At 39.5% G+C, this 60948-nt stretch overlaps 14 protein-coding genes across 14 annotated transcripts in view; 12 read left to right on the plus strand and 2 right to left on the minus strand.

The window, feature by feature from the left end:
• The window catches only part of LOC128306397 (microtubule-associated serine/threonine-protein kinase 2), a 9874-nt gene extending 9301 nt beyond the window's left edge, over positions 1 to 573 (plus strand). Inside the window, exon 1 of the mRNA XM_053043910.1 lies at positions 1 to 573. This exon is cut by the window's left edge and continues 9301 nt beyond it. The gene's annotated coding sequence lies outside the window, so the exon portion shown is untranslated.
• A 9953-nt stretch (positions 574 to 10526) lies between these two features.
• Positions 10527 to 12075, plus strand: LOC128299216 (probable cytochrome P450 6a13). The gene is made up of 2 exons (XM_053035107.1): positions 10527 to 11592; positions 11660 to 12075. Exons 1-2 carry the CDS (start codon positions 10527 to 10529, stop codon positions 12073 to 12075), a joined length of 1482 nt encoding a protein of 493 aa, XP_052891067.1.
• Positions 12076 to 23781: 11706 nt separating this feature from the next.
• LOC128300198 (uncharacterized) lies at positions 23782 to 24523 on the minus strand (the record flags this gene model as incomplete). The annotated part of the gene is made up of 3 exons (XM_053036184.1): positions 23782 to 23946; positions 24021 to 24335; positions 24413 to 24523. Coding segments are annotated over 3 exons (591 nt in total), but the record flags the coding sequence as incomplete, so codon positions are not given.
• Positions 24524 to 25029: 506 nt separating this feature from the next.
• On the plus strand, positions 25030 to 27672 carry LOC128310190 (apyrase-like). Its single transcript, XM_053046769.1, has 7 exons — positions 25030 to 25208; positions 25282 to 25507; positions 25590 to 25799; positions 25868 to 26158; positions 26221 to 26505; positions 26571 to 26643; positions 26703 to 27672. Exons 1-7 carry the CDS (start codon positions 25057 to 25059, stop codon positions 27194 to 27196), a joined length of 1731 nt encoding a protein of 576 aa, XP_052902729.1. The 5' UTR covers positions 25030 to 25056; the 3' UTR covers positions 27197 to 27672.
• A 1314-nt stretch (positions 27673 to 28986) lies between these two features.
• LOC128297869 (uncharacterized) lies at positions 28987 to 30359 on the minus strand. The gene is made up of 2 exons (XM_053033582.1): positions 30209 to 30359; positions 28987 to 30143 (listed from the first exon to the last, which is right to left on the minus strand). Exons 1-2 carry the CDS (start codon positions 30357 to 30359, stop codon positions 28987 to 28989), a joined length of 1308 nt encoding a protein of 435 aa, XP_052889542.1.
• A 3155-nt stretch (positions 30360 to 33514) lies between these two features.
• On the plus strand, positions 33515 to 34237 carry LOC128298895 (uncharacterized). The gene is made up of 3 exons (XM_053034703.1): positions 33515 to 33595; positions 33675 to 33818; positions 33887 to 34237. Exons 1-3 carry the CDS (start codon positions 33515 to 33517, stop codon positions 34235 to 34237), a joined length of 576 nt encoding a protein of 191 aa, XP_052890663.1.
• A 2037-nt stretch (positions 34238 to 36274) lies between these two features.
• LOC128300207 (uncharacterized) lies at positions 36275 to 36983 on the plus strand. The gene is made up of 3 exons (XM_053036194.1): positions 36275 to 36355; positions 36419 to 36562; positions 36624 to 36983. The coding sequence occupies exons 1-3, from the start codon at positions 36275 to 36277 to the stop codon at positions 36981 to 36983; spliced, it is 585 nt and encodes a 194-aa protein (XP_052892154.1).
• A 1966-nt stretch (positions 36984 to 38949) lies between these two features.
• Positions 38950 to 39655, plus strand: LOC128300217 (uncharacterized). The gene is made up of 3 exons (XM_053036206.1): positions 38950 to 39030; positions 39091 to 39234; positions 39299 to 39655. Exons 1-3 carry the CDS (start codon positions 38950 to 38952, stop codon positions 39653 to 39655), a joined length of 582 nt encoding a protein of 193 aa, XP_052892166.1.
• A 745-nt stretch (positions 39656 to 40400) lies between these two features.
• LOC128299026 (uncharacterized) lies at positions 40401 to 41150 on the plus strand. The gene is made up of 3 exons (XM_053034859.1): positions 40401 to 40475; positions 40560 to 40703; positions 40797 to 41150. Exons 1-3 carry the CDS (start codon positions 40401 to 40403, stop codon positions 41148 to 41150), a joined length of 573 nt encoding a protein of 190 aa, XP_052890819.1.
• Positions 41151 to 42326: 1176 nt separating this feature from the next.
• On the plus strand, positions 42327 to 43075 carry LOC128300225 (uncharacterized). The gene is made up of 3 exons (XM_053036217.1): positions 42327 to 42404; positions 42491 to 42640; positions 42731 to 43075. Exons 1-3 carry the CDS (start codon positions 42327 to 42329, stop codon positions 43073 to 43075), a joined length of 573 nt encoding a protein of 190 aa, XP_052892177.1.
• Positions 43076 to 43669: 594 nt separating this feature from the next.
• On the plus strand, positions 43670 to 44389 carry LOC128299037 (uncharacterized). Its single transcript, XM_053034872.1, has 3 exons — positions 43670 to 43750; positions 43829 to 43972; positions 44045 to 44389. Exons 1-3 carry the CDS (start codon positions 43670 to 43672, stop codon positions 44387 to 44389), a joined length of 570 nt encoding a protein of 189 aa, XP_052890832.1.
• A 2352-nt stretch (positions 44390 to 46741) lies between these two features.
• Positions 46742 to 47606, plus strand: LOC128300234 (uncharacterized). The gene is made up of 3 exons (XM_053036230.1): positions 46742 to 46813; positions 46886 to 47029; positions 47196 to 47606. The coding sequence occupies exons 1-3, from the start codon at positions 46742 to 46744 to the stop codon at positions 47604 to 47606; spliced, it is 627 nt and encodes a 208-aa protein (XP_052892190.1).
• A 2042-nt stretch (positions 47607 to 49648) lies between these two features.
• Positions 49649 to 50335, plus strand: LOC128300241 (uncharacterized). Its single transcript, XM_053036244.1, has 3 exons — positions 49649 to 49720; positions 49784 to 49927; positions 50000 to 50335. The coding sequence occupies exons 1-3, from the start codon at positions 49649 to 49651 to the stop codon at positions 50333 to 50335; spliced, it is 552 nt and encodes a 183-aa protein (XP_052892204.1).
• A 3602-nt stretch (positions 50336 to 53937) lies between these two features.
• On the plus strand, positions 53938 to 54622 carry LOC128300250 (uncharacterized). Its single transcript, XM_053036256.1, has 3 exons — positions 53938 to 54015; positions 54075 to 54218; positions 54287 to 54622. The coding sequence occupies exons 1-3, from the start codon at positions 53938 to 53940 to the stop codon at positions 54620 to 54622; spliced, it is 558 nt and encodes a 185-aa protein (XP_052892216.1).
• Positions 54623 to 60948: the final 6326 nt, after the last annotated feature.

Raw genomic sequence — 60948 nt, forward strand, 5'->3', positions numbered from 1 at the left:
TTATGCCTGCTTCGATTGATTTTCACTCGCTCGGTACTCTCGGTTTTTTTCTCTCCCGTATGCATCCATACTTTAATGGTTCTGGTTCGCATTGCACTACAATGCACCAAGTGCTTCAGAGCTTTCCTTCGTTGAAACACGAAAACAAAACCACATCCTACGCAATAAACACACTGTGTGAGAAAAACAGAACACGTAAAAGACATGATGTGCTTACCAAATGTACGAAAAGCTTGCAAATAATCAATGGGAAACTTAAGCAAAACAGTGCGACACAGATGTTAAGACGGTCGACAAAAAGGAGGAATCCTTTCTGGTCCCTCACTGGTAATGAGACTGGTCGCAAACTACCATTGGGAGGGGCACAGTTATGCAGTGATCGAGACTCTTTCACTCCCCCCCTCCCCATTACACAGACAGGGTCAGAACGAACGCAAACGAGCTCCTTCCTGAACTGAACTGAAACAACACTACAATGTAAATTGAAGAGCAAATATTAAGTGTACACCGACACGGCACGACAGCTGACCGATTTGAAATTACCAATAAAAATACTTATCAATGTTGCTGCAGTGTGGCGAATAAAATGAAATGCCCCCCGCAAATGACCTACACTTTCTGCGACGAAAGTGAAAGAAATTGATTTGTTGCGGAAATTGAGATTATAGACCACGTGGGTGTGGTGCAGTGCGCTATAATGGGGCACCGTCATCAACTATGCTGATCTGTGACAATCTGCGGAATTAGTTTGAACGTCTCACGTTCTCACGTTCTATCAGTTGCAGCGGTTCGTTGGGTCATACCCACAGGAAATGGTATGTAAGAAGGAAACACGAAATCCAGCAATGAAACTATATGGGACCGGAGCAGCACCTTTTACGTATTGACTAAATTTAATTTTTCGGAAGTTGTTTGTTTGTTGTTTATATAGAGATTTTGAGCTGGGCAGCTATTCATTCATTCGCCTCTTAATTTTTTGGAACGATTTTTGGCCCTGTATGTGTGGAAAAAAAAATAAAGGAGCCGCTACAATGACGAGCTCTGTGAGCAGCAGTCGTACAGCAGATCAGATTCGCCAGGTTCCGGTGGGCTGGTCACGTCATGAGAAAGGCACCGGACGATCCAGCCCGTAAAATCCTTCAGGATCCAATTTAAAATAAAAATCTTACAATCGAAATGTATTTTCCATTCTTGTCTTGAATTTAATATCCTGTGACCTTCAGGATGATTTTAAGCACTTATTTGTTTTTCCGGCTACTTCATCCTCTCAAGCGACATACGTTGTGTGATTAAAATTATTTGTTTTGTGTGTTAAGTTTTAATATTTAGTGTTAAGGACCCATTAAGGACATTTGGATATAGCACGATAAAAAGCTCTCTTTAAATGATCGTTTTATTACGACAATGATCCGTTATAGGATTGAAGGTAATCCTATCGCTTACGATTGCCAAGAGAACATGACAGGCTTGGGATGATTATGATCAATTTTAGAGCTAAAGTACAGAAGACTAAGGTTTTGGTGAAAATGTTATAAAACCTACATTAACCTACGTTTACAAAAGGTATATTTACATATTACCTACATGTTGTAATAATTACATTAGAGCTACTTAAAAGCTCTGTGAAACTATAGGTATTTCAGATGAAATGAAATTCCAAAAAGAATTTATTGGAAACTTTCCAAACTTAATGAAAAAGTTATGAAAAACTTGAAGAATAACAAAAACCGACCAAGGGAAATAGATTTTGTTTCGGTCGGTCCTGTTCCTTGTCACAATTTCTTGTCGCTAATATAATCTCAATGATATTCTATTATAATTGCTTCGATGTACTTTATTTTACGTCGTCTGCCCTCTCAATGATGTCCTAAAGCGTTTTCTAATCGTTCTATAGGTGACATATCTTTTGACATTTTAAGATGATAAATATACTGCAGGGGTTTATTTTAACTGCAATATCTTAATATTTATTATTCAATCGTCTTCGTAAATAATAGTTATTCTACCTTCCCTAAAACCCAACAGCCCAAAATCCCAACACGCTGTCATCATTCGTTGCCGATTCGCTCGGACCCACACTAATACGCACCGCAGCCCAAATTATAATTCAATCCCCTATTATCATCACATACCCCTTTTGGTATTCGTTTTGTGCACAGTTTGGCACATCGTTCCGGGCTTAATTCAATATTATTATTTAACAATTTGACACGGCGGACCGGATTATCCTGCATCTTTGATTGTCTCTCCACCGAAACAAACCTGTACGCCACCCAGAAACGGTGAGACGGACTGCTGGAGGTGAGAGATTATGGAAGCGGATGCAGAAAGCGTACGAATTGGATGATTATTAAATTGGAGAAAATGAAATCCCTACGAGTGCCGATGGAAAGGGTTTTTTTTCTGCCGGAACGTCATCGTTTATTTCCCCTCTTTTTTTCTGTATGCTGTGGCGACATTATTGGATGGTCGAGAAGACAGAGAACCGTTCGGTGTGTCGTTGGAATGTGCTACGCCACAGGTTCATATTGGACCTGCTGCCCATTCGGCGGTACCCATCTAACCTGGATGAATATGGAACGACCGAGCGGCACTGTTGCACTGTCCACTTTTGCAAAACGGTAAAGCTTCCTTATGTCTGGGAACCACATCGGTAGATGTGCGCCGTGAAGGTTGGCTTCCCGTAGAGACCGGAATCTCCATGATCCGTCGTAATCATTGCAAAAGGATCAGCACTAATATCACATTGCTGCTCGGGTTGCGCATTTATTCCGCACTGGTGAAGCTTCCCACCGGCGTACTCCGAATGTCCTTCTGTGTGCGAGAAGCATGCAGCACACCAAGCGCACAGGATAATGCAAATTCAATCCACAAAATTTAAGTTCCAAAAGCAAAAGCAAAAAACAAATTTTTGCCCTCCTTTTTTCAGCATCCCAGCATTCGGAAAGTCCCCCATTGTAAGGATTCTACGGTACAGCTTTTATTTTCACTTTTATCTGTCCCAAAGTCACCGGCAGCTATCCCGTGGGCTACAGTTGGAAGTGGTTGGGATTTTTTTGTTCATTCCAAACGATAGTAATATGATCATCTCGTTGACCGTAAGGTGAGTTTTTCCCTCCTAAAGGATTGCCCCTCGTTCGGTTTGAGATGGTCAACCTGACTCCTGTTTTTTTTTTTGTTCTCAGTTCTTGTTTAAAACAGTAACGAATTGAAGTTACTATTTCCGATGGAGTTTGCTGCTTCGGTTCCGCAGTAAAGGTTGAACGGTAAAACAAATGTAGACAGAAAAATGGAACGAGTCAATTGATTTGACCGATTTGCTTCGGGGGGATGATTGCATCGTAATGATCTGTTGTACAACACATGTAAGCCGATTTGTGAAGTAGTTTTATTGATTGATTGTGCGAGAGTAAAGCCAGACTCAACAGTGTGCTATTGTTTTGTATTACAGATGTTTAAGTCGAGTTTGAAACAAGTAAAACTGGCAATTTAACTCTTGTGTTTTACGAAAGAAGCAATATCATTTTAATTTTCATAAAAAAAAAACAGAAGAAGAATTACATAAACATATCACTCTCAGGCTCATTAAATCATATGTTGGACATTAACATCTCAAGTGATCTTGAGGATGCTAATGTCTAGCGTCTTCTTTCTGATACTGTTCTGATCTGTTTTCACTCAAGTTAATGGTACGGAAGATCGGATCACATCGGATACGATCCAGGAGCTATGGTATAGTAGACCGTACGTCGAGGGACTTTATTATTTGATTGTCCTTGACAGCATTTCTTTTGTCATTTTCGAAGCATTTGCTCTGGGCATTTTTCTCAGAGCAAAGTGTTATAAATTGGATTTCCTCAAGGATTTCCCTAAAAATCTGTACTGATCAAATTCAAAATTTCATAAAACACTCATAATTTACTAACCAATTATGAAGAGCTTTTTTCTAAAAGTCAGTGACACACTTCAGAAATTATTTGCAAACTTTAAACGTTCGTCATTTTTTACGAAGTATTTTATTTTATGATTGTTTTTACGATTGTTGAGTGCTATTTTTTACAAAATTATAGTTTAGTCAACTTGGGTTTGAAAGAATTGAGATTTGTATTTAATCTGAGTATTGAAAATAAAAATATTGAAATGAGCATAAATTTTATTTAAAAATACTTTCTAAACAAAACGTTCCATACATTGTTCGTAAAAATTTTCAACTTCTGAATGCTTGTTTCCACTAAAAAAATAGCCTTTTGCGTAAGTTATTACTATGTAAGTTATTATTAAGTTTTAAATAAGTTATCATTTATTGAACAATTTTTATAGAAACTTAACCGAAAGCTCAAAAGTACAGAATTTGAAGTTCAGCAAATTTTCCAACATTTCTCCGGTCACTTTCTACCTTGGCGCTTATCACGCACCTACCATTGGCTCTATTTTCATGGCTTAAGTAGATTACGAGAATACGACCTACTGCTGGTCATCTGGTCATCTTCTGTACGCTAATACCATCAATAGCACGATGCCGACCGACCGTCGACGAGAACTGAAGCTTTTTTATCCCTGCTCGCGGACAATGATGTTGTGTTGGCCTGTTAGACGTACTCGTCGTGTCCATTGTCGTTGTTCTGTGCATAACCCCCGAAGGATGTTTTTTTTCGCAATTTGCCCCTTTTACTGCTTCCGTGCGGATGATGGCCGGACTGTGCATGGGATACTTCCGGTAGAAAGTAGCGGCAAATAGAATCCCTTTTTTTGTGGCACCACGCTCTTTTTCACGAACGATTGCTTCGAATAGCTTCCCGGGTGCGTACCCTTAGGGAAGCGTTTGACTAAATGCCCTTTTAATACGATTTCCATACTAATTATTATGCAGATTTAAATTCATCATATTATTAGGTTGTATGGCCATGGGCGGATGATTGATGGGTGAGAGTGTGTAGTGAATGTTAAAGTGTGCTGCTCAAGTGCATGAAAAATGTTTTCGCACACTGTACAATCGTAATAACTTTAATATGATTATTTCTAAACTAAATGGATAGCTGATTTAATATAATTCGTTATTTTTATCATATAAAATGAATGTAAAGCTGCAAAAAAAAATCATTCCTTCACTTAGATAGGGTGTGCCCTGGGTCATCACAAAAATAGTTTCTCGTTAAAATTTCATCCTTGACGCTGCAAAACATGGCCAATTGGCACGTTCCTAGTGCGGCGCGTAATTTACGCCACTTCCCGATTGCTGTTTTAATGCCTCCCCTTGCCAAACCCCAAACTACACACAGTCCAATTTAAGCTTCGAATTCGAAAACTTATATCCTTTCTGCCTTGTTTTCGTTTGAACAATCTCGCAATTCTCGTACGTCGCGCGACCCTTCCGACCGGTAACGGTTCTAACGGGCAACACACCATTAACGGCAACGAGCGTCGATGCAAATTGTGAAACTATTGCACAATTTCGAAACCTGCTGTTCCCGCTTCGCCGCTAGTGCTGCCGGATGCCCACCGTTATCCCGTTTACCAACCCGGAATTAATTGGATTCGAACACTTGATTTTTAATTTCCCACCCTCGGTACGATTGCTTTCCGCGTGCTCGTCCTCGTTTGCTTTTCACGTCCGGGCGGCAAACATCTTCTCGCTTTGCATACGCTGTGCTAGGCGTTTGGCTACTGTTTGTGGCAATAATCGTTTCACCTTCAGCTAAGACCATCGTGTTCTTCCCTTTTTTTGTGAGCATATTCGAGGCGATCAAGGCACTGGCTAATAGATTTTCCGATGCCAAAAAACGGTTTCGGAAATGTTGGACGGCATCAGGAACAACGAGCACGGAAATGGAAATAAGCGTAAAAATTTATCAAGATTCTTGAGGAAGTATGGGGATATAAAACTTTACTCCAAAATGCTCACAGTGCCGGTTTCCACTTCACGATTTCCATTTAATTAAATTCTGATTTACGGACACCGAGACGATCGCTCGGTTCGTGGTTTTGTTTGGCTTTTATTCCGAAAGCGCATTTTTCGGTGTTTATTAGAGTGAACATTGAATTGAGTGAATTGTCAAAAGCTGAGATATAGAGCACGCATTTGAATTATTAAAACACTACACTCGTTGCAAACTTAAAATTACTTTCTAATATATTTAAACAAGCAATAAGTTCTAAAACTTTTTTAAAAAGATACTAAGCTAAGCTTCTTTCAAGATTGTTTAAGATATTGTCATCATTGAAATCGTTTCAACAAATCCAGTATTTTTTTCGGCACTCTTTCAATTAATTTTATCCCATTTAATATCTATTTGTCGAACTGCCTCAAATTGTTTAAAAATCCTTTAAATATTCTACTCTCATGATTGCTCTTCTTCATCAGTATTAATTAATCAATAATATTCTTCGTACCACGCTCCTTCCGACCACGGCTTACTAAGATCCACAATTTTTAGTGTCACGTACTGCCCTAATATTTCCATATTACTGACAGAATTTGGGAAAGGAATTATGGCCACAAAATAGGAACATAAAATTTGCTCCCATATTTATTTACTTAACCATAAAAATTGCAGCTACTAACCTTTCAAATTTGATAATACAGCGAAATCCGTTATCATGAAATAAATAAATAATAAATAAATAAATAACCGATCACATTAATAATTTGTCTCATCACGTTAAAATACAAACCAAAAAAATAATTTGAATGTGTGTTCATCTCCCAAAGAAAAGCTATTCGTAATTTCATTCCCCAAAGCCATGGGGCCATTGTGGGGCCACGCTCATAAATCTTTATTTCCCATCGCAATATGTGCAATTTAGCAGTCTTCATAGAAAAAATCCCACCTATCCATCGCAGCCATTTAATCACGACTTTTGATGGAGTGTCCATCGTAAGGAAAAATGATGCCGATGGAGAAACGATCCGGATCCAGCAACGCACCGGACGTACATCAATCCCAGTGCACCTGCCGGCACCGGTACCGTTGACGTGTAATGCGCCCGAATGAATTCTTTCCATTTTGACACTACACTTTTAGCCGCTACAAAAAAATTAACAATAAATGAATTTTCGGCACAACGACATCAACGACGTACCATGGTGTCGTTCGTTTTTAATCGACAATCTGGACGATGTCATTATTGTGCAGTGCATTAAATTTATGGCATCATCCGCTAAAATGTATTCACCCTTCCCGACGGTGCAATTCCAGCTTAACGATGACACAAAAGGCAACGCACAACGATGCGTCATTGATATAAATCAATTATGATTATTTTTCATCCCTCGCCCTCTCCACGGTTTATGTTACACAGTTAACCATTCGCGCACCAACTGGTGATGAAATGTCACCCGGTAACGAGATTAACCTTCAAATGGGCAACCGGATGCCCGGGTATTCTTTTTAACTTTAAACTGCAATTATTTTTGATTCGTTGCTTATATTTTTTTTATTGCTGAACTTTGCAATAGCCTCCCAATTTTTTATTTCCGATTTTTTGGTGTATAATAATCGAAAACCGAAATCCTCCGAAAGGTATGCAATGTTTAAACACTCAGATTCCTGATACCAGGAAAGCAACCACGGAAGAGGTAGCACCTAGTACAGCAATTTTGCTCGAAAACCGCCGAAAGGTATGCAATATTTAAACACTAACTTTCCCGTTGGTCGAGTAAAATTTTGCAGCAATTTTGCTCAAAAACCGCCGAAAGTTATGCAATGTTTAAACACTAACTTTCCCGTTGGTGGAGCAAAATTTCTTCGAAAACTACCAGTTTCCGAATGTATAGTACCAGGAGAGCATGCACGGAAGAGGTAGCTCCTGGTACTGCGCCGGAAGGTATGCAATCAACTTGCAATACAATGCGCCGTAAGGTATGCAATGTTTAAACACTAACTTTTTTTAAACCAGCTGTTTTCAGATTCCAGATACCAGAAGAGCATGTTTTTCAAGAGGTAGCACCTGGTAAGGTGTTGCATGTAAGATGTTGCATGCCAGATGTTGCGCAACATATGTTGCGTGACATATGTTGCATGCCAGATGCTGTGCAACATATGTTGCGCAACATGTGTCGCGCAACATGTGTTGTGCAACATCCTGGTACCAGGTGTTACCTCTTGAGAGACATGCTCTCCTGGTATCGGAAATCTCAAAACAGCTGGTTTGTATGGAAAGTTAGTGTTTAAACATTGCATACCTTACGGCGCATTGCATTGCAAGTTGGTTACAAAGTTAGTGTATAAACATTGCATACCTTACGGCGCAGTACCAGGAGCTACCTCTTCAGTGGATGCTCTCCTGGTACTATACATTCAAAAATTGGAAGTTTTCGAAGAATTTTTTCACGATTAACGGGAAAGTTAGTGTTTAAACATTGCATACCTTTCGGCGGTTTTCGAGCAAAAGTACTATACTAGGTGCTACCTCTTCCGTGGATGCTCTCCTGGTATAGGAAATCTGAAATCAGCTGGTTTTGTATGAAAAGTTAGTGTTTAAACATTGCATACCTTTCGGCGGTTTTCGAGCAAAATTGCTGTACAAGGTGCTACCTTTCTTTTGTTTTCCGATGTTGGATGTTTTCCGTTTAATCCATCTCCCTTACACTAGCGATCGCTCTCACGGGTTTGATAGTATACAATTGCATTGTATGATGCGCAAATTTATTCCACGCTGCAGATGAATGATTACTGATGAATAATCGAATGATTACTTGTTTCTTTTTTTTTTATTATAATATGTGTGATATAAAACAATGCAAAAAATGTGTGATATAGATAGAAAGCATTGTTTAGCTACGAAAACCGTTAATTGTATACGTCAAAACGTATGAAATACCCGGGTATTCTGGTTGCCAACTTACGTGTGTAAATTTGGTTGACAACTCTACGGTTAAAGATGCGAAAAGTTGCATCCCCTTGCAAAACGGAACACCCACAGCCCGAACAATGTGTTTGCGTTCAATTCAAAACCAAAAGAAAAAACGAGGCACAACGTAACGCCGGATATTGTGGAACGCAATTTACACGCAACCAATTTAATGAGCTTCCAAACGGGGAAAAAAAGGCGATCGAAATTGAAGGATTAACTTACGCCCGAGTAGCCTCTGCACTTTGCTCGCGAGCTGGACGGCCATTGCAACGGTCGGTACAGTTGCACTCGTACAGCAGCCCTCCCGGCACCGGGTATTTCCGGAGCCAAAGCCACATTTTAATCAGCTTCCAGCGCATTAATGTTCAATCAGGTGTGAGACCGTTCTTCTCGCGCTAAGCTTCTTTCGTGGGGTTTCCACCTGCGTACGGTGTGCGTTTGTTTTTATGGGAAAACACTTTAGGTAGTTTATGGCCAGCGAATGAACAAGTTATGCAAGTGGCAATTTTCAAATTTAAATTATTTTGGGTGTGATGAATAATTTTGCACTCTTAAAGAATACACTTTTGAGCATATTTCGAAAGATTTATTTAATTATTTCAAGTAAATTGTTAGCTTGTGAATAAAACATTTATTTAAAGCACAATTTATTTTATTACAACTTTAACCACTTTCAACCATGGCATCTATGGCATGGCATCGTAAATGAACCGTAAAGTGTTTAATGATTGGTAACAATTGTGGCAATCATTTTTATGCCTGTCTGTCCCACCGCCACACGCCACCGCCCAGTGGCACATTGATGGTTGTGGATATGGGTTTCTTTTTTATTTCCTTCATGCTCGATGTTTTTTTCCATACAAGATTTGTAATGGTGTAAAATGAGTTAAAATAAAAGCACACCAATCCCGTTTGGTGTGTGTTTGCTTTAAGCACATTACTTCCAGCTGAGCTGATGCATCCACATTGCAATGATTATGTGCATTACATCTCACCAAACGAATTGTAAATTGTTTGGCGTTGCGTTTGCTGCATTGTTTGGTTGGTTATTTATTTTATTTAATCAATAATTAATCACACCGCAACCACTTTATCGAGCTGAATTTATCGATATGGACGTATGTTACACTTTATGTAACATTAACTCATGATACAATGACTCAATTAATTATTTAAATTTTTTAATAATTTTATTCAACATTAAATTAAATTAGTTTCTTTTCAACACCTTTTTTAACGCTTTTAACCCAACCCATGACAACAATAGGAATAATGCATCGTCTAGGAAACGCTTTCCGCTGATACGGTAATCTCATGTTTTGCTTGCCACCATAAAACATTCGCACGATATAAAAATCCAAAAAGAAGGGTTTATTATTCATTCCTCCATTATCTGATCGCGGCGATTGCTGCACCTTGGCAACGACAATAGCAAGTCTTTGTGTACACTCCGGTTTTAGCTGGGCTGGCTTCCTCCAGACGCGCGATCTACTTATCTGGTCGCACGTCCATCATAAACGTTCTGCAATCGGCCCGCTGACCTACACTAATCTGACCGACTCGCTACAAAAAACCGGTTCCAGCCAAGGGACGCACAGTGAAATGCAACGAATTGCAAACCACCAGTGCATCGTCACACGCCAGCAGTACAACAACACTAGTGAGCTCTTGCAATGGGACTCCCGGTCGGTTTACTACTTGTGTGTGGTGTGCTTTGTTTAGTAGTGTATTTCATTAGACAGCGGTACTACTACTGGAAGGATCGGAATGTACCAACGCTGTCGAGTCCGTTTCCGCTCGGCAATTTTGCAGGACTTCGCAACAAGTCCCTTGCGGATGTGTCCATCGAGCTGTACCGGCGGATGGACCGAAGGGAACGGTTCTACGGACTGTCGATCATGCTGCAACCAACGATCATGGTCACCGATCTGGATCTGATCAAAACCCTGCTGATAAAGGACTTTGCCTACTTCCCGGACCATGGCGTCTACCACAACGAGCGGGTGGATGCGCTCTCCTGCCATCTGTTCTGTCTCGAGGGTGCCAAGTGGAAGAGCATACGGTCGAAGCTATCGCCCACCTTCACGTCCGGCCGGATGAAGGGAATGTTTCCAATTCTGATGAAAGTGTCGACAAATTTCACCCACTTCCTGCGCACGGCGGTGGGCAGCTCGGGCGAGATCGACGTGAAGGATTGCTGTGCGCGCATGATGATCGACAACATCGGTGGCTGTGCGTTCGGTATCGAGTGTAACAGCTTTCACGAGCCGGACAGTGCGTTCCGGCGCACCGGTCAGCTTGTGTTTCACAGTCCGCGGCATTCGCAGGTGGTCAGCAATTTGCTGCGGTTGTATCCCGCGCTTGGGCGCGCACTTGGGCTGAAGGTGAACCACGATGAGGTGATTGAGTTCTTTACCGGGCTGGTCGAGCGAACGGTGGCGATGCGTGAGAACAGTTCCACCAAGCGGAGCGATTTGATTGACATGATGATGGAGCTAAGGGCCGCCTCGAACGGTGCCGCACTCACGATGAACGAGCTGATGGCGCAAGCGTTCGGATTCTTCCTGGCCGGTTACGAAACGTCGTCCTCGAACGTGACCTTCTGTCTGTACGAGTTGGCGCTGAATGAGGCGTGCCAGGAACGGGCCCGGGTGTGCGTGCAGGATGCTTTGCAAAGACATGGCGGCTTAACGTACGAAGCATTAACCGACATGGACTACCTGGACCGTTGCATCAATGGTATGTTCAAGCGGCCTCGTTTTCGCGTACAAACTCCCCCTTTAATTACCGCAAATTAATCTTTCAGAAACGCTCAGGAAATATCCTCCCCTGCCCGTTCTGCCACGTCTGTCCTGCAAAGCGTACAAAATCCCTGGCAGCGATCTCGTCATACCACCAAGGATGAAGGTCCACATACCGGTGTACGCAATACAGCGCGACGAACGTTACTATCCCGAGCCGGACCGGTTCGATCCGGACCGTTTCGCACCGGACCGGGTTGCCGAGCGGCACTTTAGCACTTTTTTGCCATTTGGCGAGGGACCGCGAGTCTGCATCGGACAGCGACTGGGTGTGATGCAGTCCCGCATCGGATTGGCGACCATATTGGCTAACTTTCGCGTACGACCCGGTCCCCGGACACAGATTCCGATAGTGTATGCAAAGGATGCGGTTACGCTGCAATCGCAGGATGAGGTATTCCTGCAGGTGGAACCTTTGTAGGGTTTTACTGTCGAATTTTCAAATATAGCGCATTGCAATGGATTAACATTAGTTTTATTCCTAGAAGGTACTACAGATTTATAAGTAAAGATTTAGAACGGATTACTCTGAAAGACGTACCCAACAAATTCAGCAAAACAAAAGAAAATTTTAAAAGAATAGAAATTTATAGAAGTCCTTGCAATAGAACTTGAATACAAGTGAACAAAGACACAAAACTGTTAAGAGTCCTAAATGAAAGTAAATCATCAGAAGGAGCAGGGATCTGTGAATAAGGTTCCAGGTTTTCCAAGAATAAGATACTCCTGTATGTAAGATACATTCAATTTTTTTAGGATAAAACTTCAGGAAATAAATAGAAAAGAACATAGGTTTAGTAAAACGTAAATAACTAGTAACAACTAAAGCAGTTTACTCATCATGGAAATCAGGAAACTCCTCAAACTCATAGAAAGTTGCAGGCTCTTCCAAAATCTAGTAGGAATGTCATAACATTTAAAAATAAAGGGAACTTATAACATTTAAAAAAAATTATAAGTTGTCCAATATTCAAGGTATTTAAATTCAACAATATTTCTCTGATACGGAGGAACATAGATTCTATTTGTTTAGGATCGTCCTATAGAACTTAATGAGGAATATTTTTCCTCATTAATTATTTTTAATTATTTTTTTTATAAATAAAGGATGACGTATCTGGAGCTGGGCTTAAAATCTCAAAGTGTTTTAATTTCAATTGCTATGTCTTGTAATTGTAATTTTTAGCACTAAGTTGTGTAGTAAAATTCCTAAATTTTAACAAAAATAAATTTATTTCAACATTACTTGTCTACCTTCTTCCTACAATACCTACAATTCACCGTACTCAATAAGCATCCTTCACGCTGATCATTTCCTGTACAAAACGGCAGCGCCAACACTAGGGGAAAAAACATAACACCCCAGAACTAAGCGAAACGGATTTATCAAAATGCAAAATGACATGATTTATTTACGGAACTAAACGATATAAATTTTGCCGAACCCGGTACACCGGTCAAAGTATCGTCCCCGAGATGTAACAAGCGTTCCAATAAAATATAAGCGCCCAATCGAGACACAAATAAAAGTGTGTCCACCGTTGCCCGTAGTGCTGCAAGCGGAAGGATAACAAGTTCAAGTAGAGCGCAAAGCAAAGCAACAACGAAACAAAAAAAATCCCAGCTCGTCCTTTTTCGGACATGGTTTGGCACCGAAACCTCAGACAGCATGGCGCCGGTGCAGTGCACGCGGAAAGTGTAGTGGACAAAAAAGGAAACACCAACTGTGAACGGTCGTCCAATTTGTGATCGCCACCGAGCCGAGGGATGATAGTGAGGTTGGTGGAAAAAAGTATGTTAAATTTTTGTTGAGAAAAAGCTAACAAAACACCCACAAAAAAGAGGACACATTGTCACGCGTCGGTTGGAGGGGACTTGCCATTTTTTTTCGCCCGCCGCTTCCCTGGGGACGTTTTGATATTTCATAGCGCTCCTGTTGCTGTTTCCGAGGCGGGCCACATGACCGTGGTGCCGGTACAGCCACTGTGGACATGTGGAACCAACGATAATAGGCTTCCGAGCTGGTGTAGACTGTGCCACAGTGCCTCGGGACGGTGCGATAGAGCGCCTTGTCCACCTAGGTAAAGCATTATCTCACCTTCCCTATTGCTGCCGAGCCCTTCCTCGGCTCTAATCATAGTAGCACCGACAAAAGCGACATTCGCGTGAAATTGGTTGGTGTCAAGTTGTTTCACTGACAGTGTCGCACGAAAGTTGTGGCAGTTGTGGCCACGGCATACGTGCGACACCTTTTTAACCTCCACACTTCGGGACCGGTAAGTCAAACAAGACGTTGCGGGCAGCATCCCAAAAAACCGATGATCAATTCCATTGGGTAGCGAGCAGCGGCTCCACATCGAGGACACATCATAAGACCAATGGGTACCCCAAAATAATCGCTTTCTTGTTCTTGTGTCTTCTGTGCCCATCTGTCCACGTTGCTCTTTACACTTGTTTCCATTTGTAATCAAAATTCAAACTGCACCAGCAGCATCTCCAGCTTCCTTCCCGAGACAAAATACCGAAACAGTTTGAGAACGTTAGATTTTGTGACTGTGGTGTACCGATCGTGTCAGTTCATATAGGATAAGAATAAATTTAAAAACTCCTTCTTGCAATTTGGATAAGCTGGATACCATTCCCAAAACACAATCAAATTCCACACCCACCCAAAGGGGTGGTACACCCCAAAACACACGGACCGAACAGAAAGGTTCGTTTAGTAAACCGCGAATGTGTTCCTTACTGTGAGCATCGCCCCGCAAAGTATGCAATGCTGTGGTTGAGAGTTAAAGTTTGATTGAACCGTTTCGGGTCCTGTGGCTCTACGTGCACCATTCGAAGTTGCGAAGATGTGTAACATTTTCAGGAAAGTTAGATTAGTACAAAGTTTCACTGCAACCTCAATTTTCTCACCAAATCGAATTGTTTCGTTTCATGAACATATATTTTTTTTAATTTTTTGTAAGCTCTGTAGGGGACGATAACAATATTTTATTCTTCGTTTAAAATGGTCTAGAAATATTAGCATGAAATTTACATTAGTTTATGCTGAGAATTCCAAAATTTCATAAATTAAATTCCCTCTCAGCAAATCCAGTAAATCTTAAGCAGTAAACCACTACAAAAAATATTGGTTGCATACTTTTAGGCGCAATGAGCTCTTATAAATTTTTTTGTTAATTAGTTTTAACCTTAACCTTTTAGGCAGTGTTTAACAATTCTTTAACAAATTTAACTAAACAGCCCGGAAAATGGGAATTTCCAAAGGTTCAAAGTTTCATCTCTCAGCAATGGTTGACATTTGATTAATTGCTGCAAATTAAATAACACCCGTAATAAATGGACTGTGGTCAGTTGTGTCGCAGCTGCAGCCGAACAAATGTCGCGCATTCGCGCTCGCTGGCATCGAAGTAATAATGTGCCGCGTTGGTCATTTGACAAATTTTCCTGCTCGATTCACGAACACACAACAGATCTGGCGTTGTGACTGTTTTTTTTTTTTTGCTTTCGGCATAAATTTGCATCATGCCTTTTGGAAGAAACCTTTGTTATAATTAGGAGCTACTTTGTGGACTTATAATTACTTGCCGCACCATCTGGAGCCCAGCGGAGTAGCAATGGTTTGGGTGGCATTTTAATTTCAAATTTGACATTAATTTTAGTAAACCTCACAGTTCACTAATTAATTTGTTGTTCGGAATGGAGTTACTAAATTATGGTTGAAGAGTGTAATTTGCTAAAAATTATTTTAATTACAAATTCAAACTGAATATGTAAACAGCGTGAGGTAGTATACTACAATGAACTTCCATCCGATGTGGCAACCTTTAACCTTTTCATGACTACTTCTTCCACCATCTTTCATCTAGAATTTTTATAAATGACATGTCAATACTGTATAGTCCTCATCCCAAATTTTCACTTGCCACGCGCATCGCTATTTATTTTTAAATTCCACTAGCGTTTTGGGTTTATGGGGTTGTTTCACTTCTTGTGGCAAAACAAAAAACACACTCGCCGAACAATCGACATCAATTGTACCGATGGAAAAACTGCAACCATCCCAAAGAACTTTCGAGATGGTCGACCAAATTACTTCGAGATAAGGACACACACTCACGCTAACATTATGTGCCGGACGCAGCTGCTCATCCGTTCGGTTGCTTGGGTACGAATTCTAATTGAAAATTTCACAATTTATTGTTTGGGAAATTTAATTTATATCACTTGTCCACCTCGGTACTACACAGCACGCAACCTCACCCGGTTCCGGGTTCCAGTGTTCGCTGGGTAGAGAAAATAAATCCTCCAAAAGAGGTAAAACTCTGTGGGGACAACACTCTGATTGAGGCTGCACCAATTCCACCAGTACAATGGAGCTAGTGGTTGCTCGTCGGGTGGTTGCCGAAAGTATCACATCCTTACTTTCTGCTGTGGGGATTTACATTTCAATAGAGAAACCCCCAGAGGAAGGAATCACATTGGTGTAGAAAAGTTTACCATTTCACTGGTGGTTGGGCATTGGCTTAGGCAGAATATGGTTGGCCGAAAACATCAAACAAATAAACTCGCAGAGAGTGGTTTTTGGTATGGCTTGATCTAAACACTTTTCAAATAATTACTATGAGAATGCTACGGAAAGTGGGTCCCAAAATCCTGAAAATTCTTATCAATAACAGTATATTAACTTTTTCCTATTGTTACAATAAACAATTTTGCTAAATTACTAATTCATTCCTAAATCTTTCGCCCATAAAACGTCAACCACAGTTGATCAACCGACTGCACCGTCCATTCGCAACAGATTCACCGAGTCACACAATACAAAAGTTGCATAACAATACATCTCACCCTCCGGGTTCCTCCTTGCCGGTCAATTCGGTTTTTCAATCCATCACCAAATTTTCGCACCAAAATTTCCCTATCTCGAACCAAACACTTTCCCAGCACCGCAAAACTGTCTTATTGTTTTGCCCATCGACTTGCCGTTCGGGGTTTGCACCATTCAGACGGTCCTTGTCCTCGAGAAGATGGCCGAGACCACAGCTGGATGGTAATCGATCTACCATGCAAGAAACGAACGACTGGTTTGCCAATTGGATTTATTGCCAACCGCTATGGGGCACAAATTAAGCGGATGGAGGCTGAGCATGGCTACGACAGATAGGTGTGAATTGGGGATGTGTTTAGGGATTCCCGTTTTCCGAAGACGGCAAAGGCGGTTGAATGAAATTTACGACATCGTATCGAATACTGCCTGTTAATTGACTTATTACCAATTGGAACGACCAGCAAACAATGGTTCTGTTTAAAGTTTTAATTTATTTAAACAGCTATTAAATGAAGGTTAAGATGTATGCAAGGACATTGTGGTTGTCACACATGAAACCTGTTCCAGAAACATGGTTCATAACTGTTCCATAATCAGCTCAAAAACTTAAAAGGATTGATAACCCTCGACAACACGTTTCGGAGTATTCCAGAGCAATTTGGAAAAGTTCCAAGTCTTCCAAGTCCAAGACTCTCAGATAGAATAGTGCAGTCTACAATAATCGAAGTAGTCCGTAGCAATCCGGAGTATTCGAAGAATCAGAGTAGTCTGGGACAGGCCGGAGCTATCATAGAAGCTTATTGCAATATGGAGTATTCGGAAATTTCGGAAAAGTTCGAAGATATCTGGAGTAATTGGAGACGCTCTGAGCAATCCGAAGATATCGAACAAATTCTGAGGAATCCCGAGAAAATCTGTAGCATTTTGGAGTAATTTGGAGTAGTCTCGAACAGCCTGAAATCAATGCAGAATGTCTAGAATGTTCGGAGCCTTTTCGGAGCATCCCGGAGTTATTGGAGTAAATAGAGATCCATCGGGAGTTATCGGAGCATCGGAATCGACTTATAATTTTTGTTTGTTTGCAGTAGAACTTGATTATCAGAACTGAAGTCTCAATGGATTTTTGAGGCCACTTCAAATTTCCCAACACTAGTCCCGATTTGTAACGCTTGTTGATATGAATCACTTTAATACTTTTGTTAGACACATTAGAATTAAAGCAAAATAGTATTAGACACGTTGTAAAACATGTTACATATAAGTTGCTATTATATTAGTTGCTTTCCTACCTACTCGACACATTTGATCCTGCACAAACATTATACATTGCAAAAACTTCACCCGCACTAAAGGAAAATACTCCATTGCTCACATTTGTCTGCATAGCAAAATTAAATGCAATCAAATGGTAAGAAAGAAAAATGATGATCATAAGTATGATTAAATTCTACATTCTCCATCACGCCAGTCCACAAAAAAAAACGAAATACTCACCGTCGCATAATTCATGCCCTCATTTGTGCCCTCACCCGGGGGCACTTGCTGTCCAGGAAAAGAATTACGTCTTAGCGTAATGCTGTCTGGATGGTTCGCAATCGTAAAACCGTTGAAAGCAATGTACCTTCCCAACACGCGGTGGAATAGTTTTCACACCGTCAGGCTTCCTCGTCCCTCTTTTGTGTAATGGGAAATGGAACTAATGAGGAAAAAATCACCTTCACGTACAGCCTCAGCCAGTCGACGGTTGTGAAGGCCTAGAAAGGGATTTCTTTTTCTTTGATTTCCTCGCTTCTGTACATTTTTCTCTTGAAGTGAAACCTTTACCAAAGAGCACCGCAAGAAGAAAGGATACAAAAATCTAATTAAGATTTTTCACATCCCAAATCCGTCTGATGCAACTGGCGGTGACGCCTTGACTGAAGGGGGTTGGCTAGTTTGTTCCCTTTCATCCGTGTTCTTCTATTCTTCTATGAAAGTATTTCCTAATAAACTCGAGGACCCGATAGATGGACCAGGGCGCTGGACAGACCAAACCAAACCGGAGCTTGGTTGAAGACATATTATTATTGTTATTAAATTCCATTCCACTGCACGTAGCACACTCGTTGCGTCCCAAATGGGCGATCTTTCGTCTTTTGAAAACGTTTAGTTGATCCAGGTTTAAGATTGACGGTAAAAATAAAAATGGAAAGGCCTCAGTTCCTTTCGTCCTAACGATGAAGCTGCCTAACTACGTGACATCAAAACCAGCCCATTACCGGGCATCATTTCTAAAGCAGGCGCCGGTGCCGATGTCAAACGTTCTCGTCAGGAGTTACACAAATTGGAGCCTAACTGTGATTAACGTGGGGACAATCAACTGTCTGTAAGAGGAACTCCCCGTGGAGAGGCATCCTACAGGCAACGTTTATTCTGCTCATCGCCTTGATAATCATGCCCAAATCTGTCGCAAACGATATCATCACCAGTGATGGTGGTTGTGAGCTGGATGTCAAGGATACAGCACCGACCGATGACTGTCGGCTGATGTTTAACTCATCCCTTACTATCCGACTGTCAGTCAACGTTCACACCTGAGCACACGATACGGTTGGGGTAGCCGACGTTCCCGATTTGGCAATCGTCTCAACAACCTGTAATTTCACAAAAGAAATTTCCGCCGGCGTAATGAGACGCTGCCGCTATCAATGCTGTCGGACAATTGCAACACAGCAGGACATCCGGAAATGAAACTAATTTTCCGATTGATTTCATTACGCATTGTTTTGCGACGTAATGCCCGGGTGCCGACTAATGAAATAACTCAAATGAAGTCAATTAGAGCGCAATTCAAGCCATTTTAATGGACGAACCTTTGTGCGTGTTCGATGTACGTTAATAATCAATTCTTACAATTACTATTTCCTATAGTTACATTTACATTTACTATTACAATTACATTTACTATTTATAAGATTGAGTCTCGACAAATAGCATGTATAATATTTCCTTGACTAATTATTTATAATGTTACTTTCAACTTTTTTTTTATTTTTATTTTTATTATTTTATTTTTAATTTTTTTTATTTTTAAACTTTTCGCCAAATTGTAATATCCCAAACATCCTTATTTGTTTCTTTTCTTTTCTTCTTTTTTAATTTACGTATTTCATAATAATGGACATGGACTTTATTGACTGTATTTCCTATCCATTCATTTCCTTTTAGGTTTCATTTTTCTAACATATGTTAAATCTTTTGAAAGATTTTCACTTTTTTTACATTATAGGTAAGTAAGAAGCGTAATTTCTAAGGTAAACTTACACACTTTAGCTATTTAATATATTTTTATAATACTTTTATATTTCTTGTATTCCAATTACTTCTAGAAGATATTGAAGAGAGAAATGTGCTTCCATATAAACTTTATGATTTCCATCACTAATATAGGTACGATTTTAAATACTGATAGCAGTATCTACGAGGATTATTAATACAGCTTTTCATACAAGATATTTCCATCAAACCCAAAGCTATCTACGTCCTGCATTAGAATCCTTCCAGCATTGGCACATTCATCCACTCACACAATATTTATGCATCGAGTTATTCCTCCCGCCGATGTAAAGTGCATACCGAATGCGCTCATTATCGACACTGCCCTCGGTTTTGATCCAGTCCGCGGTGGACTTCTTATCGTTCGCCCCGGGGATCCTTCGACGTACGTCCTGTCGCCGAGATCGTTTATTACAATTTCGCTCCATCGAGAGATGCTCGATTATCACGTACGTGGCACGCGGCTAAACGTTCGCTTTCCTCGCATCGGCGAGACAACTACGCAAATGAAATGCGGAGGCTTTTGTCTAATCGTACCCGTCATACGCGGGCGTACGAGAACCGTTGAACCGATCGTCCGAAACCAGACGTCATAATTTAAACCCAATCCCGCGAGGGAATGCTCACCGTGCCCGGGTACTTTACTACGGATTCGCGACCATTCGTGTGCTCCCGGGTGTGGTGTGCTCCGGCACAACCGGCTGTGACCGGTAATTGGGTGTCAATTCGTGATTAGACCTATTTGCATATAAAATTATTCACTGTTCATCGTGCTGCAGGACGATGGGACACACTAGGATGGCTATGCTGAGAACACACTGTATGGTTCTCTGGCAGTAGGTTCATATGGCAGGGACATTGGGACTTGAGGCACTGTGGCACTCGGGCTGGAATGCAACACGAATGCGTGCGTATAAATGGACATCATGCAGCTGTAACGCAACCGAGTACGATTGGAGCCAATTTATTTCAATAATGTTAATCGTTCAACATACGACTGTACACCAGATAAGACATTGGCTACTCGTGAAGAGACTACATCGGAATGTAACTAGAAAATTAGCATAACTATCGTGTGTTTTATATTGAAATGAAAAAGCATATTTAAAAGTCTTTTTGGAGTTTAAATTATTTTTTCAAGAATTATTTTTTGCAAACTATTATTTTAATGTATATATCTCTTCAGGAATAATATCAAAATAGTAAAGACAAATCAAACTGATAATCATTTTAAAGCTATTGTACGGTATCGATAATATTATCTGGGAAACATATTGTTTAAAATCTGATAAATGTGGCGATTGCACATGAAATCAACCCCACTTTTGACCGGCATCACCATTTAATTGCTCTCGCAGTACCTTCCTCACGCTGGCTTTTCGTTGGCTGCTAACGTACGGCAAGCAACAATTTACAGACCAAAGGGAAACCCTTCCAATCCCAATTTCCCTTCAATTGTCCGCCCGACTATCAACCGCATGCGATCAGCATTTTTTCACGGTTCGACTAATTTTAATAATAACCGACAAATTGCTGACCGGTTGCAAAATGCAGGCAATCATTTAAAAACGCATAAACTTCAACCGCCCGTGCGTGGACACATTTTGAACCTCCCCATCGATTGCCCCGTTTTTCACCCCGTGCTGGTTGTGGTAGGCAAATTCTCCACCCCCGGTTGTGTGTGGCATCAACAAATTGATGCTATCGAGGCTATCGGACGGTACGAATCGGACCCACCGGCGTCCAAAGCACCCAATGATCTGTCGGGTGCAAAGTTTTTCGGGAGAACCATATTAAAACGAGCTACAAAACGGCGAAGCGTCCTGCTGCTCGGTGTCTTTCCATCAATCATTTTCCATCCCCTGCGTAACAAGCAGGCACCGTTCCGGTGAACGGGTTTCGACTGTTTCACGCAACACGAGTCCCGGCATGGGTTCTTGATGCATTCCACCCGCCAAACTGTCCTCTCTTCACCATCGTGTGCTCACCTCACCTTTCAATGCACCTGCATCCATTCCGCGTGCGTGGGTTGCATCTTTTATTCAATTAATATGCAAATTTTTGCTGGTGCTTCCAAATTAAAGGATGTCTGAGCCGGTAACGGATCAGCGTGAGCTGAGCCGACTGTTTGGTTACTAACTGCCGGCAAACGGTTACAGGATACATCAATCTCGTTTTCCCCGATGAGGGTTAGGCCTGTTTCGTACAACAAACAATAACCGTTTAGAAGCATCGTTAGTTTGGATGATAAGCGGGGTTAGGAAGGAACAGAAAGTGTTATCTTAAATTGACAACTACCATTACATTATTTCATTAATATTTTACAGAAATTATCGCAAGGAAAAGATAACAATATAAAGGAATTGTTTTGTAGAATGGCCGAGTGTCTTACAGATGATTTAGTTAAGAAAACTATAATTACATATGTCAATCATTAATGGACAACATACGAAAATTTGAAAAACCACTGACTGAAATTTACTTCCAAGAAATTTAAGTTCCAAGAACATGCGTCCTGTAGCATCCAAGTAATAAAGCATTGCCCTGATACAATAATACTTCAATGGGAAAAGTGATCCTCAGAATATGGTAGGAACAATCAGAAAATGATTTCATTGGGTTGAGAGAATAAGGTAAACGAACGCTAGAAATAGCAGGCCTTGACATCCTAGGATACTGTGCCGATAAAGGGGAAGACCTCATTGAATAAACCACTCGAGACTGTTGCATGCATAAGCACCTCAAATTGTTTAAATTTGCATAGGTGTAATTAAATGTGGGTCACTGTGTTTTTAGATTCACTGTTCTGCAAATTCTGATATGGAACTATAGTTTGGCACTGGCTTATATTATTATTGGCTTATTGGCTTATTGGCTTATTCGGCCTAGAACTGTTATGTCTTCAACTAATGATACGATTAATTGAAGTGTTACAACCACAATATCGTCCAAACGATGACTTATTGAATCCCAAGGAATTATTTATTTATTTACGGGAGTTATTGTTTTCTTAATGATAATAATGTTTGTAATAAATAATGTTGAATTTGTGAGAAAAATATTTAAATAAATAATATGTTATAACAAGTCATTCCAAATTCAGTCAATACTACAAATTAGAATAAGACGATCAAAAATAAAATTGTTTATACTGAAAATTATTAAATATCCTCAAGATTAGCTGAAATCAGACATTTTTAAAGATGCAGATCTCGAAATGATTTCAACTTTTGAGATGAAAAATTATTTGAACGTTGATATGTATATGTTTGATATATGAATGAATCTTAAAGCAGTTCATTTGACTAAAAAATCGGGTGGAAGGCGACCCTGGAGACTGATTCACATCACTGTTTCAAACAATTGATATGTCTTTCAAAAAAAAAAACTGAACCCAAATACCTCATTCCACAACATGAGCCTATGCATTTATTATATTATAATACTATTGTCCCACAGAAACGAAACCTCTCCTATATAAAGCTCATACTTGTGATGGGATTGCTCTCTTTGGGATTGTTGAATTTGTGAGAAAAATATTTAAATAAATAATATGTTATAACAAGTCATTCCAAATTCAGTCAATACTACAAATTAGAATAAGACGATCAAAAATAAAATTGTTTATACTGAAAATTATTAAATATCCTCAAGATTAGCTGAAATCAGACATTTTTAAAGATGCAGATCTCGAAATGATTTCAACTTTTGAGATGAAAAATTATTTGAACGTTGATATGTATATGTTTGATATATGAATGAATCTTAAAGCAGTTCATTTGACTAAAAAATCGGGTGGAAGGCGACCCTGGAGACTGATTCACATCACTGTTTCAAACAATTGATATGTCTTTCAAAAAAAAAACTGAACCCAAATACCTCATTCCACAACATGAGCCTATGCATTTATTATATTATAATACTATTGTCCCACAGAAACGAAACCTCTCCTATATAAAGCTCATACTTGTGATAAGTTTAGGAAATTACGAAAAAGAATGACAGATTAAATACCACCACCTTATCGGTGGCGTTCGGTTGCTGATGTTGAAGGACCATCTTCACTATGTACTCCCCGATTGGTACCATTTTCACCAACATATGATCATTGGCCAGGCGGAACTTTTGTATGCTATAGTAACCCTGTTGCAAAGAATAAACATCATCCGTTATTGTGTTTTCCATGTGGATCGTTATCGCCTACCCTACCGACGTACCTTGTCGAATGGACAGTTGAAGGTTAGGTTACCGAATTTTTCCAGCTCCTCGTTCAACAGTGGTACCACCGGATCCATACTGGCTTCCTCCGTGTTGCATAGCTCCTTGCTCGTACCGATCATCGTCATATACTCACCATCCATCTTGGAGTCGAGCTCTATGTTAACGAACACACCCTGCGCCACGTCCAGAAACAAAGTCCCATCCACATCGACCGTGCTGCCTTCGGTTTCGTTGTTAACCTGTACCTTCATCGTCAGATAGTCCGGGTTCGACACGTAGTCAACCTTTGTGATCATAATTTTGCCCGTGATCTACGAAGTTCGGGAATGAGAGCAAGGAGGCACTTATTTCTGTCCGCTAATGGTTTCATTTAAACCACTATTCTTACCACACACGCAAAGGCAACCAGTATGATCACGTTCTTCCATAACCATGTTTGGCTACAATTAGACATTGCGGTTTTGACAATGAAACTAAACGCAGCCGATCGCACACCGTTTTATAGTCCGCTGAGAACGATTATGACTACGCTATCACTCATCTTGCACTGATTAACGTAATGAGTGTAATTGTGCCCATAATAACGATCCTAAAATTTTGTGGCAAACTAATTGGACATTGTACATACAATTTAGGTTGATATTTTTGAAACTATAAAGCATATACAACTGATCTCGTCATACCTGGTCTCATAGCAGTAGTAGACAGCATTGATCATGCTAAATCCGACAGTGTTTTATTTTAAATTCTAACGTTAGCCATATTTAAATCTATGTTCTGATGTCTGATGATGTTCAGACAAGAGTTAAGATTACTCACGGCGTTGTAACAATCTATATTTACAATAAGGTTGCAAAATGGTAAACACCACCTTTCCATCAATAATTGTTCCAATCCGATCGCCACTATTGCGCTCAGCAGCGTGTGTACAGTTGGCCGGCAAAAGTGTGCCGGCGCACGCTATAAAAGACACTTCTGCCAACAGCTGTTCCCACACAACGTTAATCAAATTCAACGCAGCAAGGTGATAGAATGTCGCAGTTTCACTGTTACCCGTGGAAGGTTTTTGCATCGCTCGCGATGCTGAGCTACTTCGCCCCGGAATGCTGGACAAAAAGTGTTCCAGGTGTCGCGCAAGGTTCCTTCCCGCTGACTCTCATCCACATCAACGATCTGCATGCGCGGTAAGGTAGCGTTAAATATCTTCTGTTTCTGCCTTTCACTATTCTTTTCTCTGACTCACGAGCATTGAAACAGGTTTGATGAAACGAACCAAAAGTCATCCGACTGTACCGACCCGAAGGAATGTATTGCCGGAATAGCGCGAGTCTACCATACCATCAAGAAGCTGAAGAACGAGTATAAATCGAAAAATCCACTTTATCTCAATGCGGGAGATAACTTCCAGGGGACGCTGTGGTACAATCTACTGCGCTGGAACGTGACCGCCCACTTTATCAAGAAGCTTCCACCAGATGCAATGGTGAGATATTTCGTTGCTTTAATAGTAGTCAAATTTCTATTTAGTGTACTTTCTCTTCACTCCAACAAAACCAAAAATACAGACTCTAGGCAACCATGAGTTTGATCACAGCCCGAAAGGGCTCGCACCATATCTAGCCGAACTTGATAAAGAGAAAATTCCAACGGTTGTAGCGAATCTTCAGCTGAATGGAGAACCAGAGTTGAAGAAATCTAAAATTGCGTCCAGTATCGTGCTGAATGTAGGTGGACGTAAGGTTGGAGTCATCGGCGCCCTGTACGATAAGACACATGTAAGACTAGGAAGTATCCTGCTTGAGGTTGAATATGTCCTAACAAGTTACAATTTATCACTCAATAGCTATTGGCCCAAACGGGAAAAGTTACGTTGTCCAACTCTATTGACGCAGTGCGAAAGGAGGCACAAAAATTGAAGCAGGACAAGGTGGACATCATCGTTGTCCTGTCCCATTGTGGGTTGGACGGTGATAAGCAGCTGGCCGAGGAAGCTGGTGATCTGCTCGATGTTATCGTAGGTGCCCACTCGCATTCACTGCTTCTGGACAAAGATTCGAAGGTGCCATACGATACGAAGTATGATACAATTGAAGGAAGTTATCCGATTGTGGTTGAGAAGAAGGATAAGCATAAGGTATTCCTTAGTAGCCTTAGTACTATTTGCAGTTCTACATATGTGTCTTTACTTTCTGTTAGGTTCTGATCACCCAGGCACGTTCCTATGGTAAGTACGTTGGACGTCTGACGGTGTACTTTGATCAGAACGGAGAGGTACAGAGCTGGGAAGGACATCCAGTCTACATGAACAACGCGGTCCAACAAGACGAAGACATCCTGCGAGAACTGAAACCTTGGCGTGAAGCAGTAAAGCGACTTGGAACTCAAGTTATCGGGCAGAGTGAGGTGTTTCTGGATCGTGAATCGTGCCGTTGGTGTGAGTGTACCTTGGGCGATTTGATTTCGGATGCGTTCGCGGATAGGGTAAGTGAATTTTAGAATCATTATATCAGAAGGAAATATATTTCCTCCCTTTTGTATGTTTCCAGTACACGAATGGAACGTTTAGAGCGGTAGCAATCGTACAAGCGGGGAATTTCCGAAATCCAATCAACAAAGGAGGTAAACATGAAAGATGTGTCACGTTCCGGAACTATATGAGTTTTATTTCGCACTTTCAGCAATCACGAACGGGTTGGCGATCGAAGCCGCTCCGTACGGATCATCGGTTGACTTGATAAAGCTGAGCGGTGCTGATCTTTGGAGTGCAATCGATCACTCGTTCACGCTGGACGACGAGTTCCGGCTGAATACGATGCAAGTGTCCGGCATGACGGTGGTAGTTGATTTGGCCAAAAAACGTAACGAGCGTGTAAAAAGCATCCAAGTGATCAGTGCCGATGGATCATGGAAACCACTGAGCAAGCAACAGTTCTACTACGTCGCTGCACCGTCCTATCTTGCTGACGGAAAGGATGGATTTGAAATGATGAAAAGGGGCACGGAGCGTATCACTGGACCGCTGGATTCGGACGTGCTGATCGAGTACGTGCGGAAGCGCAAAACAATCACGAAGAGTATGTTTCAGCGGCAGCGAATGTTGATAGAAAATCATACGAACGGAACATGTTCGTGGGATATGGAAGGTGAAAGATACAAGCCCAAACGAAGATAGATGATTATTCGTTATTGATGAAAAACAACATCTTAATCCAATCCAATCTTAATACATTGATCGTCTAATTTTCCTGGGGTTTTGGTTACTAGCTGAAAATGTTTCGAGTAGTTTCATTCGTAATTCGAATGGTTTTAAATAATACTTCACTTAAATTACTTAAAAAGATCACAAATTTAGTTTCACAACATCAAAATTGCTAAAAAATAAAAATAATAAGCATAACATGGCACGCAAATTGCATAACTTCGAGTGTTCTGTAAATCGTAAACTACCGCATAAAGTATGCAATCGAAAACGCCTGAAGTTATGCAATTTATATTATAAATTCCTAGCTACGGGGGATTTGGTAAGGATGGGACTTTGGACCGGTCCCCTGTCGTGTGAAGTCCGGCGCCGTTAATTTGTTTAATAACTATTGGTTTTGCCACTTAAATACAACTTAAAAGTAAATCATGGAATACTGATAACCATTCCAACTTAATCAACTTTTAATTCCTTCACTAACCAAATTGTACAACGTACAATTCTCCTAGTAAAAAAAATATCTAAATTAAACAATTAAACACATTTCATCGAAGTTAGTTGTTCGATCATTAAGTCATCTTATGCTAGACTGACCTTTGCGTAATAAGCACTGCATTTTTTTTAAACAGCAATATTGTAAAATGCATTTGCTCACCTTGCATTCTGCCATTCATTTATCAACAGTGAGCATGAAGTGTTCGTTCGTAATATTGCTCTCATGCCTTATTATCCTTTACCTTGTTTTGCCAACCACATACGCATTCGTGAAGGTGAGAAGATTCCTAGCGATTAAGACGCAGCAATAGCTCAATAATGGTGGTTTGATGTTCCTGTTTCTTTTCAAGTTCAGTTGGTACCAATTGGCAACAAAGTGGAGTTAAACTATAACGTGAAAGCTTTCAACATTTCCTACCACTTTCATCAGCCAACTGTGATCACCAACCAGTCACTTGAGTTTCATGTTGAAATTAAACGAAAATTTAATAATTTGAAGGTAAGCTTAATGGAAAAAAAATGCAAGCAAATGCCAAAGTTGTAACCGGGCATCACGTTCTGTGTAGTTCCTACTAGTCCTGCACGGCATGACGCGAAACGGTACCATATCGTCTGTGCTGATCAAGCGTCAGATTGATCTTTGCGCTTTCCTACGAAACACCAATTCGGATCGTTTGTTGAAGAGTATCTACGATTACCTTAAAGCGCGCAGTAACTTCCCAACGAGATGCCCGTTCCTGCCGGGATACTACTATGTGTGCAATCTAAAGCTATCAGACGCCCCAGTTCCTGCCTTTCTGCCCGAGACCGATTTCCTTCTGGAGTTTAATTACTTTTCCGGAGTGCTCTCTGAATCGTTGATTGAGTTTCGTTTGTACGGCAAATTGATGCACGTAATTGAGAGAATTTTATTTTAGCGGATCATAGCTTATCGGACATAAGTTCAATAAAGGTTGTGGATTTGAATGGGGATGTACGAGTTTTAATCCGTTTGTATGATATAAAATACAGCAAGTGTTGCAAAAGTTAATTATCAACAAAAATTAAATATTTGAGACTCGCTAATGTTCGAAGATCAAATGAAGTTGTATGCTTTTAATTACAATACCAATTAAGTATCGAAACTAGCTATTCAAATTTTCAAAACAAATTTTCGCTGAGATACACTCTGATATCACTGCTCTCTGTCTCATTTACGTTATAGTGAAATTAATTTAAAATCTTTCATCCTCTACTCAACCTCTTACCACGCGTCATAAAACATTTCATCACAACAATAAACCTCTTACAGGATGCTCCAGTACCAGATGGCCTGTTACGCGGTTGAACTCATTCACATCACATGCGTACACGTAACCGTCTGCTATCGCGTTGCGATCCCAGCGCAACCACCGGACCTCATCGCTAACGTCCTTACACACCACGTATCTCTCATCGATCTCTTCCGGACTGGCGTGTGGATTGTTCACACCAATCAATGCCAATCCGTTATCGTTTTCCTCGTCTAGCAGCACCTTGTAGAACAGTGCCGGTGCCGGAACTCTACCGGACGGGTCACGGTTCGGGTCGAAGTCGAGGAAAACTTCCTGCGCATCACCGTTTCCGTCCGGCAGCTTCAGCACCCCGTACGTGCCGGTGTACACCGTCAGGCGAAGATCGTTCGCGGCCACGAACGCTTTAACGCCCGTCTCGATGCGCTGCCAGCTGAAACCATTGAACCGTTGCCACTGTGGTGCTACGTTCATGAACCAGAAGGAGGCCCGCTGGTGCGAACCGAACACAAAGTCCGATTTGGCGGCCAGGTGACCGCGTGCAAAGAATATGCCCTTCTTCTTATCCAGCAGTGCGTCGGCACGGGCCGATGAGCCCAGAATGCGGGCCAGCGTTGCGTGCTGTGTCGCGTACTTGTACAGTGCGGTCATCTTCAGCTCGCCATAGAAACTACCCTGTATGAACGATGGTCTTTTCACCGCTCGCTGATGGTTGTCGTTGTGTGGTGTTAGTTTATGTTTGACGTAATGACTGCGGAGGTGTGTCTCGTCGAAGCACACCTCGTACAGCTTGGCGAACCGATCCGCACCAACACTGAACCCAACCCGCACAATCGTCCCATTGTCGAAGCAACGGTCACCGGTGCGTTCGGCGACGTGGTAAACCGGCTGCTGGCAGGAAAACTCACTGATGTTATACTGCTCCGATCGATAACCGAACCTACCGTCATCCTCGCAGATGAGGGTGGCTGATTTGGATTTTCCTCCCGGTGAACCTTTGCGGAATCCGTGCGAGCAGAACAACTCCACCGACTGGCCGTAGTCAAGGCTAATAGTGGTACCGTTCAACAGCGGCCACACGAACTGATCGGTGCCTGGTTGGAGCAGCAAGGGTTGGGAGACCGTAAGATCACGGTGTAACGATATAATGCAGGCTGTGTAGTGAGACAAAGAACGCTTTAGATTGACCCGAATGACCAGAACCATGTCATTTGCTTACAAGATTCATCACTTGGCTTTGCTCTCTCCACCAGCGAGAACAGATCTGTTGGCTCCAGATCCGTCGAACTTTCAATGTACACACGCGAACGAACGTCTCTTCCGGCCAGCAGCACCAAAAGCATAAACACTTGATTTACGCGCTGTGGCATCTCGAATGCCCTCCGTCTAGAACCGTCTTCTTCGTTTGTAACTGCGGACCCTGCGTGGAACCGCAGAGATCTTCCACGCACCAGCAACTCACCACCGCGAATGAAGTTGAACGAACGCGTTAAATAAACAGCTGTTAACCAAACCGAACCAACCCCTATTTCGTACGGCGCTATCCACGCCGACAACCACAACCTATGCTCGATCGCTTACGCATACCCTCGCATGCTCTGGCCACACGTCGATCTCAAGACACTCGCGATAACGGAACTTCCCGACAAACAGATCACGAACATCGGTCTGATCTTTCAAACGAATCTTTACGATCGTAATGATCAGCTGTTTGGATTCCGCAACTGCGTATATGGTCGATTTGGGGAACATATATTGGGAACATATAAAGCTATGAATAAAACGTTTGCATTGCTTGTGGTCATTGTCTGTCGCATTGTCTGGACAAAATCGTGAAAAATTTACAAAAGATAATGAAACATAACATAAGCTGGGGTGATGTATTGTAAGAAAATTAATCTTAGAAGCTCTCGGGCATTTCCAAACGCTTTGTTTCTTCAATGTAGTATAGTATAGACCAGGCTCAAACCAACATATAACCAACTATACAATAATTAATCGCGGCGGCCCGGTGGCTTGATAGCAGCGGCGCCGGTCTTCACACGAACGGACCGGACCAAAACCCCATCCGGATCAATCACCCGTAGCAATGACTGACTATCCAGCTACGTGGTTAAATAAGTCGATACCCAGCCGATTCTAACGAAAAAAAAAATAACAAAACAACAAAATAATATTCTTGACAATCATCAATTAATCATGCAAATAAGTTTGATTAAATTTATACGCCGATTTTATAACTACAAACAATAGTTATTTATTTATTGATCGATTTAATTATTTATTTGTTTATTTATCGATTTATTTATTTATTTAAGTAATTAACGTATTAGGGGTCTAAATCTTGCTATACTTACAAAAATCATTCAATGGAATTATGCTCAATTTATTTTTCTTTTTTTTTTTTTGATCTACTGGCTCAATAGGTATAAGACTACATTTTCTGGCCTCCTTTGACATTATTCACTCGTTGGATCAACAACCCTGCCGCAGGGTCCTTGCGTAAAGTCATGTGACTTTTTTGTGCTTTAAACTATTTGTGGTTAGTATTATACTATACTCAAGTTGGAATCAAAAATTGCCAGATTGCACTTTGAGTACAATTACGTGAAGTGTAATTTTGCACCATTTATGATCATTAAACCGTTTTATTATAAGATAGCTTAATCATTTTAATTTCTCTTCCAATGAAGGCATTATTATTACATTATTATATTATTATAATATAATTCACCATTATTATTAATTCGGCATTATTATATAATTTGTCAATGGCTCAATCTAGTTGGAGAATAATAGCATATTCAGTATACAAACACGAACAAATCTTGTGCGATCCACTAGTCACTAATACGATTCCTGTCCTTTCGTACATCAAAGTTCGAAATGTTTACTCTGATGAGACTTTTATATCGATGGCTGTTACTGTGGTGCTTCATCGGGAGCCTACTCCCCATTTCGTGCGGCGGCAAAAGGGTAAGGATGAAAACAGCAATATTACTGTTGTTTAATAAATTTATGTTATGTTATGCTTGCTGTGTCTATAGAATGTTATCAGACTAGGAAGAGGAGAAGTCTTCGATTCTCCTCCAGTTGTTCGGGCGAGTGGAAACGTTACCCAGTACGGCTCTACCTCTTTAACAGGTGTTTACCTTGATATAGTTGTAAGTCAAGATTTATCACAGCCGGTGGTAAGTATGGAATGTTATGCCGAAAATTTGATAACAATTTTCAAATACTAAACTTCTTGTGTTTGCTTTGTGCTTCATGCTACACAGATTAATGGCGTTTTAATGCTCCGCTCAAAGAATGGGGAGCTGGAGACACCCCTCTACAACAATACGCTTAGCTTGTGCGACTATCTCGTCCATCCATTTCGGCACCGAATTTTGCAATTTATTCAACTGGAAATTATGCAACACAGCAACTTCCCATCCAAGTGTCCCATCCTTGCCGGTACGTACTTCGTACGGAATGCAACGTTTTCTAGAACGCGTGTACCATCGTTTATCCCCGCTAGTCACTTTCGCATAGATATTACATTTTTGCAAGGCAATCCTATGAAGACGCTGCTAGAAACACATTGGTTTGGAAGAATTGTCAAAGTGTAATCCAGCACCGCTCGCAACTTGGGTTTGAATTGCGTTCGTTTTTTTGAAGAATATTTAGAAAAAATATAAAAAAATACATTCCGAGAAATTACGAACACAATACATTAAACGCTATCAAGTATTAATCATATCGATAATAGCAAGTATTTTAATTTCCTACAAATTGCACTGCTACTACACCAATGATAAACGATCATAGTAATTTTCCACAGTAAATTGTAGCGTTGAGTGAAGCGTTAAACGATTGTTTCAGTCGAAGCAGGGTTCGCCACCAGTACGATAAAAATATTTTGAACTATATTCAATTTTAACATACGCATGTAACGCCTGTAACGCATGTAACCATGCCTGTATGTAAAGGCCTGTAGCCTGTATATTTTTGATTGCTGAAAAATTTACTATAACTCACAAATAATTCTTCTTTTTTTCTTTATAGCACTGTAATAAATCTCAATTTGTTAAATACTTAATTGAAGCTAAAATCAAATCTTAATCAAAGAACCGATGTCGTTGGAAATAGTTTCTAGTTAACGCTCTAGTGTCATTTGTTGCTTACGTTTAGGTGTATCACATGACATGTAGCTCAAATAATACTTTATTTATTTCTCATTTTACTTATAATAGTATAATATATCGTATTTTGCTTTAAAAATACATTTACATGGTTTTATAAATATTAGTTACACAATATAAAATTGTAATACTCATTGGGCATCTTCAATGATGAAATTCGTCAAAGCTTGTCAATCACTGTAAACATGTGCTATTACCATACGGTTTTTACGCCTGTAACAGAATGCTAGCAAGTGGTTCAGTCTTAATTATTTTGTTATTAAAAATGCGCTTTAAACGAGCTTCCTACCTCATAACAATGTGTGGATGTTTATTCTATCATTTATCTCTCTGCGGTAAACATGCGACTTTTAAGGACAACCGTGTTCTTCACTCTCGCACTGTTCATTAGTAATTCAGGACTAGTGAATGCTTTCGTGAAGGTATACGTATACTAACGGTAGCGGATCACCAAAAGTCTTCGACTGCAGATAATTGATTTTTTTGTTTCGCACTTCACAGCTAATTGCCATAGGGCACAGAGTTGAATTAAAAAATAACCTTCGCAGCATTAACATATCGTATATTCTCCGCACTCCGAAACGCATGGTTGATCAGACGATTGATTTTGAAGTTGAAGTTTCGCGACAAATTAAGGACATGAAGGTAAGAAAGAACTTGTCGCACAAAAGCAACACATGATCGATCTTCACACCCGTTTTCGTCTACTCCAGCTTGTGCTGGCGTACTACAGTGCACCCAAAAACGTTACCACCCAAAACGCACTAGTGAAACGGCACGTGGATCTATGCTTTTTCCTGCGCAATCCCAAATCGGACCGCCTAGTGAACGTAGTGTACCAGCTCGTGAAGGAGAACGGCAACATGCCTACGAAATGTCCTTTCGGTCCCGGTAGCTTCTATATGCGTAACATGAAGCCGGCCACAATACCGATACCGCCGTTTCTGCCTGAGGCCGAGTTTATATATGAGCTGATATACCGCTCGGAGGTACGATCGGAACCTCTGGTAGAGTTTCGGTTCTATGGGAGATTGATGCGCATTATCGACAAACTGTTCAATTAGCGATCATGCAGGGTTTAATAAACAATTATATGAGCAACAATGAGCAATAATAACTATATTAAACTGTGCTTAGCAATACGATCCAGTTTGTTAATTGCGATTAAACTAATAATTTTCATTTCGAATCTTTGTTTTTAATTATTCGAGAGAAATGTGAAGCAAATCAAAAACGCAGTGGAGGATCAATCCCCTTGGAGGCCCAGGGCGGAATTTTTAAAGGGGGGCCTTTAATTTTGCCACGGTATTGTCGGTGTTAGGGAGGTGTACTTCAAACATGATTTAACAACACCAGCAAAGTCTCGGAAAGAAAGCCCCCTATGCGTACATCTCAGAGTTCTGTTGCGTAGCCCTGTTAACGGGCCTAGTAAGCTACTCTATATATATATAAACGTTTGTATGCGCTAAGAAGAACCATAACGCCACTACTTGGATCACATTTTTTACGATTTACATACATTTACGATTCCTGTCCAACGCCTTCTACGATTTTTCGTCCAAGGTACAGTTTTCAATCGGTTTACTTTACGGTAACAATCAGAGAAATTTCTTAGAAACCTGTTTTGCTCATGTTGATGTTTTAGGCGACGAACAACACAATTGTTTTTAGATTAGCGAAACCAGGAAAGCATGTTTTTCAAGAGGTGCAGTGTGGAATAAATTTGCTCATCACTATTGCATTGCATACTATCAAATCCGTGAGAACGATTGCTAGTGTAAGGAAGATGAATGAAACGGAAAGCATCCACGGAAAAGGGTAGCGCCTTGTACAGCAATTTTGCTCGAAAACCGCCGAAAGGTATGCAATGTTTAAACACTAACTTTCCCGTTGGTCGAGAAAAATTTCTTCGAAAACTACCAGTTTTTGAATGTATAATACCAGGAGAGCATGCACGGAAGAGGTAGCTCCTGGTACTGCGCCGTAAAGTATGCAATGTTTATACACTAACTTTGCAACCAACAATGCAATGCGCCAAAAGGTATGCAATGTTGATACACAAACTTTGCAACCAACCTGCAATGCAAGTTGTACCGGCCGAGCAAGATGGCGCGCAAGATGGCGCCCAACTTCGAACTTGCGTGCAACAAACTTGCATGCTAACTTGCATGCAAACTTGCATGCAAGTTTTTGCATGCAATTTCTTGCATGCAAACTTGCATGCAAGTTTGCATGCAAGTTTGCATGCAAGTTTGTATGCAAGTTTGTATGCAAGTTTGTATGCAAGTTCTTGCATTGCATACCTTACGGCGCAGTACCAGGAGCTACCTCTTCAGTGGATGCTCTCCTGGTACTATACGTTCGAAAACTGGTAGTTTTCGAAGAAATTTTTCTCGACCAACGGGAAAGTTAGTGTTTAAACATTGCATACCTTTCGGCGGTTTTCGACCAAAATTGCTGTACTATGTGCTACCTCTTCCGTGGATGCTCTCCTGGTACTTTACATTCGGAAATCCTTCAATTTCGTTTATACTTTAAAGTCACATAGTCGATATTCTTCTGTGCATTTAATTTATCACATAGAAACAAATGTTTTATATAACCAAGAAAGAAATCGCACAATCAGCACAAATTTGTTGGGGCTCCCAATACGGCGAGGCCCTAGGCGACCGCCTAATCCGCCTACCGTTTGATCCGCCGCTGCAAAAACGAGATTGAGAAAATAAAATATTAAGGAAATCATTGAATATTTTGGGATATATTTATATTTTTGTGAAGCATTTACGGCCGTAAAACACTAATTTGTAAATTATTTTCTTATTTTAATCACAACTCCAATAAACTCCAATGAATGCGGAAGATTTTTCAAGATAAATATTAAGTTATAAAACAAACTCAAAGAGAAAAACAAACTCAACATAATTAGAAACTATTGCACTACTAATAAAAACTGCACCTGGTGGTTATTAAAAGATTGTTCCGAACCAACAACAACTATCGGAAATGATGTAAAATGCTGTTATATTTCGATTTATATATCTATCATACACTAAGCGGTAGTAAAACGGTTTCAGTCGAGTACTTACACGTCTACAGTAAAGATGAAGCTTTTGGGATCCCTTTTATTTCTAGCCATTTTGTATACTCCATTTCTCTGGAATCAGGCGGATGCTTTTGTGAAGGTGAGTTAATTTAAGCTGACTCGTTTAAATGGTAATTCACTAAAGTGATGTATCTACTTTCAGCTAGTAATGTTTGCTACTAAAGTGGAGCTGAAAAATAACAACAAAACATTCGACGTTTCGTACGCCTTCCGTAATCGTAAATCTATAAATAATCAAACGCTTGATATTGAATTCGTCCCTAAGCGTACGCTAAACGATTTAAAGGTAAGAAAACCCTCTGCGCTTGGTTTCGGTATCACCAACGGTACAGATTTATTCAATTTAGCTAGCAACGGCCTACTACGTTATTGCCCTCAACGGTACAATCCAGAACGAGCTTGTGAAACGCACGACGGATATTTGCTTTTTCCTTCGAAATCCACGCTCCGACCGTTTGATAAAAAGCTTCTACGATTACATAAAGAAAACTAGCCACCTTCCATCGAGATGTCCTATGCCGGTCGATAACTATAACATGCGCAACTTAAGGTTGGCCGCTGTGCCACTACCAGCGTTCCTACCCGAATCGGAATTTTTGATGGAATGTTTGTACTATTCGGGAGTTAAACAGGAAGTCGCGGTTTCTTTTCGTCTGTACGGGAAACTAGTGCGGGTTGTGCAAAACATTTTATCCACCCGCCAGTAGCAGCAGTTCACTAGGATTCATGTGAAAAACAGATTGAATTTAAGTCTAAGTCTATTTAAGTCTACAAGAAGTTTCGATGACGAATCCTACAGAGCTATAAAATGTAGGTGTTTTTAAATGTTTTAAACCCCATTGAGGTGACGTATTTTTAATCTAGTTGGTCCGAAACCCGGGATACGATTACATACCCTTTTTTCTCGATCGAAGTTTCAGGTTACGATCGTTACTAGTATGAACTAGCGAAAATAGTATGAACTTATGAGGCCGGGAAGTTACGACGATGTCTGACTGTCTGATATTAATTACATGACGTTGCTCGGAGTTAATTTCCAATTACAGCCTTTTTTCCTAGATACTGTTTCACATGTTATTTAACTGATGAAGGACATTTGATAAAAATGTTTCCGATAACGATAATATTGGTTTGCTTATTGTAATTGGTGTGTGTAATTTAATGCTCGACGCAATTTTGAGTGAATATTAATTACTCAATTAATGTTTTATTCACTCTGTAACGGCCATACGTCTAATTAAATTGTTTCACTATCAACATATTAGATAAATTGTATCAGAGCCAGAGTGACTCGGTCGTCATGATTAATGTTTATAAAAGCAACGTGTTGCAATATTTTTTACAAAACGAATGTGATTTCCATTCATTGCAATGAACATGAGGAATTCGTTCTCCTTATCGTTTTTCTTCGTCCTTGTTCTTGCACATGTTTTACCAACCACAAACACTTTCATAAAGGTGAGCAAATTTCGAATGATTAAAACATTTTGCTTACAGAATCTTACCAGTCTTACATGAGCTTGGCAGCAAAAATAGTAATGTTTTTTAGAAAGCGATTTTGTTTTATGTATTTGTTTTTCTCATTTCAGCTAGTGCCGGTTGCCAATAAAATAGATTTCAACTATAACGTAAGATCTTTCAACATTTCCCACTACTTGTATCAATCAGTTGCCAACCAGTCACTTGAGATCCAAATTGAAATGAAGCGAATTGTCAAGGATGTCAAGGTAAGCGCGGTAGAAAATTAAACTTTTAAATTTTTAAACTATCCACCATATTGTTCCGTATAGTTACTACTAGTCCTGCACGGCATGACGCGAAATGGTACCATTTCGTCCGTGCTACTAAAGCGCCAGGTGGATTTATGCGCTTTTCTACGAAACACCAAATTGGATCGTTTGTTGAAAAGCGTGTACGAGTACATTAACGAGCGCAGCTACCTCCCGACGAGATGTCCGTTTCTTCCGGGACAATACTATGTGTGCAATCTGAGGATGGCCGATATACCAGTTCCTGCCTTTCTACCCGAGACCGAATTCCTGCTGGAGTTGAACTATTTCTCCGGAGTACGCTCGGAAACATTAGTGGAGCTTCGAATGAACGGCAAGTTAGTTCGAATAATTGAAAAGAGGTTATTTTAAATGAAATATAAAATATATGAGTCGGATGTCAAATTGCCGAAGTAGTATACGTAAATTTGACGTTTTTAAATTGTAATATATTCTTGTATACTAACAATTTCCAGTCCATTTTGCACAGATTGTTTTATAGGCTTAAAATATCAACTATCAATATCAAAATATGAAGTCTTAAAATATAATTTCAGATGTTATTTATAGTCTTAAAATATCAACAAGTATGATTTTAGTTTTTACCAAAATGATCATTTGAATGACTATAAATGTAAGCGATTTTATCGATAATAATCATTTTGCGCATGAATAAATTTAGAACAAAATCATGGCGTAAATCATCACTGTTGCTAATCACTGAACTGTTACTTAACACTGCAGTTGGTAGTAATTGAAAGGTTTCATCAGCTATCTAAAGCGATTTATAACTATACATTTACGCTGTCATGCAGAATGGTTTCGTCTGAAAATGATCGTGAACGAATGATCATCTGAGCGGTTATCTGTATTTCAGTCGATTTCATACAGACCTCCAGTAAACATGAAGTTCTTCGGAACTGTTTTGTTTCTTTCAATTGTACTAATGTCTTTTCGCGTGGAAGTCGTGAATGCTTTCGTTAAGGTAATTATACTTTATTCAATTTTTATTTACAACCCGGTAATATTGTGCATCTTTCTACAGCTGGTAATATTTGGCACCAAGGTGGAGTTGAAAAACAATTACAAAACATTCAACGTTTCGTACAACTTCAACAATCCCAAGTCTTTGACGAACCAATCACTTGACTTTGAAATATTTGTCAAGCGCGACTTGAATGATTTAAAGGTAAGAACATTGTGTAAATTTTCGTTGTATTTGGCTAGCAGTCTGTAATATTCCTCTCTTACAGCTGATGATATCCTACCATGTCATAGCCCTGAACAACACTATGCAGAATGCGCTATTGAAGCGTTCGATCGACATTTGCTTTTTCCTTCGAAATCCGCGCTCCGATCGTATGATAAAAAGCATCTTCGACTACATAAAGGAACGCAGCCACCTGCCGTCAAGATGTCCCATTCCTGTTGGTTCATATTACATGCACAACTTAAAACTGGCCGATATGCCATTACCAGGGTTGCTGCCCGAAGCGGAATTTATGGTGGATTTTGGCTACTACTCAGGTATCAAGCAGGAAATCACGATTTCATTTCGGCTGTACGGGAAATTGGTACGAATTATTGAAAATATATTGCCCAGTATTTAACAGTACTAGCATCTTAGGTACAAATGAATCGATCAATTTTGATTAATTTGTTATGTTATCGAGAAGAATCGAGAAGAAATATAAATGTTTTTACCCACCCAGAAAAAAAAATCATTCTTTATAGATCTTGACTCCTTTTTGACATTTGTCTCACTTTTTTTCAAACTATTTCTAACGTTCTTGAAAAATCCTAGAGCCCGGGCTTGAGCTAGAATTATTTAATCTTTATTTAATCTTCCTTCCCTTTTTTCGACCTCTCTTGGATATCCATGTCAATTTTTTTCTGCTCAACATTGCTTTAAAAATAATAAGCAATTAAAAAATAAACAATTTTATTGTAATGTATTCCATTGTTCAGTGCGTAACATAACTACACCGGTCAATGAATAGTTTTAGATCTATTAATAAACGTTAGATATAAATAAATGCAATGAGTAAGTATTTTGTACAGAATAATAAAAGTGTTACGCACTGTTTCATTCAATAATTTGTTTACAACAGTTCATAATAAAAATTATTGAAAAGTAATTCATTTTTAAATTTAAAGCTCATATTCTCCTCCTATTTAATGACTAATTGTGGCTTCTGATTAATTGACGCATTTTTAATACAACGATTGTGGCATAAAACACACACATAAATATAGCCACAATTATTTTGTCATTTAGATTTTTGAGATACCAGCATTCATATTTCATTGTGCCATTTTTGCTACCATTTGTGTGTGTACTTGGCTAGTGTGAACATGAAGCAGTCGATTTTGCTATTCATTCTTGTTTTAATTCCACTTTGCATGGAGCAAGCAAACGCTTTCATAAAAGTATTTCAGGGATATCAAAATTGTTGTAATTTACTTATAATTTATTTAACTAAAAATGTAATTTTCTTTTTGATTAATTTATAGCTTGTAGGTGTTGCTAAAAAAATCGAATTTATATCACTTACAAGAGCCTTCAACGTGTCGTACAAAGTACATTATCCAAAGTCCGTTACAAACCAGTCGATTGATTTGGATATTGATGTTACACGCACAATCAAGGATCTGCGGGTAAGGTGGAACTGTTGCTAGTATTTAGATTCCCTCTCAAGCATCATCATCTTACGCACAATTTTTGTTTCTATTCGCAAACTAAACATTTAGCTGACATTTCTTTACCACACCGTTACACGGAACGGCACGGTACAGAATGCACTCATCAGACGTCCGATCGATATTTGCTTTTTCTTACGAAATCCCAAATCTGATCGTTTGGTAAAAACCGTGTACGACTACGTGAATGATCGCAGCATCTTACCGACAAGATGTCCCTTCGGTCCCGGAAGCTACTCAGCACGGAACATTCGAACATCCGATGTACCGGTACCAGCGTTTTTACCACCGGCAGAGTTCTTACTGGAGCTCCTGTACTATTCAGAAGTACGGGCTGAAAAATTGATGGAGTTTCGCGTCCATGGCAAGCTAGTGCGTCTTATTGATGGTATTTTACCCAAGTGAATAAATAGAACCCAATAATGAGTTTGAAGAAAGAGCTTTCCGTTATCGCCAGCGGCGGATCAAACGGTAGGCGGAGTAGGCGGTCGTCTAGGGCCTCGCCGTGTTGGGGGCCCCAAAAAATGTGTGCCGATTGTGCGAGTTTTGGAAATTTAACAGCAGAGTTAATTTATAGCACAAAATTTAATTCAAAAGGTAAAAAAATGATCAAAAATATCTTCCTTGGTTATATAAAACATTTGCTTCTATGTGATAAATTAAATGCAGCGAAGAATATCGATTTTGTGACTTTAAAGTATAAACGAAATTGCAACAATATTTCCGAATGTATAGTACCAGGAGAGCATCCACGGAAGAGGTAGCACCTAGTACAGCAATTTTACTCGAAAACCGCTGAAAGGTATGCAATGTTTAAACACTAACTTTCCATACAAACAAGCTGTTTTCAGATTCCCGATACCAGGAGAGCATGTTTTTCAACAGGTGACATCTGGTATTTCATGAAAAGTTTCATTAAATATTTCATGAAACATTTCATGAAATACCAGGTGCCACCTCTTGAAAAACATGCTCTCCTGGTATCGGAAGTCTGAAAACAGCTGGTTGGTTTGCTGAAGTTGAGTATACTAGTATACAAAATTGAGTATACTAGTTTGATGATTTTATTATCCGCTGTTGTCCCCTTTACTTCCTTTAAAGTTTTAATTTAAATTTGATAATTCGATGGAGACTCAACAATCTATGGATATTTATGAAAATGAATCACATTCACCTCACACTTGGATAAATACGGCAACTGATTTTCTTAACTCCCTTTGCACTCCCTTTGCACTCCCTTTTTCTTAAACCTGATCTCTGCACTTCTGATGTTCTAAAACATTGAAACAAGATTTTAACGCAAAAACTCTGTTTTAATAGTAAAAAAATACGTTACAAATTGCGTTAATATATTGTCTAAATGCATTTAAGAACAATAAACGGATCCGAAGAAGAAGCATGCAATAATTTTTTATAAAAATAATTACTGCAATTAAATCCATATTGATTCGCAAGTAATTTTCTTATAATTTAATGATGCTATTTTTTAATTGTTTTATTCAATTCCCCTTTAAAATATATGCGCAGAATATAATATAAAGCACCATTACCTCGATATCTGCTTATTTCCATGTGAGTAGTATGGATTTGATGCGCATTGTATCTCTGCTTGCATGCATAGTGTTTTCCAATGTTCAATTAGTGAAAAGCCCTGTAAAGGTAAGCTAATGTCAACGTTCTATTAGTAATCTTTTGATGATAGTCACTTACAATTTTTTTATCCCACCTTGTACCCTTCCAAACAGGTACAGCTGCTAGCTGTTGGTACTAAAATGGAGACAAATTATTACGGAAAGTTCGTCAATATGACGTGTACATTCCGGCCAAACCTTTCCCTTGCTAACCAAACCGTAGACTGCGATATCGAAATATTACGAGACATTCAAGATGTGAAGGTAATTTAGTGCGGATCGGACCGTCGAGCACGGAATGTACATTGTGTGTGTGTGTGCCTAAACCTTTGTCTAACCCTCCACTAACCGCAGCTTACGGTGACTTACTATGCTGTTGCGTTGAACAAGCTTGTTCAAACCGTTCTGCTGAAACGATCGATTGATATGTGCTTCTTCATACAAAATCCCCGTTCGGATCGCTTAGTGAACAGCGTCTACAACTACGTCAAGGTACACAGTAATTTACCAACCAAATGTCCCTTGCGTACGGCAAACTACTACATCCGCGGAATACGACCCAGTGCTGTACCGATACCGTCCTTTTTGCCCGAAAGTGAATTCATACTAGAGGAAGTCTATCGCTCGGAAAGTAGGCACGAAACGCTGCTAGAATTTCGATTTTATGGCAAATTGGTACGATATATAGAAATGCAATAAACGTTTTTGTGTGAGGTTAACACCATGAATTTTTTTCAATTCAACCATTTTATTTCCGATACCGATTTTATGCCATTTCAAATACATTCATTACCCATTGCACATTTTTGTACACCGATGTTATTTAGGTACACCCCCCCGATATTCGGTATCTCATCATAAATATTAAAAAAAAGAGAGAGAGAGAGAGAGAGATTGATGAACAAGATTCAAGCCACTAATTAAATATGGTAATGGTCCGTAATGCACTCGGATGTGATGGAAAACAAATGAATTATTTTATTATTATTTATGTAGCTGAAATTTTCTAACTTCATTAAATGAGTTTCCAGAATTTTCCATCATTATTAGCATGAAACTTCTGTTGGTTAATTATTTAACTATTACGTCAATTAAATCAAAAAACCACGATAACTTTACTTAAATTGATTATTTAATTTCAAACAAACATGTTTGGTTTCTCATATCCTCAACAAATTGCTCATAGTATCGCAAATATCTCCTCTAGTGTCATTTAATAACTTCAATCATCAAGGCAAAGCTAAGCCTTAAGCTGAATTTAACCATACGTATGCTTTCCCTCTCGCGAATAGCATGGCACATTCGTTTCCTGTGCTATTTTTTCTACTCCTCACATTGTCGACTCAGGTGCTTCATTTGCATGCATTTATGAAGGTAGGTTGTGTTATCTCGTGTAAATTTCGTAAGCCTACAATTCGTAAGCCTCGTCACCCTTTTTCTCACTATTTGCAGCTGATACCTTACTGCTCGGATATGGAATTCGTAAGTAAAGTGAAAAACATTAACGTATCCTACATATCCTATCGGCCCGAGTCTATAACGGATCAGTCGTTTGATTTTGGCGTGGAAATTATCAGCCCGGTGCGAGATTTAAAGGTGCGATTTAGCACAACCCGAATGAGTGATACATGAGTATCGAAGTTTTGTGTTGCATTTTTATTTTTGCAGCTCAGTTTAATTTACTATCCCATCATGGGGAACAGTACGACCAGGATGGCACTGTTCAAACGTACCGTTGATATGTGCTTTTACATGCAAAATCCCAACTCGGACCGCCTGCTGCGGGTGGTGTACGATTATGTACGCCAGCGCACGAACCTGCCGAAGCGATGCCCCATCCCAGTCGCTAGGTACTACATTCGAAACATAAAACCGGCCGACGTCCCGGTGCCGACCTTCATTCCAGAAACGGAATTCATCCTGGAGCTCATCTATCGCAACGAGGTGAAACGGGAAACCATGGTCGAGTTTCGTTGCTATGGCAAGTTGGTAAGAATTATTGGAAGAGTTTAAAACTAAAACTAAAAATGTATTTAAAAAAACATATACAGTGAGAATAAAATACCGATTAGATCTAACGTTTAAAATGATTTCCACGATCCAGATCGAGATCCTTGTTGCATTTGGAAGACAATTAAAGCTATAACATGCGTTTCCCTTTTTGATTCGTGGCGATTGTATTTGCAACACAGTTTGCAGCGTATTCATAAAGATGATTATACCGATATCTCGGTGAAATACATGATACACCTTTATTATGTGATGTGCTGTTGATCTACCGATTTGCAAGAAGCCTTACGAAGAGAAATTGAGTAAAGATTTTCTCAAAATCACTCGACCCACAATGTTTGACTTTTTTTTTTGTAGCACTTCAGTCACTTCAAAACTGTTCTATTACTATCGTATTGACCGAATGACTTATTAGCTACACTTCTATTATGAAACACGTGATACTAAGTGTAACCGTTAGATCTTAAGTTAGCACCAATGTCAAACACTTTGCTCGAACTCGATGAACTCGAACATTCCACGTCGGTTTTAATAACCATTTAATTCTCAGCTGTATAACATGCTTTCACCGTTCCGTCAGTCAACCGCGACATTAATAGTTCTGTTTAATCTGCTGTAGTTGAAAACAAAAGAAAATGTAAACAATGAAACTATTTAAGAGAAGAGAAAAAGCGGGTACTATCCAAAAACTGCCAAATTATATTAGAAACTATTTTGTGTCTTATTCAACAATGCACATATCTTTATAATATAAAAAAGAAATAAAATATTATTGTTCAACAATGTCCTATCATTTCAAACTTAACACATATCCTAACCACAGATCATTGACACTCACAATTAATTCTATAAATAATGTATGGCAACGACAAAGAACAATCAACGATGCTAACATCAATTAGCAGTGTAAAATGAAGTATGTAAAATGAAATGTAAAATGAGTAAAGAAATGCTTTAAATATCGGAAAAACCTAAACATTCAAACTTTATATTGGCGCAGTGGAGGATCAATCCCCTTGGAGGCCCTGGGCGGAATTTTTAAAGGGGGGTCTTTAATTTTGCTACGGCATTATCGGTGTTAGGGAGGTGTACTTCATACATTATTTAACAACACCAGCAAAGCCTCGGAAAGAAAGCTCCCTTGCGTACATTTCAGAGTTCTGTTGCGTAACCCTGTGAATGGACCTAGTAAGCTAGTCTATAAATATAAACGTTTGTATGCGCTAAGGAGAACCATAACGCCACTACTTGGAGCGCCGTAAGGTATGCAATGTTTAAACACTAACTTTCCATACAAACCAGCTGTTTTGAGATTTCCGATACCAGGAGAGCATGTCTCTCAAGAGGTGACCCTCAGTCACTCAGTCACTCAGTCACTCAGTCACTCATGAGTACCAGTCACTCATGAGTGCCGGTCACTCATGAGTGCCGGTCACTCATGAGTGCCGGTCACTCATGAGTGCCGGTCACTCATGAGTGCCGGTCACCCATGAGTGACCGGCACTCATGAGTGACTGAGTGACTGAGTGACTGAGGGTCACCTCTTGAGAGACATGCTCTCCTGGTATCGGAAATCTCAAAACAGCTGGTTTGTATGGAAAGTTAGTGTATAAACATTGCATACCTTACGGCGGAAAGTTGGTTGCAAAGTTAGTGTATAAACATTGCATACCTTACGGCGGTTTTCGACCAAAATTGCTATACTAGGTGCTACCTCTTCCGTGGATGCTCTCCTGGTACTATACATTCGGAAATCCTGGTGCAATTTCGTTTATACTTTAAAGTCACAAAGTCGATATTCTTCTCTGCATTTAATTTATCACGTAGAAACAAATGTTTTATATAACCAAGGAAGATATGTTTGATCAATTTGTTATCTTTTGAATTAATTTGTTTTGCTGTAAATTAACTCTGCTGTAAAATTTCCAAAAATCGCACAATCGGCACAAATTTTTTGGGGCCCCCAGCACGGCGAGGCCCTAGGCGACCGCCTACTCCGCCTACCGTTTGATCCGCCGCTGTATTGGCGTAAGCTATTATATTTGATGAATGTATTGGCTGCTATCATACAATGTTCATCAAAGTTCTAGAAAGAATTTTAATTTGATTTGTCTGTCTGCCTGTCTGAAGGTTTGTTTTAATGTAGTACCTTTTATCAGACAATGTTCATCAAAGTTCTAGAAAGAATTTTAATTTGTCTGTCTGTCTGAAGAGCAATTTCGTTTTAATCGTTTTTCCTACAAAGCGTACAAAAACTATTAAGAATTTCACAACACATTTTAATGCCGCAAGTACGTTAGATTTCCTACCCAATACAAATCACGGCAACGATCAGTACTTAAGTAACCTTATAGCATGATACAACTCGGCTGGACCCCAATCGCTTTTATGGCACTGCTAACTTTCGCCAACCACACCGATGGTTTTGTAACTGTGCGTATGGATATTTGCAAAGCTGTCCACTCGTTTCCTAATAGAAGTTTTTCCTTAACTTTCCAGATCATACCCGTGATAAATAGAATGGAATGCAAGTTTGATGAACGGTTCGTTAACCTGACGTGTAGCTTGACCGAACCAAACTCCGCGACGAATCAAAGTGTTTCTCTAGATGTCGAGGTACTTCGAGAAATGAGAGAAGTAAAAGTAAGCTATTCTGGGAATTCACTTCCATGTGTTTTATTTGTCTCGTCTAGGCGATGCAGTCCATCCAATGCAGTTAATTTTATTGATCAGAAATTATAGATTTGATGCCATGCTAACATAACCTGAACTTCTGATTTCTGAATTAATTCTTTATACAATGTTTCAGCTAACTGCCGCCTATTATACCGTCACGAGAGGTTCGGTAAACCGCATTCTTCAGCGCACAGTTGACTTGTGTAGTTACGTGAAGCGTCCAGGCATCGACCGCCTGGTTAAAGTGATTTTCGATCATATGCAACTTAACAATCGCTTTGTTACTGGATGTCCGATCGCCGAGAACGAAAGGTTTCATCTACACAACATACGCCCGTCCGCTATACGGGTACCGGATTTTCTCCCCGAGAGCAACTTCATCTTCGAAACATCCTACCGAACGGGCGCACTGCTTAAACCAGTCGTTGACGTACGCTACTACGGAAGATTGACACGTGTCGTAAACGATAAGTCATTATCGAAGCAAAACAACAGAATTTATAACGCTCACAGAGGCATGAACAAGAGTAGGGTTGCGACGTGAGACAACTGATCGGAAAAATGCTGTAAATGTTACTAAGCGGACGGGTGTCAACGTCAACCGCTGACAGCTATCTAGGAGTTAAGCACCATTCGAGCATATTTACAATTTTTGTACTTCACACTTAGTTCCTCACGATCCCCGTAGAGGGCGCCATGGTGAGATGGATATGTTCCAAACAGAAAAAATCAACATGCTTACTAGCTTAGCCTAACTAAAGATGAAAAAAGTCGAATCCTGTCAAAGCGAATACGGATGTTGTTTTTTTATGTGGAAGTGTCTTTGTCTCTTTGTTTGAGAATTCATGAATGTACAGAATAGAGATTCTGCAACCATTCGTTCAGTTAAAAAATTCTTTCAAACTTTAGAATCTAAATTAGATTTACCAAACAATATAACACCGGACGCTTCTGCCAGAGAGAGCAGTATGAAATAATCAAGAAAGACAGAACAATGTCGGAAATTAACGTTTAAATCAAATTATACGTAATTGCAATAAATTTGTATCTAACTATAACATTTAATGACTATGAATTCCAGCATCAAACATTGTACACCACACAATTTTCTATTTTCAGAACCATTGTTCCTCTATTAGTCGCGTTTTTCGTGTTCAAAAGCGTTTAAAATGTATCTACAATGTTAGTTCCATTCAATTTGGTGAGATTCAACCATGATTCGAGAGCAGGTGTGGATGTTTGTGGCACTTTGTGCTTGTTGCGTCTTCGTTGTTAGGACTAATGTGATGGTAAGACCAAGACGGGATGGTAAAATCCCTAATGCTAACTACTTTCACGCTACGGCTTTCATTTTATTCGTTTCCCATGTAGCTTTATCCAGTCATCACATACCATGAAGCCTTGGGACGCGAAGGATATGTGAATGTATCCATTATAGACGTTGGTGAGCATGTGGCTAACAGGACGTACTTGTTACAGTTTGAACCTTTGCGTGAATTCAGAGACTTGAAGGTAATTTTGTTGGAAAAATGTCCATCGATAATCAAAACGATAAAACTTTTAGTAAGAGGTGCAATGTTTCAAGGAGTGTTATTCAATTTTCTCAACCAATAGACCTTTTTTTCCTATTCTATACGAGCGTTCGAAGGTGCGGTACAGCAAACACTTCACAGCCGGTGGATCGATGGGTGCGAGTTCCTTAGGCGGCCGAACAGTTTTCGATTGTTGAAAATATTTTACGATGCTATCAAAAACGATAGCAAAATACCTCGCTGTCCTTACCGACCGGGGCAGATGATGATGCTGAACATTACGCCGTCCAATTTTCCTATTCCCGCCTATATACCGGAGACTGATTTCTTGGTTGAAGTTAAGGTTTATACAAAAGCACGTACGCTTTTAATCATTGAAACAAAATGGTACGGTGGTCTGGTAAGAATGGAAAGTTAAAACACGGAAGGCAACCAAATGTTCGAATAAATTGTAAAGTCTGAAAAGTCTGGTAAGGATCCTTCCTTTATGCTAGTCTTCTTATTAATTGCACTATTTCTTACGATTTTATCCAGATTTCTCAAAGCTTTTTTTAAATAGTTAACTAAATTTAAATTACTAACTTTATTACTAGTTAGGAGTTATTACTAAATTTACTACCAGTTAGGATGCTTTAAATTACTAATACTATACTGGAAGAGTTGGAAGACGAGAGCAATATAAATTGAGTTTAAATAGATATAAAATGAAATGTATCATTCAGAATGCTAAACATTGTAATTATGATTTCAGCCACGGTCATTTATTTCTATACTTAGTCCATTTAGTAGAATGGACAATAATGTTTCCCCAACAAAGTACAATTTCTCTGATATTTAATCATTAAAACATTTAAAATCAATTAAAATGAAGGGTACATTATGACAATTAAACTTCTTAATTAATACTACACCCCATTCCTAACCAAATTTCTATTAGACCCAATTATACTACTTACTAGCAATAAAACACGACGTTACCTACGCCAGTGTTGGTCAAAACCAGTTACGAGCGCCGGTTGAACATCATCGGATATCAACAGCCCAACTGATCGTGATGAAGGCATCACCGATTTTTATCGTTTTGTTCGCTTACCTGACACTCGCAGGAGGTGCAAAAACGGAAAAGGTAAGTTTGTAGAGACACCCTGGTTAAACACAGCAACCTCAGGAATTCTTTCTTACATGTCAGATGATTGTTTACTTGACTAACGTCGATGTTACGACCAATCCGAGGTTCTTAAATTCCACCGTAACGCTTAAACGGTACAATGTCGCTCCCTACTCAGCGTTCAACATGACGATTACATCGCTGCTGAAGATTTACACAATGACGGTACGGGGTTTTCCCGATGTGGTCGAGAGGTTCCCGTTCATCGTTTTGGTAAACTTATGTGTTTCATTACAGCTCCAGTCCACCTTCTACATTAGGTCAGGCTTGATCGACAATATGCTCTACGACAGCAAGATTGATCTGTGCACGTTTTTCGTACGCCCTAACGAACGTTTGGTGCAGATGGTCTTCGATAACCTGAAGCGCCATGGAGAGATGCCAAAGCGATGTCCAGTGGCACCAACAACCCTGGCGTTCACCAACATCACGCTCAACTACGTTACCTTGCCGAGTTATCTACCAGAAACGAGCTTTAAGCTGATGGTGAAATGTTGGCAAGGTAGCCAAAAGATTTTAATATTTGACAGTCGTTGGGACGGTCGGTTGAAAAAAATTACCACTAAGAATTAAACTGAACCCGCGCACGCTTCATTACTATCTCAGTGAGTTGGAAGAAAGCATGAACAGCAGGCCATGAGGTTTGAGAGCGGATGAGGGTCAAGCTTTCGGTGGATAAACTATATGAAGATTTTATTTAAATACTTCTGTAGCTATTTTCTGTTCAAACTAGTACTACTAGTATGGATCGAGCCGCACAAATGTGTTGATCTGTGATGCACAACATCAATAAAGAAATTACATTGAAATGAAATCAGTTATTTAATAGAATCGTTTAGTTTATAAAATAGTTTTGATTAAAAACAATATATTGGATATAATGAGCTACATAAAATATTTAAATGTATAAATAATTTCAAAGTATAATTGTAGTATAACAAAGTAAAGTATAATTGTTCAAACGGAAGTTATTAACAAAATTCCGGAAAATCCACTAATTGACATATAAAAATGCATGTTAAACATCTACGAAGTTATCAACTGCTCCATTACCTCATCGGTTATGATTTAATGGTAATTTATTATTAACTCATCCTTGGAACATTAATTGCACTGAATGATTACGCTCAGAGTAACGTGTTCGTACTGTTCATAAACCTGTCTGTAATCAAGTAAGCAATGGCTTCATTTAAGGGAAAGCTGTTGTTCTTGTTCCTAACGCTGAACGTCGTATCGGTGACGGTATCCTTAGGTGGCTATAGAGTTACACCGTTCATAACCCGTGTTAATGTGACGAGCAATCCAAAATATTTAAACTTAAGCGTACAAATTGTATCCACACCCAGCGAAAATCGCATAAATATCGACATCTACGCTTTGCAGCCAATTCATTATCCACGCGTAAGACAGGTGCTTCGGTTGTATACGGAAATGATCACTTTCTATACTGTTTCTTCCCAACTGTAGGCAATCATTGTTGCATGGCTGGATGTAGCGTCCGGTACGCTCAAAGCACCGTTCTACAACCAAACGATCGATATTTGTAATCTTATCAAAAACCCTGGAACGCATCGTCTGGTGCAGATCGTCTACAGAGAGCTGAGACGGCACGGAAACATACCCACCGGATGTCCCATTCCGATCGGTCCGTACAAATTTCGTAACATATCAACGAGCCAAATGCGGTTTCCACCATTTTTCACGCAAACAAACTTCATGGTAGACATCATCGGTCTCACGGGGACGGCAAATGATCGCACGATCGAGTCGCGTTGGTATGGGACCATTAACCGAAACAAATGCACCACCAAAGCAAGATGTTAGGGGATTTGGGTTTACAATGACAATTGGCTGGTCGGGAAATATCTACTCGTGGTTCAAGTATTGCGCAATTGAACGTTTTTTTTTTATTTCAGTACTAAAGCAAAGTGTCACAAGTAATAAAATAATTCCACAAGGCAACTCAGATATAAGTTTTCCGTTTGTAATATACAAGAACTCCTGGAACTAGAATTGCCGCTGTAGGTATGCGCAATTGTACATTCACAAATTGGAACGGTATTGGTGTGAACTATATTATTGCTATGTATTCATTACATAAAGAGCTCCTTTCAACATAAATGCTGTGTTTCATCACAGTCCTAAGACAAAGAAAATTAATTTATTACAGGATAATGTATATATCTTCTAACAAAGCTATCACTTATAAAGCTAGTGATTGCATTACTTCAATTTAAGAGCCTTGGTGGGAACACTTGTTTCAAATGGACATAAATTGTGTTGTAATCAGATATTCACAAAATATTGGGTGTACAAAAAAGTTTGTTCAAATTTTTAGTAGCGTTACAAACAAAAGTACCTAAATGTGTATATTTCTATCATATTTAGTAAAACATGTTTTAGACACCATCCATCCTCTATCAATTGCTTTATTCTGTTTAATAATTAAAACAATTAGTGAGAATGTCTCTTCGAGGAAGAAAAATACACAACAAAATAATTAAAAGCAGCTCAAATTCCTTATCAACGATCAGTAAATTTCCCAATCAATAAGCAGCAATTTCATCGTGGCTATCTGTTAATTAATATTAATTCCCCCCTACATCTGAGTGAGTAGCCATAACAGTTACGAGTAACATGTTAGTACTATCGTATCTCTTTTTGCAGCCAGTACTTCAATGTTTTCAGTTAGGAAAAAGCTGTTGTTCGTGTTTCTAACGCTGAACGTCGTATCGGTGACGGTATCCTTAGGTGGCTATAAAGTTTTGCCGTTCATAACCCGCGTGGATGTGACGAACAATCTGAAATATTTAAACACAAGCGTACAAGTTGTATCCACAGCCAGCAAAAACCGAATAAATATCGACTTCAATGTACTACAAATGCTTCACGGGCCACGGGTAAGAAATGTGTTAGTGAAGTATACGGAAATGATCACTTTAAATTCGTTTTCTTCCCATCGGTAGATGATCGTTGTTATCTGGCTGGATGTAGTCTCCGGTGCACTCAAAGCACCGTTCTATAATCAAACCATCGATTTTTGCGGCTTTCTTAAGAATCCTGGAGCGCATCGTCTGGTGCAGATCATTTACCGGGAGATGAAAAATCACGGTAACGTCCCTGCCGGATGTCCCATTGCGTGCGATCTTTACAAATTTCGTGGCATTTCAACGAGTCGGATGCGGTTGCCACCGTTTTTCATGCAAGCAAGCTTCATGATGGATATCATCGGTACTATAGGCACGACAAGGGAACACACGATCGACACCCGTTGGTATGGGACCATTAACAGAGTTAAATGCACCGCCAAAGAAAGGTGTTAGCTTGCTGTTTGGAGCAAATGGTTTTGTTTTTTTCGTTTAGACCAGGCCAGGCCATATCGAATTATTTTTTCACGTAGTCGGATAGTCCGTCCTAGCTATGGGGAATTTTGTCTCGGTCATGTCTTGTGAAACTCGGAGTCGCTACCAATTCTCTGCCGGACCGCGCCTAAGAAATAAACGTTTCGACCGTTTAAAAATATCCTTGAAAATGAGTCTTTTTTCAATTCAATACCTCATAAATACAACAAAATTCTACTCAACTGCTTTCAAAATGTAAGTTTTATATATATCAGTTATATCAAGTTGCATTGTAGATTCTGGAATTATGTAATCGTTATTGGGTCGAAATTCGAGCATTCACGTACACGTACTACTTGTTCTTCCTACCCTCCATATAGGTTATCGACAATCAGGTCTATCAATTTATCAGATCTAGTACTCATGATCAGCAACTACAATTTCATTACATTCATTTTGCAGAATTAATCGAAACCATTAACACAAATTCGGCATTAATTACATTATAATCACTTGGACTCTCCATTACCATCCATGTAGGCGATGTATTAAATCATTAGGTGTATCAGGGAGTTCGTGCATATTTTTTAAACATTAATTACAGATTCTATTTGGGTAGTACTCACTAGCGGCGTGGAATAAAATGGTAAACTTTAGCTCAAACATAAAAAAATACTCTGGACGTTGGCATACCCTATTCTTATCTAATCATCTATTAAGCCCATTTGTTGTGCTTGGTGAAACCTAGACATAATTAACTCATTTTATGCTATTCAAAACGAAAGAAACGACTTGATCGAACACAACTGCATTGCGACATTTCATTTGGTCGTCATGAAGGCATCACCGCTTTTGATGGTTTTTTTGTTTCCTTACCTGACTACTCTCGCAGGATCTGCAAAAACGGAAAAGGTGAGTTTATAGATGGTTGCTAGTAAAATGTACCTACCTCAGAAAAAAACTACTTTCAGATGGTTGTTATTTTAAATAGCGTTGATATTACGGCCAATCCGAGGTACTTAAATGCCACTGTAACGCTCAAGCGGTACAATGTCGCTCCCTACATTGCCTTCAATATGTCGCTTATCATTCTGCAGAAGTACTACGCACTTACGGTATGGATTGAATATGTGCCCATAGCACATGGGACCGCATTTAATGGAACTCCTGTCGTTAATTACAGCTCCAGTCCAGCTACTATGTACGTATCGGTAAGTCCGAAAACATGCTCTACAACAGTAAAATCGATTTGTGCGATTTTTTGCGTCGACCCAACGAGCGTTTGGTGAAGATGGTGTTCGATAACCTGAAACGTCACGGACAAATACCCACGAGCTGCCCGGTGCAGCCCAGAAGACTTTCCTTTACAAACGTCACACTGAACCACCTTAATCTGCCACCGTATCTGCCCGAAACTAACTTCAAGCTGGTGGTTAAATGTTGGCACGGTACCGAGAAGACTTTAGTAGTTGACAGTCGCTGGAATGGTCGGTTGAAAAAAATAACCGTTGGCAATTAAATGCAGTAAATGCTACCACCAACTACCTGTACTGTGTTAATAAAAAGAATGCAGAAATGATGTAAATCTCCAGTGGTTTCTAATCTACATGTTTTGCATAACCCGTATGACCTTTGAGAATTACAGGGTTTTCAAGTTCGACTTGCGAAATCAAAGTCATCATTTGCAAAGCGGTTCAGTGTTACAGACAATCACGACGCTGTTCGATAGGCACTCAAAAGGAATGGGAAATCTTACGAGGAATGGTGGATATGATCCAAATCAAGTTTAAAAAATATGATCGTATTCAATGTTACGGGATCAAATAGCGTTGCACAATTCAATCCCGGATCTGATCGGTTTCTAGTTGGTGTATTTGAATCCGACTCGATCCTACAGGGATTGGTTAGAAGAATTCGGAAGAATTCGAATCCGATGTGATTACAAAAGTTGGAATCGGAACGGTTTATATGATCCGATTCGATCCTCATATAAAGCGACATGATCAGACAAAAAAGTTTCACTCATTTTGCACCATTTTGCATCACTAAAACCCTATCAAGAGTCGTCTTATCTAACTGTCAGAATAAAATCAAAGTAACCCACCCCATACCCGAAGTGTTTGAACAGAATCTAGAAATGGCTCCAAATTTATGACATGAATTCGAAAACCCTGTAATGGAATTCTTCTAATACACAACACATAAAAATATGTCATAAAAATAGTACAATATCGAAAAATTGCCAAAAAATGTTAATCAAAAAAATCCCAAGGTGCTCAATTTGATCGGGAATGAAAAATAATTAAACGCTAGATTGACTTCGTAATGACGAACATTGGATCAAATAGGAAGAAATATACAATACACTATTGCACTATTACTTTATTACGATTGTAAGGCTAATTTTACCATTGTTTACGATCAAATTTATCACTGAAATGATAAACGCGCTGATTAAATACACTGGCTGTAACGTGTTCGTTCAGTCACACTCCTATTGGTAATCAGCAAAGAAATGTTTTCACCTGCGGCAAAATTGTTTGTTCTGTTCGTAGCGCTGAACGTAGTGTCGGTGACGGTGTCGTTAACGAAGTACAAGCTAACACCCTTCGTTACCCGTGTTGAAGTGACGAACACCAAGTATATAAATTTTAGCAACCAAGTGGAGTCCACCAACAACGGAAACCGCGTAAACATTGACTTCCATGTGATGCAGCCGATCTATATTCCTCGCGTAAAAAGCATTCTGGTTTACCATAATGGCTCCATACTCTAACATATTGGCTTCCTCGTATCTGTTTTTTTCTTTTAAATTTCTTTCTGCAGATAATTACTACCCTTTGGCTTGATGTAGCCTCCGGTGCACTCAAAGCACCGTTCTACAACCAAACGATCGATGTTTGCGTTCTAATTAAAAACCCTGGAGCGCATCGTCTGGTGCAGATCGTTTACCGGGAGCTGAGACGACACGGTAACTTGCCCACCGGATGTCCCATTCCGAGCGATCTTTACAAATTTCGTGGCATTTCAACGGGCCAGATGCGTTTGCCAGCGTTTTTCAACCAAGTGGACTTCATGCTGGAAGTCATCGGTCTTACAGGGACAGCGAAAATTCGTACCTTTGACACTCGTTGGTATGGGGTCATCAACAGGGTTAAATGCACTGCCGCAGATCGCTGCTAATCCTAATTCCGCTGTACGCAAGTTGGTAAAACAACTAAATAATGAAGCCTAAATAATGGGTCGGTTACAGGGCTATGCAACAGAATTCCGTTGTGTACGTAAACTCAAAGATGTTTAAAAAGAGGTTTTCTTCCTAATTACTTAACGTTGTTAATCTTATTTCATTTAGTTTAATAATTTGTCAAATTTCACATCGCCCGAGATGCTTGGCTTGGATGTAACCTTGGCTCTCGTAAAAAAATTTTTCGGCAAAGCATATTCCAAGTCACATAGAGCTATTGTTGTTATTTTAGGTTTTATCAGACATCATCAGACTCTTAGTCTGAGATAGCCATATGTCTGATCAGGACATCTAGCATCGTGTTTTAGATATTTGGCCATTGAAGTTTATTAGTCCCGAACCTGGGTCAGTAATCACGAATGAAATGTATTGTAAAAATATACGACACGTCCTGTTTGCGTTCAGGACTTTCCCATCTGGACTGTGATGCTCATATGCGACGTCTCATTTTAACATGAGTACTCCAAATTACACTTAACCAGTTCTTAAGAAACTTGCGTCAGATTATACCCCTATTCCTTATTCTGCTTTTCGTACGCACTGCACATAATTTCGTCGAAAGTCGACGTCTTTCACAATTGGAAAACTACAACTGATTGCATATGTCTAAGGTCAAGTAGGTATTCCCATTCAGGTACCACTGGTTACACATGAGTTTTTCTGACTTCTTCTACCGATACAGTTTGTATGAGTCATACCTTTTCATTAACAGGCACATACATGTTTAGATTTCATACGGTGCCATTTTATCAGATGTGCGTGGACCGATACAAATTCATATCCGAACCAATTCCACGTTGCCATGTAACGTGTAAATAAAGTTAAAAAAAGGCCAAAATTAGTAGGCCTAGATCTCTTGATTTTCCGCTCAGTATAGTATACCTATACCAGCATACCAATACTGTAGTATACAATTTTACCATGTAAAATTAAGTCTGAGAGAGATAGTTCAGTATGTTAGTATGGGTCATCTGGTACGCGGAACACTAATTTAGTATTCTCATATACTTAAACTCATATACTTATTCTCATACTCATATACTTATTCACTTAAAATACTAATTTAGTTTTTTGCCGCCTGTATACTAAATTAGTATACAGTGTACGAATTTAGCATATTCTCATATACTTAAGCAGTATACCGTATACTTATTTAGTATATCCCCGTGTACTAAAATAGTATGCCGTGTACTAAATTAGCACACCCCTCATACTAAAATACTATACCCCGTATACTAAATCAGTATACCCCATATACTAAAATAGTATACCCATCGAGTACCCCGTTGTATACATTATAGTAATTATAGTTCTTTATCAATGATCTCAACATAATTGACAATTTGAGTAAATTTTTACCAAAATTATTGTTTATATTATTAAATCGAATCGTACGACACGTAAAAACAAGTGTTTCAAGAAAAATTTAAATGATTGAAAAATAAAAAATTCAATTCCACATACAAAATTACTCGAATTGTCAAAATTTTCAGATTCGCGTATCTCAAACTCGGGAAATGACTTTATCCTGCACATGTATATATACCTGCTTTACCCACACTTTAACCGCTTCTTGTTTTTGCTGACCACCTGTTAACGTAAGCATAGTTAATGATACAGCTTGTACACCTAAGATCTAATTATACGCACAGATTGTAAACACAAAATTAGCTGTAATTTAGTGAAATGCCAAACGTTTTATTATTCCATTTCCTGCCATCGCAATAGATTACATAAAACTCTTCAAACATAAAAATTAAAATACTATTTACCCATCAAAACTCTTGTGCATTACGAGAAAGACCGATAGTGCGCCTATGCTATTAACCGACAGCATATATTGAACGCCGTATAACTCAGGATCAACATTTTAGGATGTTCAAGTGGATTTTCACTATAGGAGTTTACTGTCTCACCTTCGTCACCCTAACAAACGGTGCGCGATCATCATTACAAGTAATTGTACTACATTTCATACTCGCACAAAATACTTTATATGAATTGGGTCCACCTATTTTAGCTTATGCCAGTACTGAGTAAGGCACAGGTTGAAGGTAGCAGATATATAAACGCCAGCGTAGCCGTCTTTCGGCATGGATCGTTTCATAATTCTACCATGGAACTCGTATTGGATTTGCTTCTTCCATTTGTGGATATTAAGGTAAACACAAAGAATAAAACACATCACATTTCGTTTAACATTTCTATTGGATTTTCACAGATGAACATCGGTTACTTTGTCCGTATAGGCTATAAGGAAAATTGGATCTACAATAAAACGTTCGACTTTTGCACCTTTCTGGAGCGACCGAGCATCGATCGGTTCGGGGCGTTTGTGGTTGAAGATTTAAAGCAACGTGGCAAAGTGCCTACACATTGTCCTGTCATGCCCCAGCAACTCGTCTACCGAAATGTAACGTTGAACCGTGTAAAGCTACCAGCCTTCCTGCCGGAAACTAGCTTCGGTTTTACGGTGAACTGCTTCAAATACCCCAAGTATGAACACGTGTTCCGCTCGTACTGGTATGGCCGAATGAAACGGATCATGGCATAGATGTTCTATTCTCAGTTTTCTGGCTCGATGTTTAATAGAACACATGAAACGGTAGCTCATTTCAGAATTCTTTAAATAAATGTACTTCCGAGCGTATCCGAGCGTGCTTATTTCGTGGCCTTTACTCGTAATGAATGAATCTGAATTTTTAATTTAATTTTGCAAGAATCCTCTAAGGTTCGTGATCCAGCCAAGATTGTTTGAAACCGTATTCCTTCGTGAGCTGGAAAACTCGTTAAATAATAGAAGGAGAAAACGATTAATCAATTTTGCTATCCCGTATATTTCCTGTCGGAATAAACAGGATGTAATTTACGTTTAGATTTAAATATAATGAAACATAATTTATAATGAATTGTAACACACTACTACGCACCATATATATTGTAGCCTAACCCGATTAATACTTTAAAGTTGTCAAAAAATAAAATCTAAGAGATACTACTTTTTCCTGTCGTTATTTTAATTATTTTACACGTAAAGCGTAAAAGAGATTTAACATCCTAACTCTGAAACGTACAATAGATCATTTGAATTAAACTAAACGCTCAATTAAACTGCAATTAACCCATCAAAACTATTGGACATTTTGCGCATATTCAACAGTGCATACATTGCTTTAACAGAAACCACATGGGAGAACCCATATTGTGCAGGAATATTCATATTTGGTGATGTTTAAGTACCTTTTGATTATTGGAGTTTACTCTCTCACCTTGGCCGCACTAGTAAACGGTGCGGGATTTTCATTGCGGGTAATTACAGTTTAAGCTGTTTCAAAACGGTTTTTACAAACTCGTTACACCTTTCTAGATTATGCCCATAGTCGCTACAGCACGGGTTGAAGGTAGCAAGTATATTAATACAAGCGCAGCCATCTATCGCCATGGATCGATAGAAAATTTTACAATGGAACTAGAAACCCATGTACTTCTACCACTAAACGATCTATGGGTAAGGCGTAGAAAAGCTTTAATAAAACAGCCTCGCATTCATTTTATTTTCCTTTTCAGATGAACATCGGTTACTTTGTCCGTACGCGCAATTCGGAAAATTGGATCTACAATAAAACGTTCAATTTCTGCACCTTTCTGGTGCGGCCGAGTATCGATCGCTTCGGGTCGCTAGTGTTTGAAGAATTAAAACACCGTGGCAATGTGCCTGCCCGTTGTCCGGTCATGCCGGAACGATTCATCTTCAAAAATGTGACGTTGAATCGTATAAAGCTACCAGCCTTCCTGCCGGAAACTAGCTTCGGTTTTACGGCAAATTGCCTCAGAGGTCCGAAACATGAACCAGTGTTTCGTTCATACTGGTACGGACGATTAAGGAAGATAAGAGCATAGTTGTATGCTAGGTGTTCGTGTTCAATAATAATTAATAAACCATACTGAATCGGCACACCGAAGGTCAAAGATACAGCCTGTAACAGGATATACATTTTTACAATTCTTGTAACTGTTGAAATCTTCTGGAGATAGTGTAATGAATCATATATGCTAGATTATTTACAGGTAACGAGGGTGACCCGGTGATGCATTGGTAGTGGCGCCAATCTTCACACGACAGGGGACCGATCTAAAATGCCATCCGGATCCTCACTATTCGGATACGGGAAAATAAAGTAAAAGAAAGCCAGAAATGGCAAACCAGGCCCCACCCAGGCCAGGATATATTTCTTTTTCCTGTCGTAATTTTAATGCTGGTGCAGGAAAAAATGTACAAAAAATGTATCATCCTAGCTCTGAAGCGTACAATAGATCATTTGAATTGACCTAAACGCTCAATTAAACTGCAATTAACCCATCAAAACTTTTGGGCATTTTGCGCATTTTCATCAGTGCATATATCGTCTTAACCGAATCCACATGGGAGAACCCATATTGAGCAGGAATATTGGTGATGTTTAAATATTGGACCAAATATTGGAATCTTTGGTGATGTTTAAGGACCTTTTGATTATTGGAGTTTACTCTCTCACCTTCGCCGCACTAGTGAACGGTGCGGGATTATCATTACGGGTAATTGTATTACAACTTTAACGGTT

This window comes from Anopheles moucheti, chromosome 2, assembly GCF_943734755.1.
Source record: "Anopheles moucheti chromosome 2, idAnoMoucSN_F20_07, whole genome shotgun sequence".
Taxonomy (NCBI): domain Eukaryota; kingdom Metazoa; phylum Arthropoda; class Insecta; order Diptera; family Culicidae; genus Anopheles; species Anopheles moucheti.

Bases quoted from the DNA above. Each gene is read 5' to 3' on its own strand.
- LOC128300207 (XM_053036194.1), top strand. From the start codon at position 36,275: ATGAAGCTTTTGGGATCCCTTTTATTTCTAGCCATTTTGTATACTCCA. The intron at 36,356-36,418 runs GTGAGTTAATTT...ATCTACTTTCAG, and splicing joins AGGCGGATGCTTTTGTGAAG to CTAGTAATGTTTGCTACTAA. The intron at 36,563-36,623 runs GTAAGAAAACCC...TATTCAATTTAG, and splicing joins GTACGCTAAACGATTTAAAG to CTAGCAACGGCCTACTACGT.
- LOC128300241 (XM_053036244.1), top strand. From the start codon at position 49,649: ATGAAGGCATCACCGATTTTTATCGTTTTGTTCGCTTACCTGACACTC. The intron at 49,721-49,783 runs GTAAGTTTGTAG...CTTACATGTCAG, and splicing joins GAGGTGCAAAAACGGAAAAG to ATGATTGTTTACTTGACTAA. The intron at 49,928-49,999 runs GTACGGGGTTTT...GTTTCATTACAG, and splicing joins TGAAGATTTACACAATGACG to CTCCAGTCCACCTTCTACAT.
- LOC128300250 (XM_053036256.1), top strand. From the start codon at position 53,938: ATGAAGGCATCACCGCTTTTGATGGTTTTTTTGTTTCCTTACCTGACT. The intron at 54,016-54,074 runs GTGAGTTTATAG...AACTACTTTCAG, and splicing joins GATCTGCAAAAACGGAAAAG to ATGGTTGTTATTTTAAATAG. The intron at 54,219-54,286 runs GTATGGATTGAA...CGTTAATTACAG, and splicing joins AGAAGTACTACGCACTTACG to CTCCAGTCCAGCTACTATGT.
- LOC128299037 (XM_053034872.1), top strand. From the start codon at position 43,670: ATGGCACATTCGTTTCCTGTGCTATTTTTTCTACTCCTCACATTGTCG. The intron at 43,751-43,828 runs GTAGGTTGTGTT...CACTATTTGCAG, and splicing joins ATTTGCATGCATTTATGAAG to CTGATACCTTACTGCTCGGA. The intron at 43,973-44,044 runs GTGCGATTTAGC...TTATTTTTGCAG, and splicing joins GCCCGGTGCGAGATTTAAAG to CTCAGTTTAATTTACTATCC.
- LOC128300225 (XM_053036217.1), top strand. From the start codon at position 42,327: ATGGATTTGATGCGCATTGTATCTCTGCTTGCATGCATAGTGTTTTCC. The intron at 42,405-42,490 runs GTAAGCTAATGT...CCTTCCAAACAG, and splicing joins TAGTGAAAAGCCCTGTAAAG to GTACAGCTGCTAGCTGTTGG. The intron at 42,641-42,730 runs GTAATTTAGTGC...CACTAACCGCAG, and splicing joins GAGACATTCAAGATGTGAAG to CTTACGGTGACTTACTATGC.
- LOC128300217 (XM_053036206.1), top strand. From the start codon at position 38,950: ATGAAGTTCTTCGGAACTGTTTTGTTTCTTTCAATTGTACTAATGTCT. The intron at 39,031-39,090 runs GTAATTATACTT...ATCTTTCTACAG, and splicing joins TCGTGAATGCTTTCGTTAAG to CTGGTAATATTTGGCACCAA. The intron at 39,235-39,298 runs GTAAGAACATTG...CCTCTCTTACAG, and splicing joins GCGACTTGAATGATTTAAAG to CTGATGATATCCTACCATGT.
- LOC128299026 (XM_053034859.1), top strand. From the start codon at position 40,401: ATGAAGCAGTCGATTTTGCTATTCATTCTTGTTTTAATTCCACTTTGC. The intron at 40,476-40,559 runs GTATTTCAGGGA...ATTAATTTATAG, and splicing joins AAGCAAACGCTTTCATAAAA to CTTGTAGGTGTTGCTAAAAA. The intron at 40,704-40,796 runs GTAAGGTGGAAC...CTAAACATTTAG, and splicing joins GCACAATCAAGGATCTGCGG to CTGACATTTCTTTACCACAC.
- LOC128297869 (XM_053033582.1), bottom strand. From the start codon at position 30,359: ATGCCACAGCGCGTAAATCAAGTGTTTATGCTTTTGGTGCTGCTGGCC. The intron at 30,144-30,208 runs GTAAGCAAATGA...CTCACTACACAG, and splicing joins AAAGCCAAGTGATGAATCTT to CCTGCATTATATCGTTACAC.
- LOC128298895 (XM_053034703.1), top strand. From the start codon at position 33,515: ATGCGACTTTTAAGGACAACCGTGTTCTTCACTCTCGCACTGTTCATT. The intron at 33,596-33,674 runs GTATACGTATAC...CGCACTTCACAG, and splicing joins TAGTGAATGCTTTCGTGAAG to CTAATTGCCATAGGGCACAG. The intron at 33,819-33,886 runs GTAAGAAAGAAC...CGTCTACTCCAG, and splicing joins GACAAATTAAGGACATGAAG to CTTGTGCTGGCGTACTACAG.
- LOC128300234 (XM_053036230.1), top strand. From the start codon at position 46,742: ATGATACAACTCGGCTGGACCCCAATCGCTTTTATGGCACTGCTAACT. The intron at 46,814-46,885 runs GTAACTGTGCGT...TTAACTTTCCAG, and splicing joins CCAACCACACCGATGGTTTT to ATCATACCCGTGATAAATAG. The intron at 47,030-47,195 runs GTAAGCTATTCT...ACAATGTTTCAG, and splicing joins GAGAAATGAGAGAAGTAAAA to CTAACTGCCGCCTATTATAC.
- LOC128310190 (XM_053046769.1), top strand. From the start codon at position 25,057: ATGTCGCAGTTTCACTGTTACCCGTGGAAGGTTTTTGCATCGCTCGCG. The intron at 25,209-25,281 runs GTAAGGTAGCGT...GCATTGAAACAG, and splicing joins ATCAACGATCTGCATGCGCG to GTTTGATGAAACGAACCAAA. The intron at 26,644-26,702 runs GTAAACATGAAA...TCGCACTTTCAG, and splicing joins AAATCCAATCAACAAAGGAG to CAATCACGAACGGGTTGGCG.
- LOC128299216 (XM_053035107.1), top strand. From the start codon at position 10,527: ATGGGACTCCCGGTCGGTTTACTACTTGTGTGTGGTGTGCTTTGTTTA. The intron at 11,593-11,659 runs GTATGTTCAAGC...TTAATCTTTCAG, and splicing joins CCTGGACCGTTGCATCAATG to AAACGCTCAGGAAATATCCT.